Source organism: Hordeum vulgare, chromosome 2H (assembly GCF_904849725.1).
Source record: "Hordeum vulgare subsp. vulgare chromosome 2H, MorexV3_pseudomolecules_assembly, whole genome shotgun sequence".
Taxonomy (NCBI): Eukaryota; Viridiplantae; Streptophyta; class Magnoliopsida; order Poales; family Poaceae; genus Hordeum; species Hordeum vulgare.
The window spans coordinates 639391991-639462787 of NC_058519.1; the positions used below are offsets into that span (position 1 = coordinate 639391991).

Sequence of the window (70797 nt, forward strand, 5' to 3'; positions counted from 1 at the left end):
TCGAGTTAGTTGTCCACGGCCAAACATTCTCTTGATTCTGTTGGATCCGTTGGGGTGGTCTTGTGGTTATCTAATTTTTCTTTCACGTTTCTCGCATAGTGGGTAGTGCCCACCTCGCAGCCGTGAACTCTTTTTACCAAATTATTCGGCGATCTGGCGCTGATTTCTTGGCGCGCCCACCAAAAAACTCTCGCGCTCCAGCGCACCTCGCACCAAATCAGCTCCTAAACTAACTGCCATCGTCTCCCGATCCTCTTTGAAAACAAGCATGTCCTCGTTCTCCAAACCAATCTAGCTCGAGGGGTCCCTGACGTCCCTCTGCTTCCACTCTGACGGGTGGTCAGGAGTTCCTCTGCTTCCTCTGCGATGGCCGATCAACCGGCACGCAGTGATCACAGTGGGGCGCCACGGTATCATCCTCTTCTCCCTCCCCATTCCTGTCTCTCATCGTCATCTGTCACACCCCCTTAAGTACTTTTCTTCCTTCCTGTCTTGCGTGATTGTGCTGATTGTACATTAATTATATCTACATTGCTATTTATTTTTTGCACGATCAATAAGTGTTGGATTGTTGGTGGTTCATAATTTTAATTTGGCACATTTTGTTGTTGTAGGAGTTGATCTATGTTAGCCGCAAAATAATTTCTTTCTTTCCAAACTATGTTAGCGGTGAACTAATTTTGTAAGAAACAAAGAGAATGTGTGTAGAACCTTAAATCTAGGATTTAGCTGGTATGCTCACATAAAGTTTATGTTTTATGTGTTTAATACGGTATCAACTTTAAGGTGGTTTCACCCATTTTTTGTACAACTTGCTTGGTGCTGCAGTAGGTAATTTATTTTCCAGTTAATTAAAATATGGAGCTATCATATGACTCTACTTTCTTTCTGATTCACATCACTATTATATAGTACACTGCATGAAAACTATAGAATTGTTTGATTGATGTTATTGCCAATGTAGGCCAAATATAGAATTGTTTGATTGATGTTCTCGCTATTACAATATGATTAATGTATATTACACCTTACATTCATGATTAAATCCAATGCTTATACTACACCTCCTGCTTCCATATATAACTAATGTATAAAACCCAACCGGTTCAACATTTTTGTAGCAATGTAGATGTCAACCGTAGTTGGATGTACAAAGAGAGACAGGGGAAATTGATCAGTGAAGCTTGGCAACATGGAGTAGATAATTTTCTAGATCATGCTCTCTCATTGCCCGATGCTCCTGTAGACGGGGAATCCCATTGTCCTTGCAGCAAGTGCTTTTGTCGTCATAAGCGCACAAGGGATGCCATGACCATACACTTGTGCAACAATGGGTTCATGTTAGGGTACGAGAGATGGACTAGCCACGGGGAGTCTGTTGTACCTGAAAATGTAGAACATGATAATGTGGGGGATGGAGATAGAATGAATGACATGCTAGTTGATGCAATAGTTGCTGAAGGAATTTCTAAAGGTGATGAGCCAACAAAAGCTGCCAAAAAATTCTTTGAAATGTTGATGGAAGCTGACAAACCATTGCATGACAAGACCACACAATCACATCTATCCATTGTAGGAAGGCTAGTGACTATTAAAACACAACACAACCTGTCAGAAGCTTGTTACAATGAGATGATGTCTCTTATACATGACATTGTTGGGGATGATGCTGCAAAAGATCTCCCAGCAAACTTTCATAGGTCCAAGAAGCTTGTGCATAGTCTAGCAATGCCTTATGTCAAAATTCATGCATGCCCCAATAATTGTATGATTTATTATAAAGAGAATGCAAATAAAGAAAAATGCACTATCTGTAAACAACCTAGATATGAGGCAACAACCGCAGGAAATAAATCTACAAAGATACCAAGAAAAGTTCTGCGCTATCTGCCAATTACTCCCAGACTACAACGGTTGTACATGTCACAAAGCACTGCCAAGCACATGGACTATCATGCAAGGCCTCATAACAGTGATGAAGTAATGCTTCACCCTTCTCATGGAGAAGCTTGGAAGGAATTTGATAAGGAATTTAAAAAGTTTGCTGAGGAAGTAAGGAACTGTTGGGGAACGTCGCATGGGAAACAAAAATTTTCCTACGTGCACGAAGACCTATCATGGTGATGTCCATCTACGAGAGGGGATGAGTGATCTACGTACCCTTGTAGATCGTACAGCAGAAGCGTTAGTGAACGCGGTTGATGTAGTGGAACGTCCTCACGTCCCTCGATCCGCCCCGCGAACAATCCCGCGATCAGTCCCACGATCTAGTACCGAACGGACGGCACCTCCGCGTTCAGCACACGTACAGCTCGACGATGATCTCGGCCTTCTTGATCCAGCAAGAGAGACGGAGAGGTAGAAGAGTTCTCCGGCAGCGTGACGGCGCTCCGGAGGTTGGTGATGACCTTGTCTCAGCAGGGCTCCGCCCGAGCTCCGCAGAAACGCGATCTAGAGGAAAAACCGTGGAGGTATGTGGTCGGGCTACCGTGGAAAAGTCGTCTCAAATCAGCCCTAAAACATCCGTATATATAGGTGGGAGGGAGGGGACCTTGCCTTGGGGCTCAAGGAGCCCCAAGGGGGTCGGCCGAGTCCAAGGGGGGAGGACTCCCCCCCCCCCCAAACCGAGTTGGACTTGGTTTGGTGGGAGGGAGTCCCCCTTCCTTCCCACCTCCTCCTTTTTTTTTCTTTTCTCTTGATTTTTTCTTCTTGGCGCATAGAGCCCTTTTGGGTTGTCCCACCAGCCCACTAAGGGCTGGTGTGCCACCCTCAAGGCCTATGGGCTTCCCCGGGGTGGGTTGCCCCCCCCCCCCCCGATGAACTCCCAGAACCCATTCGTCATTCCCGGTACATTCCGGTAACTACGAAAACCTTCCGGTAATCAAATGAGGTCATCCTATATATCAATCTTCGTTTCCGGACTATTCCGGAAACCCTCGTGACGTCCGTGATCTCATCCGGGACTCCGAACAACATTCGGTAATCAACCATATAACTCAAATACGCATAAAACAACGTCGAACTTTAAGTGTGCAGACCCTGCGGGTTCGAGAACTATGTAGACATGACCCGAGAGACTCCTCGGTCAATATCCAATAGCGGGACCTGGATGCCCATATTGGCTCCTACATATTCTACGAAGATCTTATCGTTTGAACCTCAGTGCCAAGGATTCATATAATCCCGTATGTCATTCCCTTTGTCCTTCGGTATGTTACTTGCCCGAGATTGGATCGTTAGTATCCGTATACCTATTTCAATCTTGTTTACCGGAAAGTCTCTTTACTCGTTCCGTAATACAAGATCCCGCAACTTACACTAAGTTACATTGCTTGCAAGGCTTGTGTGTGATGTTGTATTACCGAGTGGGCCCCGAGATACCTCTCCGTTCACACGGAGTGACAAATCCCAGTCTTGATTCATACTAACTCAACTAACACCTTCGGAGATACCTGTAGAGCATCTTTATAGTCACCCAGTTACGTTGCGACGTTTGATACACACAAAGCATTCCTCCGGTGTCAGTGAGTTACATGATCTCATGGTCATAGGAATAAATACTTGACACGCAGAAAACAGTAGCAACAAAATGACACGATCAACATGCTACGTCTATTAGTTTGGGTCTAGTCCATCACGTGATTCTCCTAATGACGTGATCCAGTTATCAAGCAACAACACCTTGTTCATAATCAGAAGACACTGACTATCTTTGATCAACTGGCTAGCCAACTAGAGGCTTGCTAGGGACGGTGTTTTGTCTATGTATCCACACATGTAAATGAGTCTTTATTCAATACAATTATAGCATGGATAATAAACGATTATCTTGATACAGGAATTATAATAATAACTATATTTATTATTGCCTCTAGGGCATAATTCCAACAGTCTCCCACTTGCACTAGAGTCAATAATCTAGCCCTCACATCACCATGTGAATTACATTGTAATAAATCTAACACCCATACAGTTCTGGTGTTGATCATGTTTTGGCCGTGGAAGAGGTTTAGTCAGCGGGTCCGCTACATTCAGATCCGTGTGCACTTTGCATATATTCACGTCCTCTCCCTCGACGTAGTCGCGGATGAGGTTGAAGCGTCGTTTGATGTGTCTGGTCTTCTTGTGAAACCGTGGTTCCTTTGCTAAGGCAATGCCACCAGTGTTGTCACAGAACAAGGTTATTGGATTCAGTGCGCTTGGCACCACTCCAAGATCCGTCATGAACTGCTTCATCCAGACACCGTCCTTAGCCGCCTCCGAGGCAGCCATGTACTCCGCTTCACATGTAGAATCTGCTACGACGCTTTGCTTGGAACTGCACCAGCTTACTGTACCCCCATTAAGAATAAATACGTATCCGGTTTGCGACTTAGAGTCGTCCGGATCTGTGTCAAAGCTTGCATCGACGTAACCTTTTACGGCGAGCTCTTCGTCACCTCCATACACGAGAAACATCTCCTTAGTCCTTTTCAGGTACTTCAGGATATTCTTGACCGCTGTCCAGTGATCCACTCCTGGATTACTCTGGAACCTACCTGCCATACTTATGGCCAGGCTAACATCCGGTCTAGTGCACAGCATCGCATACATGATAGAACCTATGGCTGAAGCATAGGGGACGGAGCGCATATGCTCTCTATCTTCATCAGTTGCTAGGCACTGAGTCTTACTCAATCTCGTACCTTGTAGAACTGGCAAGAACCCTTTCTTGGACTGTTCCATTTTGAACCTTTTCAAAAATTTATCAAGGTATGTGCTTTGTGAAAGTCCTATCAGGCGTTTTGATCTATCCCTATAGATCTTAATGCCTAGAATGTAAGCAGCTTCTCCTAGGTCCTTCATAGAGAAACTTTTATTCAAGTAACCTTTTATGCTCTCCAAAAGCTCTATGTTGTTTCCAATCAGTAATATGTCATCCACATATAATATTAGAAACGCCACAGAGCTCCCACTCACTTTCTTGTAAATACAAGATTCTCCAACCACTTGTATAAACCCAAATGCTTTGATCACCTCATCAAAGCGTTTGTTCCAACTCCGAGATGCTTGCACCAGTCCATAAATGGATCGCTGGAGCTTGCACACCTTGTTAGCATTCTTAGGATCGACAAAACCTTCGGGTTGCATCATATACAACTCTTCCTTAAGGAAACCGTTAAGGAACGCCGTTTTGACATCCATTTGCCAGATTTCATAATCGAAAAATGCAGCTATTGCTAACATGATTCTGACGGACTTAAGCATCGCTACGGGTGAGAAAGTCTCATCGTAGTCAACTCCTTGAACTTGTGAAAAACCCTTTGCCACAAGTCGAGCTCTATAAACGGTCACATTACCGTCAGCGTCCGTCTTCATCTTAAAGATCCATTTGTTCTGAATGGCCTTGCGGCTCTCGGGCAGTGCCTCCAAAGTCCACACTTTGTTCTCATACATGGATCCTATCTCGGACTTCATGGCTTCTAGCCATTTGTTGGAATCTGGGCCCACCATTGCTTCTTCATAATTTGCAGGTTCATTGTTGTCTAACAACATGATTGATAAGACGGGACTACCGTACCACTCTAGAGCAGCACGTGGTCTCGTCGACCTGCGTGGTCCGACAGAAACTTGAACTGGAGTTTCATGATCATTATCATTAACTTCCTCCTCAACCGGCGTCGCAATGACAGAGGTTTCCCCTTGCCCTGCGCCACCATCCACAGGGATGAGAGGTTCTACAACCTCGTCAAGTTCTATCTCCCCCCCACTCAATTCTCTCGAGAGAAACTCCTTCTCGAGAAAAGCTCCGTTTTTAGCAACAAACACTTTGCCCTCGGATTTGAGATAGAAGGTGTACCCAACTGTCTCTTTTGGGTAACCTATGAAGACGCACTTTTCCGCTTTGGGTTCCAGCTTTTCAGGCTGAAGCTTTTTGACATAAGCATCACATCCCCAAACTTTAAGAAACGACAACTTTGGCCTTTTGCCATACCACAGTTCGTATGGTGTCGTCTCAACGGATTTTGATGGTGCCCTATTTAAAGTGAATGCAGCTGTTTATAATGCATAGCCCCAAAATGATAACGGCAAATCAGTAAGAGACATCATAGATCGCACCATCTCTAATAGAGTACGATTACGACGTTCGGACACACCATTACGCTGTGGTGTTCCAGGCGGTGTTAACTGTGAAACAATTCCACATTGTCTTAAGTGAGCACCAAACTCGAAACTCAGATATTCACCCCCACGATCAGACCGTAGGAACTTGATCTTCTTTTTACGATGATTTTCCACTTCACTCTGAAATTGCTTGAACTTTTCAAATATTTCAGACTTGTGCTTCATTAAGTAGACATAACCATATCTACTTAAATCGTCAGTGAAGGTGAGAAAATAACGATATCCGCCGCGTGCCTCCACGCTCATTGGTCCACACACATCTGTATGTATGATTTCCAACAAGTCACTTGCACGCTCCATTGTTCCTGAGAACGGAGTCTTAGTCATCTTGCCCATGAGGCATGGTTCGCACGTGTCAAGTGAATCAAAGTCAAGTGACTCCAAAAGTCCATCAGCATGGAGTTTCTTCATGCGCTTTACACCAATATGACCTAAGCGGCAGTGCCACAAAAATATGGCGCTATCATTGTTAACTCTAACTCTTTTGGTCTCAATGTTATGTATATGTGTATCGCTATCAAGATTCAATATGAACAATCCTCTCACATTCGGTGCATGACCATAAAAGATGTTACTCATAGAAATAGAACAACCATTATTCTCAGACTTAAAAGAGTAACCGTCTCGCAATAAACAAGATCCAGATATAATGTTCATGCTCAACGCAGGCACTAAATAACAATGATTTAAGTTCATCACTAATCCTGACGGTAACTGAAGTGACACTGTGCCGACGGCGATTGCATCAACCTTGAAACCATTTCCTACGCGCATCGTCACTTCATCTTTCGCCAGCCTTCGCCTATTCCGCAGTTCCTGTTTCGAGTTGCAAATATGAGCAACGGAACCGGTGTCGAATACCCAGGCACTACTACGAGAGCCGGTTAAGTACACATCAATAACATGTATATCAAATATACCTAAATTTTCTTTGCCCGCCTTCTTATCTGCCAGATACTTGGGGCAATTGCGCTTCCAGTGACCCATACCCTTGCAATAGTAACACTTCGTTTCCGGCTTAGGTCCAGCTTTGGGTTTCTTCGTCGGATTGGCAACAGGCTTGCCGCTCTTCTTCCAATTGCCCTTCTTGCCTTTGTCGTTTCTCTTGAAACTAGTGGTCTTATTCACCATCAACACTTGATGCTCTTTACGGAGTTCAGACTCTGCGACTTTCAGCATCGCAAACAACTCGCCGGGAGACTTGTTCATCCCTTGCATGTTGTAGTTCAACACAAAGCCTTTATAGCTTGGCGGCAGTGATTGAAGGATTCTGTCAGTGATAGCTTCTTGCGGGAGTTCAATCCCCAGCTCAGCTAGACGGTTTGAGTACCCAGACATTTTGAGCACATGTTCACTGACAGATGAGCTTTCCTCCATCTTGCAAGCATAGAATTTATCGGAGGTCTCATACCTCTCGATCCGGGCGTTCTTCTGAAAGATAAACTCCAACTCCTGGAACATCTCAAATGCTCCATGACGCTCAAAGCGACGTTGAAGTCCCGGTTCTAAGCCATACAAGACTACACATTGAACTATCGAGTAGTCCTCCTTACGTGCTAACCAAGCGTTCTTAACATCCCGATCAGCCGTAGCGGGTGGTTCATCTCCTAACGCAGCATTAAGGACATAATCCTTCTTCCCAGCTTGTAAGATTAGCTTAAGATTACGAGCCCAGTCTACAAAGTTGCTTCCATCATCTTTCAACTTAGCTTTCTCTAGGAACGTATTAAAATTCAGGATGACTGTCGCGTGAGCCATGATCTACAACACAAATATATTCAAAGTGGACTTAGACTATGTTCAAGATAATTAGAGTTTAACTTAATCAAATTATTCGCTAAACTCCCACTCAAAAAGTACATCTCTCTAGTCATTTGAGTGGTTCATGATCCACTTACACTAGCTCAAGTCCGATCATCACGTGAGTTGAGTATAGTTTCAGTGGTAAGCATCCCTATGCTAATCATATCATCTATATAATTCATGATCGACCTTTCGGTCTCATGTGTTCCGAGGCCATGTCTGCACATGCTAGGCTCGTCAAGCTTAACCCGAATGTTCCGCGTGTGCAACTGTTTTGCACCCGTTGTATGTGAACGTTGAGTCTATCACACCCGATCATCACGTGGTGTCTCAAAACGACGAACTGTAGCAACGGTGCACAGTCGGGGAGAACACAATTTCGTCTTGAAATTTTAGTGAGAGATCACCTCATAATGCTACCGTCGTTCTAAGCAAGATAAGGTGCATAAAAGGATTAACATCACATGCAATTCATAAGTGACATGATATGGCCATCATCACGTGCTTCTTGATCTCCATCACCAAGGCACCGGCAGGATCTTCTTGTCACCGGCGCCACACCAAGATCTCCATCAATGTGTTGCCATCGGGGTTGTCGTGCTACTCATGCTATTACTACTAAAGCTACATCCTAGCAAAATAGTAAACGCATCTGCAAGCACACACGTTAGTATAAAGACAACCCTATGGCTCCTGCCGGTTGCCGTACCATCGACGTGCAAGTCGATATTTCTATTAAAACATGATCATCTCATACATCCAATATATCACATCACATCATTGGCCATATCACATCACAAGCATACCCTGCAAAAACAAGTTAGACGTCCTCTAATTTTGTTGTTCCATGTTTTACATGGTGACCATGGGTATCTAGTAGGATCGCATCTTACTTACGCAAACACCACAACGGAGATATATGAGTTGCTATTTAACCTCATCCAAGGACCTCCTCGGTCAAATCCGATTCAACTAAAGTTGGAGAAACCGACACTTGGCAGTCATCTTTGAGCAACGGAGTTACTCGTAATGATGAAACCAGTCTCTCGTAAGCATACGAGTAATGTCGGTCCAAGCCGCTTCAATCCAACAATACCGCGGAATCAAGAAAAGACTAAGGAGGGCAGCAAAACGCACATCACCGCCCACAAAAACTTTTGTGTTCTACTCGAGAAGACATCTACGCATGAACCTAGCTCATGATGCCACTGTTGGGGAACGTCGCATGGGAAACAAAAATTTTCCTACGCGCATGAAGACCTATCATGGTGATGTCCATCTACGAGAGGGGATGAGTGATCTACGTACCCTTGTAGATCGTACAGCAGAAGCGTTAGTGAATGCGGTTGATGTAGTGGAACGTCCTCACGTCCCTCGATCCGCCCCGCGAACAATCCCGCGATCAGTCCCACGATCTAGTACCAAACGGACGGCACCTCCGCGTTCAGCACACGTACAGCTCGACGATGATCTCGGCCTTCTTGATCCAGCAAGAGAGACGGAGAGGTAGAAGAGTTCTCCGGCAGCATGACGGCGCTCCGGAGGGTGGTGATGACCTTGTCTCAGCAGGGCTCCGCCCGAGCTCCGCAGAAACGCGATCTAGAGGAAAAACCGTGGAGGTATGTGGTCGGGCTACCGTGGAAAAGTCTTCTCAAATCAGCCCTAAAACCTCCGTATATATAGGTGGGAGGGAGGGGACCTTGCCTTGGGGCTCAAGGAGCCCCAAGGGGGTCGGCCGAGTCCAAGGGGGGAGGACTCCCCCCCCCCAAACCGAGTTGGACTTGGTTTGGTGGGAGGGAGTCCCCCTTCCTTCCCACCTCCTCCTTTTTTTTCTTTTCTCTTGATTTTTTCTTCTTGGCGCATAGAGCCCTTTTGGGCTGTCCAACCAGCCCACTAAGGGCTGGTGTGCCACCCTCAAGGCCTATGGGCTTCCCCGGGGTGGGTTGCCCCCCCCCCCCCCCCGATGAACTCCCGGAACCCATTCGTCATTCCCGGTACATTCCCGGTAACTCCGAAAACCGTCCGGTAATCAAATGAGGTCATCCTATATATCAATCTTCGTTTTCGGACTATTCCGAAAACCCTCGTGACGTCCGTGATCTCATCCGGGACTCCGAACAACATTCGGTAACCAACCATATAACTCAAATACGCATAAAACAACGTCGAACTTTAAGTGTGCAGACCCTGCGGGTTCGAGAACTATGTAGACATGACCCGAGAGACTCCTCGGTCAATATCCAATAGCGGGACCTGGATGCCCATATTGGATCCTACATATTCTACGAAGATCTTATCGTTTGAACCTAAGTGCCAAGGATTCATATAATCCCGTATGTCATTCCCTTTGTCCTTCGGTATGTTACTTGCCTGAGATTCGATCGTTAGTATCCGTATACCTATTTCAATCTCGTTTACCGGCAAGTCTCTTTACTCGTTTCGTAATACAAGATCCCGCAACTTACACTAAGTTACATTGCTTGCAAGGCTTGTGTGTGATGTTGTATTACCGAGTGGGCCCCGAGATACCTCTCCGTTCACACGAGTGACAAATCCCAGTCTTGATCCATACTAACTCAACTAACACCTTCGGAGATACCTGTAGAGCATCTTTATAGTCACCCAGTTGCGTTGCGACGTTTGATACACACAAAGCATTCCTCCGGTGTCAGTGAGTTACATGATCTCATGGTCATAGGAATAAATACTTGACACGCAGAAAACAGTAGCAACAAAATGACACGATCAACATGCTACGTCTATTAGTTTGGGTCTAGTCCATCACGTGATTCTCCTAATGACGTGATCCAGTTATCAAGCAACAACACCTTGTTCATAATCAGAAGACACTGACTATCTTTGATCAACTGGCTAGCCAACTAGAGGCTTGCTAGGGACGGTGTTTTGTCTATGTATCCACACATGTAAATGAGTCTTTATTCAATACAATTATAGCATGGATAATAAACGATTATCTTGATACAGGAATTATAATAATAACTATATTTATTATTGCCTCTAGGGCATAATTCCAACAGGAATATAAGGCTATGTCTAGCGACTGATGGCTTCACACCTTTTGGTATTAAAGCAGCCTCCTACTCTTGTTGGCCAGTATTTGTAGTACCTTATAATCTTCCACCGGAAATGTGCATGAAGCAGAGTAACTTGATTCTTGCAGTAGTTATTCCTGGTCCAGATCATCCAGGAAAGAACCTAAACGTATTTATGCAGCCTCTAGTCGACGAACTTGATGATTTGTGGAGAAATGGTGTAGAAACTTATGATAGTTATCGAAAGCAAAATTTCACCTTAAAGGCAGCTTTGCTTTGGTCTATTCATGACTTTCCAGCTTATGGATTAGTAGCATGTTGGAGCACTCATGGAAAGCTTGCTTGCCCTATATGTGGATCTGACATAAAGACATTCTCATTAAAGAATGGGAGAAAACCCTGCTGGTTCGACTGCCATAGGAGATTCCTTCCCACTGACCATGCATTTCGTAGGAGTGTGAAATGTTTTCTCAAGAAAAAAACAGTTTAAAATCGTCCACCAAAGCCCTTGTCTGGAGAAGAGGTGTATGAAGAACTCCAAAGTCTTGTCCCTGATGAAACTGGCAAGAGTAAATTTGAGGGGTTTGGGAAGGAGCACAATTGGATCGCTATAAGTGGTTTGTGGCAGCTAGAGTATTTTCGAAAGTTGTTCCTTCGCCATAACATTGATGTAATGCACAATGAGAAAAATGTATCTGAGGCTTTACTAAATACATGCCTCGATATTCCTGAGAAAAATAAGGATAACAACAAAGCACGCCTTGGTGTTGCTCTGTATTGTGATCGACCAAAGCTACACCTGAACAAGAATTCAAGGGGTGTGTGGAAGAAACCTAGAGAGAAATATTGTGTCAGCAAGGAAGATAAAATGACCATCCTTAAGTGGTTTAAAGAAGTGAAGTTTTCTGATGGGTTTGCTGCTAATTTGAGTAAAACAGTCAACTTGAATCAAAAAAAATTCATTGGGCTGAAAAGCCATGACCACCACATCATCATGCAGCGCCTCCTCCCAGTTGCCCTACGAGGTTTCATCCCAGAACCTGAATGGAAGGTCATAGCAGAGTTAAGTTTTTTTTATCGGCAATTGTGTGCCAAAGAAATTGTTCCAAAACGGATGCGTGAACTTGAGGAGGAGGTTCCTGTTCTATTATGCAAGCTTGAGAAAATGTTCCCACCAGGCTTCTTCAATGTAATGCAACACCTAATTGTGCATCTTCCATATGAGGCAAGGGTTGCCGGCCCTGTGGCATATCGTTGGATGTATGTTTTTGAGAGGTATGTTAAACTATATAACATTGATCTGCACATTGTGTTTTGATATATTTATGTCATTTATCAACTAAATTTCTAATAATTTGTTATAGGGCAATGCACTATCTTCGTTTAAAAGTGCGAAACAAGGCAAGAGTGGAGGGTTCAATCGTTGAAGCTTGTATTGTGCAGGAGATCATGAATTGTGTTTCTCTTTACTTTAGAGATCATGTTCGTACTATATGGAAGAAGAATCCTCGGTATAATAACGGAGGAACACGCGTGCATAATGATGGTTGTACCTTAGATGTGTTTCAGCATGAAGGAAACCTGCATGGAAGGCGTACTGCCCGAGAACTATCGTGTGAAGAGTTGAATGCAGCAAGGCTGTCCATTCTGACTAACTGCTCTGCTGTTGATAGATTTTGAGAGTAAGTGATGAATAGTTTGCACTTCTACAATTATAGTTTGCAACATATTTATTATCATACGCGGATTTGCAGAGCATTTGAGGATGAAAAATATGCGAGGCATCCCAACTTGACAACAGAGGGCCTTGAGAAAATGATGGCATCTGAATTCATGGAATGGTTCGAAATTGCTGTAAGCACATTTAAATTAGCATTATAATTATATCCTCTCCATTAAACTACTACTATATTTCAGAATCTGTGTTTTTTTCCATTTCATTGTAGTGCAAAGAAGATCCCAATACTGATGAGGACTTGTGGAATTTAGCTAATGGATGCAGCTCTAGACCCTATTCCGATAGCTCCTATGATGTGAATGGCTTTCGCTTTAGATCAGAGATATATGAGAAGAAACGTAGAAGGTTGAAAACGGTGAACACAGGGGTTTGTTTGTCTTCCTTCATCTCACAGACTGAACATCTTGAGTATTATGGTGTCATTGAGGAAATTATCAAAGTATCCTTCACAGCTGGTAGAAAAATTGAGATAGTACTCTTCAAATGTCGTTGGTTTGATCCTATCGAAGGTGTGAGGCCAAATGCAAAATTAGGTTTGGTGGAGATAAAGTGGTCTTCAAGGCTGAGCAACTTTGAACCATTTGCCATGGCTCATCAAGCTACACAAGCTTATTACTTGCAGTACGCATCCTCCAGGAAAGATCTTCGTGGTTGGAGGGTTGTGTACACTATTCAGCCATGTAGCAGCTTGAGTAACCTTGATGACTACACAAATGACCCATCTACTACGGATGAATATTTCCAGGAAGATGGTCAGCTGGGTAGTTTTTCTGTAGATGCTGATCAATTTGTTGATGAATCTACCGAGTCAAGAAAGGAGGCAGATGATGTGGAGCTTGATCCCTCTGAAATTGAAATAATAGAAAATCAAAATAATAATGTTGAGGGAGAAGATTCTGCAGAAGATGAATTAGAAGATAGTACCGATGAGGAAGAAGAAAATTTACCAGAAGAGGAAGGACAAGAAGAGACATATGAGACCGAAGATGAGGATGATGCAATAGAGCATGACTCCGAATATGATGATGATGATTACTGAACATTTATAGCTTTGCACTTGTGATTTTGTTCCTTGGTACCAATAAATATTATATAATGGTGTGACCAGTGAATAATATAGTATGTTTATTATTGGTAGTAATACATATTATATTGTGATTTAGTAACATAATTGCTGAACAATATACTATGGTCGATAGTATTTCTAGTTTGGTTGTTACATAATGTTTCATGTCATTTTCTACTTTTATGCCTTCGGTAATCATTTAATTGTTATTTTTATGTAACTAATAAGTATGCATTTGCCACTTTGTAAACAGGATGGGCCGTTTGAGTCATAGGCCTTTGTCAATGCCTAGGACGAATCGATCTTCTTCTAGTGCCTCCGTAGGAAACAATGGATCAACTCAGTCAACTGCAAAGGCTAGAAAAGCTAGAACTCCAAGAACTAGGACTTCAGCTAGTCTCAGACTAGAGGAAATTGATCGACCGCTTATAGTGCCCAGAGGCGTGTAAGTATTAAATGTTCCAATTGCTTTATTAATTGGAGCGATATTTATGTGCTAACTATCTTTGTGCTTTGATCTTTGATAATAATAGGTTATGGGAAAGGCACCCATACACCGCTCGTGATCCATCAACTGTGCAAGGTGCCTTAGTGCGGCAGATGTATCCACCGCCAATTGGTCCAAAAGATGACCAGAAACCGGTGTTGTGTTGGGAGGACTACAAGTGGTCCCCTGGTCCAGAAGTTAGAACAGCTAGTTCCAAAATTGTGGAAGAATTTTGGGTAAATATATGCACTTACGTATAGGCATGTTTCTATAAATACTTTGAGAATTTTGAATTAGTTGTCTAGTTACTATTACTTAGAATTCTGAAATAGAGGTGAACATAATAAAACTAGAAATAAGAATTCTAAACTTGGTGGATGGGTGGTAGTTACAATCAGGGGCGGAGCTGCATGTCTGCTCCCTGATGCACATGCATCAGGGTCAAAAAATTGTCCAGTAGTGATTAGCTTCATTAATACTTGTGTGCATCAGGTTACACTGATTGTTGTGCATCAGGGAACAGAGAATTTCCACCAGCTACATCTTTCGTTCAGATGGCCTTTTTGACATGAGCTTGTAGTTAGTTTGGACACTGAAGTGGTGAGCCTTTTGGCAGTAGGCCCTACAAGGCAAAGTTAATTGATGTAGAAAGACGAGAGCCAGAAATCAATTTATCTCTCAAACACACAGCCGCACAGGCACACACGGCTATTCTGATTTTGAAAAAAAATAATGATAGATAGAGGCACAACAATGACTCTTTTTTTTATTTCCTGATGTCTAATTTTGTTCAGGCATGTTTGTATTTATCAAATGTACATAGAATGTGGACACGTTTATTGTTAGAGGAAAAAAATACCGCCATAAGTTCTGAAAAATTTGAATTGTGGCTACTTCTATTTAGCCTTTCTGTGTTCTGGTTGAAAATTTGAAGTTAACTTTTCGCCATGTAGATTGTTGAACCTTTATGTTTGGTAGTGTATTCTGAGATCCGAAATCAAAAATATTTTTTTCAAATGATTTTGTCGTTCGTTTCCATTATTCTAGTAAAAAAAACTTGTTGTTACTTTTCTATTTGCTTTTGCACTAACTTGCATTATGTTCATTAGTCTATGCTAGATGTACAGAACACATTTTTATTTGATACACTTGCTAACAAAATTTACGTCATATTGAAATGGTGCATCAGGATGACTTTAGGTCCAGCTCCGCCCCTTGTTACAATTCTTTATTTTCGTCACAACCATTAAAAATCTAGTTGGTTGATGTATGAGGTGTTGGAAGCTTTGATGATTGTGCGGCCGCTCACTTCCACAAATACACAAGTAACTAACAAAAATATTTTGGGATGGTTTTTGACAGTGGCGTTTCAAGTGTGGCCCATTGGAGCAAAAGAAGGCAGAAGGTGTTTTGGAGGAGAACTTGACTAGGAAAGTGAAACATATGCTACATGAGGAAAAGGCGGCAGCCATCAAAAGATTACAAAAGAAGGGAAAATTGCCTATAGAACTAACAGAAGTGGATGAGGACGGTAATCGTTGGCCAACTAAGGAAGCTTTAATTTCTGCAAAGAGAGTTGACTTCAGTACCGATGTTGGTTGGCGTCTACTATGTGAGCACTGGAGTAGTGCTGAATTTAGAAGGTTATCTTTAACCAACAAGAGGAACAGGCTGGCGAATGGGGACACCGTCTTCCATTGCAGTGGTGCGAGAAATGCTGTCGCCACACGTCAATTTGTGGAACTCTATTTTCCTCAAGCATCTTTCTGCTTACTTGAATAAGAAAGTTTCATTTACATAGGATGTTGTTTCACACTCTTGAAATACAGAAACTCAAAACTGGGAAAGACCCTGGAATATCTGGTGCTTGGCTTCCCAAGCACAATTTGTATCGAGGGACTGATCAAGAATGGATATGCAGTCAAAGAACTGCTGATCGTTGGTTTAGTAAAATCTTGTGACTGTTTATTTGAGTCATCATGAGAACTATGTGCATAACACTACAGTTCACCATTAATTTTTTATTTGAAAAGGAGGATTTTGATAAAGCAATGAAAAATGCCCACGGAGAAAATTGGGGAGAGGAGCACCCAGATTTAGATGGACAAATCATCTATGAAGCTGCAGGTAGAATGCCACATGGCAGGCTAGGAATTGCTAATGAGTTATTTAGCAAAGAAGAGAAGGTGAAGTTTAAGTCTAAAAGGGTGATGGCCTCAGAACCGGTGCGGTCTGCTAGGGAGGACCGTCTAGAAAGAGAGAACAAACATTTGAAGTGGGAGAACAAGCGTCTTCGTGGCATTGAGCTTGTTGTGCAGGTATTCTTTCCTTCTCTTATAAATTTATAAATTAGAGTATGAGTGGATAGGTTTGCGCTAAAATCCTGAAGTTTATAGTCTTTGGCTGAGAAAGGGGGAGTGGACTTTGATGGCATAATGCAATCAGCTGTGACTTGGTAAGTTCAACCCATCTTGATGGTAGGCTTGCATCAATGGAACTATTAAATGATGTGTGACTTCTGTGTATGATACATGTCCACATCAGACTCTTAAGGTGGATTTCGAAGGGGGCCAGGTGATGTCCGTCAACATGGAAGTGAAAAGGTTAGATCAGCCATACACACTCATGATAATCTGAATTGCTAGTTTCAGGATTCCAATTAGCTCCATGCTAGGTACTATATGTGTAGTATAATAAAAAATTCCTTGGATAAATATTCTATGAGTCGTAACAATCCAAACTTTTGTTGGTGTTAATTTTATGTGAGCTCTTGCTATTGCAACTATTTGAATGGAATTTATATTAACCTCTTTTGTACATGTCATTGTTAATTAGTTTATTATATGCCCAAGCTAGCAAATAGAGTTCTGTTAGTTTACTTGTTCGGCTAGTTGAAAAAAAAAGTTTACTCAGTCGACTATGTCATGAGACTAGAAAACGTAAATGCTACTCATATAGTGGGGTTGCAGATAGATATCCACTCTACTTGGACAATTTGCATGGAATATCTATTCTTCTTGATTTATGTGTCCTGTGAGAATTTCATGTGAACGGTCAAAAGGTGAATAGACAATCATATTGTTAGATACTTATTCTTTTAACTAGCGGCTTAGCAGCTAACATGACAATTAGAAATATTAAGTTTGTCCCTGTAGGCCACTTAAATTTCAGCTACATTATTCTGACAACTAGTCTTGTAATTACTTAGGGAATGGGTATCAGAACTGGAGGTAGTACAAGTCATGGAAATGATGATGAGGATGACTACTATGACAATGAGGGAGATGATAACTATGGCGAGGATGATCTGTATGGTGATGAGCAATATGATAACTATGGTGATGATGGATATAATGACTATGAAGATGGCGGATATAATGACTATGGTCATGGCGATGTTGATTGCCATAAAAGTGTAGTGATCTTCAAGTCATGGCAAAAAGAATTTATGTTAGATATTTGAAACACTTTATCTTATGGACAAATTTGTCTCAGTGGACAATTTATCTTTGTGCAAAACATGACCTTGTTCTACATTTGACATTTGATGATTATGGTTAATGCAATTTGCTTGTGTATGAAATGTATTTGAGATGACAATATTTTGAAATATTGCTATCATGTGGAACACCCCGTGAAAGCAATATATGAGGTGAAAGAAATGTCTCGGTTACACAATGTGCCAACAGGGACTTTAGACCGTTGGTGAATTCATAAATTGACGGTGTTCACTCACCCCTTGACTAACATATTTCCTGAAGGGATGCATGCACCGTAGTATATATAACTAGATGACGTTTGGTTCTCCTCATAGTTATAACCAAGTCCGTCGGGGCGAACGTACCATCGATTATTGGGAATATCGACGGGAAGAAAGAACCGTCAGATGGTAAATGCCCGACGAGGAACCGTCGGCTATAAGCATGGTCGGCTAATACTAGCTAACAGCTTGCGATAATATGCTCGACGACTCACCGTCGGCTTACTACCGTAGGTAACAATATTACCCGACCGTACCGTCATTCATTCATGTAATGGCCGACCAAACAAGGCCGACGGGAGATTACCGACGGTGTACTGTCGGTCATAGTAACAGTTGACGGTGATAAAACATATCCGACGGTGATTAGACCCTCGGTTATAAGGGATTCGTATAGTAGAGTAGATATTTGGAGTATTTCCGAATAGCACATAGTAGCAGCATCTATAAGATGACATAAAGATTTGTAAAGAATACACGAATCTGAAAGTTTCAGAACCGTTGACTAAAACCTCTCTCACGAGCAAGACGTGATCAGACCCCATAACTATATGGGTGTTGGATTCGTTGGAATCACATGGTGATGTGAACTATATTATTGACTCTAGTGCAAGTGGGAGACTGTTGGAAATATGCCCTAGAGGCAATAATAAATTAGTTATTATTATATTTCTTTGTTCATGATAATCGTTTATTATCCATGCTACAATTGTATTGATTGGAAACACAGTGCATGTGTGGATACATAGACAAAACACTGTCCCTAGTAAGCCTCTAGTTGACTAGCTCGTTGATCAAAGATGGTCAAGGTTTCCTGACCATAGGCAAGTGTTGTCACTTGATAACGGGATCACATCATTAGGAGAATCATGTGATGGACTAGACCCAAACTAATAGACGTAGCATGTTGATCGTGTCATTTTGTTGCTATTGTTTTCTGCGTGTCAAGTATTTGTTCCTATGACCATGAGATCATATAACTCACTGACACCGGAGGAATGCTTTATGTGTATCAAACGTCGCAATGTAACTGGGTGACTATAAAGATGCTCTACAGGTATCTCCGAAGGTGTTCGTTGAGTTAGTATGGATCGAGACTGGCATTTGTCACTCCGTGTGACGGAGAGGTATCTCGGGGCCCACTCGGTAATACAACATCACACACAAGCCTTGCAAGCAATGCGACTTAGTGTAAGTCACGGGATCTTGTATTACGGAACGAGTAAAGAGACTTGCCGGTAAACGAGATTGAAATAGTTATGCGGATACCGACGATCGAATCTCGGGCAAGTAACATACCGAAGGACAAAGGGAATGATATACGGGATTATATGAATCCTTGGCACTGAGGTTCAACCGAGAAAGATCTTCAGAATATGTAGGATCCAATATGGGCATCCAGGTCCCGCTATTGGATATTGACCGAGGAGTCCCTCGGGTCATGTCTACATAGTTCTCGAACCCGCAGGGTCTGCACACTTAAGGTTCGACGATGTTTGATGCGTATTTGAGTTATATGGTTTGTTACCGAATGTTGTTCGGAGTCCCGGATGGGATCACAGACGTCACAAGGGTTTCCGGAATGGTCCGGAGACGAAGATTGATATATAGGATGACCTTATTTGGTTACCGGAAAGTTTTCGGGCATTACCGGAAAAGTTTCGGGCTCATCGGTAGTGTACCGGGAGTGACGGGGACCATCGAGAGGGGTGTCACGCCCCAAGGGGTCTCATGGGCTATGGTAAGAGATAAACCAGCCCCTAGTGGGCTGGAATAAGTTCCCACTAAGGCCCATAAGGTTTGAGAAGGGAAAAACACAAGGTGGAAAGAGTTTTCAAGTGGGAAGGTGGAATCCTACTCCAAGTAGGATTGGAGTAGGACTCCTCCACCTCAAATTTCGGCCAAAACTTGAGGGTTTGAGGCTGCCTCCTCCCCTCCCTACCTCCTATATATACTGAGGTATTAGGGCTGATTTGAAAAAACTTTGCCACGGCAGCCCGACCACATACCTCCACGGTTTTTCCTCTAGATCGCGGTTCTGCGGAGCTCGGTCGGAGCCGTGCTGAGATTAGATCACCACCAACCTCCGGAGCGTCGTCATGCTGCCGGAGAACTCATCTACCTCTCCGTCTCTCTTGATAGATCAAGAAGGCCGAGATCATCGTCGAGCTGTACGTGTGCTGAACGCGGAGGTGCCGTCCGTTCGGCACTAGATCGGAGCGGGTCGTGGGACTGATCGCGGGACGGTTCATGGGGCGGTTCGCGGGGCGGATCGAGGGACGTGAGGATGTTCCACTACATCAACCGCGTATCTTAACGCTTCTGTTGTGCGATCTACAAGGGTACGTAGATCGGAAATCCCCTCTCGTGGATGGACATCACCATGATAGGACTTCGTGCGCGTAGGAAAATTTTTGTTTCCCATGCGACGTTCCCCAACAGGTCGTAACCTTAGCCTTCCTCCTAAACAACCTAGGATGTACCCATTTGACGGAGATGAGGAGCGGTACCCCACTATCGCACACACATGGGCTAATGTCCAATGGACGAGTATCGCAGCTATGGGGCGGTATAAAGCATACATAAGCGAGCTAGACATGCTGACTTATGAACAGGTAAATGCTTTTGCCCATTTAGCATTTTCACACAGGCAACATACATACCACATTTAGCACCTTCACACAGACAACATACAGATCACATATGCAACTAAGAACAAAGAATACACACATCACATAGCCCATATAAAGTACAAAGATCACAAAGAGTTCCCATTAAAGTTCACACATACGTCCAAAGATGCATAATAGGTTCTTAAAGTACATAATAGTGGATTTCATGTCAGATAGCGCGCAAGCGAACAAGGTTCAACACATAGGGTTCAATCATGAAAGCGCGCATGAGAATAGAAGCCTCCGGCACTATTGTGTCGAGCAAGGCCCCTTCCCCTTTTTCTTCTTACTCTCTTCTTCCTCTTCGTCTTCCCTTTTGTGCATTTTTGAAGCCTCTTCCAGCACCCTCTCCATGAATAGTTCATTCTCCCGCTCTCTCTTTGCTGCACCCTCTGCCAAAGCAATCTTAAATTTAGCTGCCCATTCTTTGTGACGTTGCTCCATCACCTTCTTGTGATGCTCCCTCATCTTTTTCTCATAAGCACGGTGCTCAAGGAACATTTTGGGGTCCTCCTTCCTCTTTGCTTCATTCTCCTCGTACTGGTGCTCCCTCTCCATCTTCTTTGCTTCGGTTGCGTCCTGCTCTCTCAACTTCTTTGCAGCCCTCTCCATCAACCGCTGCTCCTCACTGGCTGCATCCTTCTCCGCCCCCCACTCCATTTTCTCCTTGTTGGGTTGAGACGCCGCCATACCTACATAAAAACATCAAGGCTCACAATTAGTACAATAACATACAAAGGAGCATGAAAAACAACATGATAGATAAGTCAAATAATGTACAACATGACAATAATAATGAAATGTAGTAAACTTACGGAAATGGTCCGCGTAGGTAACCAAACATTCCTCTACCACCACCCGAACCTCTACCCATAAAACCTCCACGAGTACTTGAACCACCACATCTACCACTACCGTCGGATCCTCGGCCCACAGGAAGGCCACCACGTCTACCACCGCCGGATCATCGTGTTGGGGAACGTCGCATGGGAAACAAAAAATTTCAACGCGCACGAAGACCTATCATGGTGATGTCCATCTACGAGAGGGGATTTCCGATCTACGTACCCTTGTAGATTGCACAGCAGAAGCGTTAGTGAACGTGGTTGATGTAGCGGAACGTCCTCACGTCCCTCGATCCGCCCCGCGAACCGTCCCACGAACCGTCCCGCGATCCGTCCCACGATCTAGTGCCGAACGGACGGCACCTCCGCATTCAGCACACGTACAGCTCGACGATGATCTCGGCCTTCTTGATCCAGCAAGAGAGACGGAGAGGTAGATGAGTTCTCCGGCAGAGTGACGGCGCTCTGGAGGTTGGTGGTGATCTAATCTCAACAAGGCTCTGCCCGAGCTTCGCAGAAACGCGATCTAGAGGTAAAACCGTGGAGGTATGTGGTCGGGCTGCCTTTGAAAAGTTGTCACAAATCAGCCCTAATAGCTCCATATATATAGGAGGAGGGAGGGGAGGCTTGCCTTGAGGCTCAAGGAGCCCCAAGGGCTGCGCACCAAGGGGAGGAGGAGTCCTCCTCCAATCCTAGTCCAACTAGGATTGGAAGGTGGAGTCCTTCTCTCCCTTCCCACCTCCTTTTTTTCTTTTCTCTTTGATTTTCTATCTATGGCGCATAGGGCCTTCTTGGGCTGTCCCACCAGCCCACCAAGAGCTGGTGCGCCACCCCCAAGGCCTATGGACTTCCCCGGGGTGGGCTGCCCCCCCCCCCCCCCCCGGTGAACACTCGGAACCCATTCGTCGTTCCCGGTACATTCCCGGTAACTCCGAAAACCTTCCGGTAATCAAATGAGGTCATCCTATATATCGATCTTCGTTTCCGGACCATTCCGCAAACCCTCGTGACGTCCGTGATCTCATCCGGGACTCCGAACAACATTCGGTAACCAACCATATAACTCAAATACGCATAAAACAACGTCGAACCTTAAGTGTGCACACCCTGCGGGTTCGAGAACTATGTAGACATGACTCGAGTGACTCCTCGGTCAATATCCAATAGCGGGACCTGGATGCCCATATTGGATCCCACATATTCTACGAAGATCTTATCGTTTGAACCTCAGTGCCAAGGATTCATATAATCCCGTATGTCATTCCCTTTGTCCTTCGGTATGTTACTTGCCCGAGATTCGATCGTCAGCATCCGCATACCTATTTCAATCTCGTTTACCGGCAAGTCTCTTTACTCGTTCGTAATACAAGATCCCGCAACTTACACTAGGTTACATTGCTTGAAAGGCTTGTGTGTGATGTTGTATTACCGAGTGGGCCCCGAGATACCTCTCCGTCACACGGAGTGACAAATCCCAGTCTCGATCCATACTAACTCAACGAACACCTTCGGAGATACCTGTAGAGCATCTTTATAGTCACCCAGTTAGGTTGCAACGTTTGATACACACAAAGCATTCCTCCGGTGTCAGTGAGTTATATGATCTCATGGTCATAGGAACAAATACTTGACACGCAGAAAACAGTAGCAACAAAATGACACGATCAACATGCTACGTCTATTAGTTTGGGTCTAGTCCATCACGTGATTCTCCTAATGTCGTGATCCAGTTATCAAGCAACAACACCTTGTACATAGTCAGAAGACCCTGACTATCTTTGATCAACTGGCTAGCCAACTAGAGGCTTGCTAGGGACAGTGTTTTGTCTATGTATCCACACATGTATATAAGTCTTCATTCAATACAATTATAGCATGGATAATAAACGATTATCTTGATATAGGAATTATAATAATAACTATATTTATTATTGCCTCTAGGGCATAATTCCAACACCTCGGCCCACACCAAGGCCACCACTTGAACCACCACGTGTACCACCGTCGGATCCTCGTCCCATAGCAAGGCCACCACTTGAACCACCACGTCTACCACCGCCGGATCCTCGGCCCATAGCAAGGCCACCACTTGAACCACCACGTCTACCACCGCCAGCACTTGAACCACCTCTGCCCCCACATCACTAGTAGATGCATTGTTTCTTTTGCAAGTCCTCTTATTATGTGTCATTTCATTGCAATCGCCGCATTGGTTCCTATCACGTGGCTCCATGAAATGTCCACTACCAAACTCTCTGGTGCTCATCAGGTCATCCATATCATTCATGTATCGTTTTGTTCTCCTTCTACCCTTCGGTTGAACCAACATCTCTGGATCCGGCCTAATATTAGGGCCGTGATACTCTGGCCACTGTGATGGGTCAAGAAAAGGGTGGAATCTCGACGCCCATGTTAACTGATGAGTTTGCAAGTTGAATTCATGCAACCTCGCAACTACACCATTAGAGAAGGGCAAATTCCTCATGCGACATGTCGTCATCATGTGCGAGCATGTCCAGTGGTACTTACTAGGCCGCTCACAAGTGCAATGTCGCGTCCGAAGGGAAACCATAGATGAGCGACCACCATATGATTGCCCATCTCTCGTTGTACCGCCTGGCTCATCCACTTGGTATTTCATTTCAGCGTTATCGAAACAAGTGGCTCGCTGCATGGCTGACTTCTCTTTTTGAAACTCTAGCCACTCGACAACCTTCTTCGGATAGATCTCATTGGGAGGCTTCTCACTCTCACCAATCGACTTGTCAATTTCTTTGGAGTGCTTCAGAAAATACTCATTTAGCTTGTAAAAGGTATATTCAGCTATTGCCGCGACCGGCAACTGACGTGCCCCCTTCAAGACAAACTTGAAGCACTCAACAAGATTGCTTGTCATGTCGCCATATCTCATGCCTCCTTTGTCACATGCCCGTGACCACTTATGTCTCTCATCTATATTCCTTTGTAGGAATTCTTTCCCACCTTCATTTGCCTTCTCATATATTTTGTTCAATCGTTTCGTGAACGACTCAACGGAGAAGACCACACATGCGGAGTTAAGATCCTTCGCCAGATCTTTGTTCTTACAAGCCCTGTAAAAGTTTGCAACGAAGTGCCTCATGCACCATCGATGGTGAAGCCTCGCATGCCCTCGAATGTAAACATCCACAGCCTTCAATATGCCTTGGTGCCGATCGGATATGATGCATACCTCCCTATTGGGAGGAATCACTGTGCTTCTCACAAGTCTCATGAACCATTCCCGGTTGTCTTGGTTCTCCACTGACACCAAAGCAAATGACACAGGCAACGCCTCATCATTAACATCATGTGCCATTGCTATCATTAGTGTGCCCTTGTATTTGCCAGTCAGGAATGTTCCATCTATAGACAAAACCGGACGACAATGCTCAAAAGCTGCAATGCATGGGCCAAACGTCCAAAAGGCACGACGGAACACTCCTTCAATATCTTGGATATAGTGGTACATTCCGGGGTTTCTATAGGCCATCGCGCCCAGCAACCGGGGTAGCATGTTGTACGCCTCTTCCCATCCACCGTACAACATTCTAAAAGCGACCTGTTTGGCCTTCCATGTCTTCCCGTACTTGACCTTATATCCAAATCTCTCGAAAACCCAACTCATCAACAACTTCACTTTAATGGTTGGATCCTCAGCTATATGTTTCTGGTATTTATAACTGATGAATTCCGAGGTTAACTGACGGTGTGTCTCTGGTGCTTCATCTGTTGGCGGTGTGCATTGGTGAGTTGCAATGCAACTACTTATCTTCCACAAACCATCTTTCATGAGTCTTGCATTGACTTTCCATTTGCATTTTTCTACCTCGCATTTCACGGTGTATCGCTTGTGTCAGTCCAAGTGCACTACTTTGAAAGGCCTGTAGTGTTTGACGGCATACTCACACAACCACATCGATCTTCAATTCTAGAATGTCCTCGAACATCAAACCTTTGTTTAGGTAAGACGTACAAATCGCGTTGGGTGTGCTACTTGGGAACATTCTAGCCTCAATTGTCTTGCTCATGCCACCGTCGACTAAAGCCTTATCTACAAGGCTAACATCACAAAACAAGGGAACTTTGTGATCCCTACCGGTGATTTTTGTATACCACTCCGCTTCTTTCTCAGTGAAGCCATCCTCATCCAACTCATTCACCGGGCCTTCATCATCCGACTCATCCACACAAGCACGCTGATTAACAATGTCAAGATCCATGTCATCATGCCTTACTTGAGCCTCTACATCACCAACAATGTTGTGTTGCCTCTCATACTCTTCGTCAGATTCATGACCATCATCTTTGATCGGTGCACTACCTCCAAACTCATATTGGGGATACTCATTGACTTGCACTTCTATTTTATGCTCAACAATAGGTGCCACACCATTATACGAGCTCAAATCGTCTACTAAGGGTTGGTTCAAGTCAACATGAAGAGGAGCATTGACCACCTTACTAGCAAACACTTCGAGTGACTTGTCTATCGAGGATGCAACAGCCTCCTTGTATGCAACCCAATGCAAATTGGACTTGATAGGCATTGTCTTCATTCGACACTTGTGTGCCGACCCAACATCATATCTTCCTAATAATTCTACTTGGTCACTTGGATCAACCCACTTCAATCTTATCCGAGTTTCTGCCACAACCTCTTCATAAGTAGGACTATCAAGAAATGTCAACACTTCCTCATATTTGTCAACAATAGCAACATTCATGAATGCCTCTTTGTCAACATAATGAATATTCACAATCTTGTCCATCTAAAAAAGGGGACAAAATTACCAATTCTAAGTATAACAAAACAACTAACAAAACATTACCCTAACTATTGTCCATCCAAATTAGGCATTAACACAAACCCTAACCCTAAACCTTGTCCATCCAAATTAGGCATAACACAAAACCTAACACTAACCCTAACCCTTGTCCAACCAAATTAGGCATAACCCTAACCATAACACTAAATCTTATCAATAATAATAAACCAACCAATACAATGCAACATAAATGGAACACCTAGTGCAAAAAAATCTACACAAATACAAAGTCATTGCAAACACTAATTGGAGGGATTGGAGGAGATTACCGGCCTCTTTGATTTGCCCCAAAGAACCAGCTAAAAGGTTGAGGGAGGAGGGAGATCAAAGGGGGGATCTTGAGGACAAGGGAGAGCTTTTTCGTCAAAGGAAGAACAAGAGAAGAGGAGAAATGGTGGTTGGTGGGCAAGGGGGTCGGGGTGGCAGAATATAAAGCCAAGAAACGCCATGGTACCTGGCGTTTCACCTCAGGCCAGAAACGCCACATTACACAGGCGTTTCACAGAAGGGCTGCAACACCGCAGTAGAGTGGCGTTTCTTAATAGGGCTGCAACGCCATAGTCTATGATGTTTCAAGAAAAGGGTCAATACGTGAAATTGCAACGCCACGGTCTATGGTGTAGAGCATTATTATTGCTAGCAACTATATTTGTAAACATGTTGTCTTTATTCTTACTAGCAAAAGAATTATCAATTATCACATCACTAATGGGTAAAGGACTTGCAATCCTATCATCCCCAAGCTTAGAGCTTTCCATATCATCATTTTGAGAGTTGGTACCAAAAAGATTTTCAAGATCATAAGTAGCATTATCATCATCTTCCCAATCACAATAAGTAACATGCATATCATAATCAAAATCATCAATAGTTCCTACGTACTTATCATCAAGATAATAATGAATGCAATCAAGCTCACCATCCTCCATAAATTTATGTCCGTTAGGATAAAAGTTGATGCGAGGAATATGCTCAGGCCAGGTTGATACCCATTTTTCTTACTTCTTGTTCCTCTTCCTCCTCTTCTTTTTCTTATTCTTCACCTTAGGAGGGAGTGGTTGGAGAGGAAGCTTCTCCACATATTCTGGTTTATCATTACAAACAATAAGGGAAACTTGGGATAAACTCTCCTTTTTATTAGTGGAAACATAAGAGACATTTTTATGCTTTCGTAAAGTTCCCTCCTTTCTAATCTTACTTATGTAATCATTTTCATGGCAATTAACAACACAATAGAGATGGCATTTTTGCAAAGTGTTGTTTATTCCTAAGGCATTATCATCTAGCCAAGAAGTTTTTTTCTGATAACTCTTCACACATCAAAAATAACATAAGTTCATCATAAAGATCAGAAGTGATCATGTTATCACACAACTGGTTAACAGTTATGTTTTGAAAGTACATGCATTGAAAATTAAAGTGACCCTCTATACCACAAAGTTCACAAGTAAAAGGATAAAGGTCACACAATTCTCTAGCAATTTCACTTAAATCTCTAACCCAAGTGATTGTTCTTTCATGCTTATGTTGCTAACAATACTTCTCTTCTTCAACCATAGGCCTTTCACAAGGTCTATCCACTCTACAAAAATTAACATGCTTATATAAAACTTCATTTTCAGGAATTGGATCATGCATGTTGCAATTATCATTAACAATTTCATTTTCTTTGCAAATCTCTCTAAAAGTTTCATGATGCATGATCAAATTCTCCTTAGGCATATTAAGATGTGAAGCAAAAGATTTGAGGAAATCAACAAGGAGTTGATAATCAAGCCCAAACTTAGCACTAAACTTATTAAAACTTGAAGTTTCAACAAAGGCCTTAATGCAATCATACTCATAATTTATACCTGACTCTTTCAAGGAGTTCCCATTTAGCATCAATCCTTTCATTTGTGAAAGAACCCATAGAGGAAGCATCGACCAAGTCTTTATCCTGTCGAGAGAGCCTCGCATAGAAATTAGTAATAATCATATCTTTGGGGAGCCCATGGTTAGGACATTTCAGCATTAAAGTTTTCAGTCTCCCCCAAGCTTGAGCTATGCTCTCTCCGTCATGAGGATAGAAATTATAAACATAATTCCTATTCTCATGGACTTCATGAAGAGGATAAAACTTGGAGTAAAAGAGAGACTGGATCTCTTCCCAATCCCGTAGGTGAGAATCATCTAGTAGCCTATACCATTCCAATGCTTTTCTTTTCAGTGACAAGGCAAATAATTTCCTCATGACTCCATCTCTTGTAAAACCTGAAATCTTAAACAACTTATAAAGTTCTGTAAGCTTTAACAAATGAATACTAGGATTGTCTGTTCCATCTCCTGCATAACAATCATTCATAATTATTTCAATTATCCCAAGTGGTATTTCGAATGGGATGCATTCAGTAGGTGGAGGAGACTTCTCTACCACGGGTGTGGTAAAGAGGCCTTCCCCAAGCAGCGAACTAAGAGTGTAGTTTTCCATAAGCCTAACTAGTGAAAATAAAAACAAGAAACAAAAATATTTAATTGCAAGATCTAAAGGTATACCTCCCCGGCAACGGCGCCAGAAATAGCATGATGTCTACGCACGCTTCTATTCTTGTAGACTATGTTGGGCCTCCAAGCGCAGAGGTTTGTAGGACAGCATCAATTTCCCTCAAGTGGATGACCTAAGGTTTATCGAACTCGGGGAAGTAGAGGTTGAAGATGGTCTCTCTCAAGCAAACCCTGCAATTAAGAAACAAGAAGTCTCTTGTGTCCCCAACACACCTAATACAATGATAAATTGTATAGGTGCACTAGTTCAGCGAAGAGATGATAAAATATGGGTGATAGGTGTGGCAAAGTAAGGTAATATAAATCTGTAATAAAAATTACAGCAAGGTAGCAAGTGACAAAAGTGAGCATAAACGGTGTAACAATGGTGAGAAACAAGGCCTAGGATTCATACTTTCACTAGTGGCAACTCCCAACAACATTAGCATAGTCTAATCACATGATATTTCCACTAAAACATGCAATGGAGACTTACTCGGAGGTCATTCATTTGTGATCAAGAGAGGACGGGAATTATGTAGGGCTACAAAAGCACACTTCAGAGTTCGTAGTTCTCATCTATGGATTTCCCAATGTCACCGCGGCCATCCAAAGAGAGTACCACAATCACCACAACGCATCTCAAGGATAGTCAAAGACAAGCACCAAGAGACTCTCAATCTTCAATCAATTCACAAAAGAGGAAATCATTCATGAAAATATTCTTCTAATCCATGTCCAATAGACCGCTGTCACCATGGTCTCGGAGATTATACTAGATAAGATCAAGCGAGTAGATCAATCCAATACGTAGAAGAAGGGGAAACATCATGGGATCATCCTAGATTAACATAGCCTATGATCACAATCAAGATCACATCATGAGAGAGAGAGTTAACCACATAGCTATTGTAGAAGACCTCAGCCCCGAGGAGGAACTACTTCCGCTTCATGAAGGAAGGAAGCAACGTCGATGGAGATGAATCCGGGGGCACTTCCCGTCCCGGCAGGGTGCCGACACAGGAATTCTGGTCCCCTGAAACTTGTTGGTGATGGCGGCGGAGATCGAAATTGCTTCTGGAGAAAAGGGTTCCGTAATCAGGTTATCCTCCACGGGGGTAAAAATAGGAGCCAAGGTAGGGGCACCAGAGGGAGTGAGCCCCACCGAGGCGGCCTCCCTGCGCGGCCAGGGGGCAGGCCGCGCCACCAGGGCGTCTGGGGGCCTGGTGACCCCCCCTCTGGCCCTCCTTCGGCCGTCTCGAGTCTTCTGGTACGCTGATTTTTTATATACTTTTTATGGAATTTTTTAGACACTGTAAATATGGGTATAAACCTGTAATTCATAGACATGAGCAGAAAGAAACTGACACTGGGTGCACTGAGTTAGTAGGTTAGTCCAAATATATTGAAAAAGGTATGAAAGTGTACAAAACACATAGCAATATCACCCAAAACTTGCATGGAGCAAGCAGAAATTATAGATACGTTTGGGACGTATCAGGGCTGCGGCGATCGGACCGGAGGAAGGAGCTCGTTATCCTAGTTTTACAGTTTGTTTTCACAGTATATGTCCGGCCATAGCTAAAATGAATCCTTAACATATATTTTTTTACCCTTATTCCACTTTTATAATCTGCGATTTTAAGGGGTCTGCTGAAGATGCACTTAGCTCCTACACCTTGTAAAGCTCTCCATTTGAGCTGCTAACCTCATCTTGTCCTCAATGGCTTCCATGAGATGTCACAAACCATAAAAATCATCCTCCATCTATGCATCCAACAACCAATGAAGGAGATGACCCCAAACAAATTAATTTCAGAACAATCGTGACAAAGGTTTAGCAAACTCAAGAAGTAAAAGAATCGTCAATACTGATTATTATCATAAGAGCGATTAAGCCTGAAGCGAGAAGCGATGGGGAGGCGAACATGGGCATGACAGAGTTGGGCGTTTTGCGTTGGACGCGAAGGGAGCGACCTCCAACGGACCGGAACCTGTTAGGAGAAGCTGCAGGACCGGTTCAACAGGCAGAAAAGTAGACAGGAAAAAACCGTCAAATGCGGCATGCCAGCTGAACCTAGCAATTGGGACCTGCCAGTCAAAACCTACACAAAACTTTAAATAAGGTAAATTGTGACAGAACTTTTATTAAATGACGTAAAACCGATGAAATATCGTTAAATGAGGTAATTAATGTATAATATCTTAAAATAAAGGATAAAACCGAAATTCACTCATTTATTAATTTGCATGTTTTAAATTTAAGTATTTTATGCCTATTTAGTTTTTTTCTAAGAACACGCGGACTAATGCATCGGTCGGGTTGGACACTAATCCAAATCAAAGACTGGACACGTCGATTCAAAAATGCGTCGACGCCTTGGAGTTGCTTGCAATGCTTGTTTTAAGCTCGCGCCGGTCTTTCCTTTTGAAACGGCCCTAGAGTTGCATGCTTGTTTTAAGCTCGCGCCGCTCTTTCCTTCTGAAACGAGCGTTGCGTTGCTCTTTCCGATCAACAGAAAGCCGGTACTGCGCGCGCTTGATCCATTGGAGAGTGTGGCCTTGGATTCCTTTTCTCGAATGTCGATACCAACCATCCAATGCCTGGAAACCTCCTCCAGAACCTTCTCCAGATTAGACCGAGAGATTTATCAGTACCAATATATGATTAAAGTACGCCCATTTGATTTGAGTGGTATACTTAAACCGTGCCGGTGATACTCATACTCCATGACAAGCTACATAATTTGCCCATCGTGCTTATTATTATTCTCAACTTTACAACCGCACCGACGTCGATGCTGCGTGCTGCATGTGTTGCTTGCAGTGTCAGTGTGGTCTTTAAAATGCTTATCATGCATGGCGTGCCACCTGGACATAAAACGATCCCGGCTCTGCCTGCCTATAATGTACGTATGATGAACAATGGTGCTGCCATGTGCTCCCCGTTTGATTACGATCGGGAGGATCCCTACGTAGTACGAAGATTCGAGACATACACAGCTCACGCTTCACCACCACCCAATTATCTTTCTACGTACATGTCTTGTCGGCCTTCGCTCGTGATACTAATCCATAAGACTATTCATGATGAAGAATAAGTAACATATAGTATATGTTACTACCTTTGCAATGGACAGTAACATTGTCGGGTTACGTCGGCATCGCGGCAGCGGGATTCCCAACAGCAGATAAACGCCTCCGCCCATCGCCGGCGACACGTCGCGGCCGTGCGCTGGTCCTGCTTCCACGTACGAACTCCAAAGTCACCCCACGCCGGACGGGGAGCGGAGGGACGCAGCGAACCGGGCGCGGCGACGACGTCCGCGTCCAAGCCAAAGCCAGCCAGCCGACCCGAGGACGCGGGCTTGGTTCGGCTCAGGCTTGGACTGGATTTCCCGGTGCTCTCTCCTCCGTCACGTCCTTTGACTCTCCTGTGCGGCCGGGATTCGCAGTTCCCGTTGCTCCCCGATGTGGGCACGTGGCCGTGGATGTTTTCCTGCACGTGGCCGCGTCCGTCCGCGTGCACCGGGACGGCATCTCTCCTGTCACTTGTCAGGGGCAAAGCGTTGCGGCCGGGGCTGCGGCGCCTGCGTGCGAGAGGGACGCCGACGGTCGCTGTCCACTGGGAAACGCCCGCCAACCGCCGCAGAGCCGGGTCGGGCTCCAGGTTCGTTCGTGTCGACGCGCCTCTCGCAGCACGCGATCGCCCCGAGAGATCGCTCGCCGCTCAGGAAACACGTCGAACGCGGGGGGCCTCCACACACCTGACAACGTCGATCCAACAGGAAGAACCGATGGTGCAGAATGTACCGTGCCATCGGATGTGGTGGTGGTGCACCCGTGTACGGAACGCTCTACTTTTTACTTGCCATTTTGCTTGCCAGATACTCCGTGTAGAATACTTTTCTTTTCTTTTTTGTAATTCAGCATGTAAGTAGATCAGTCCAACGGCCCAGCTCACCTTTGCGTAAAACGTGCTTGTGAGGAGACTGTCACCGGAAGATGGCGTACAAAGACGCCTAGCTTGCTGATCAGTAGCCTCTTCGTTGACTGCGCGGCGAATACCTTTATATGAATAAAGCTCTTAATCCTTGAAAAAAAAAACATGTTTCATCATGTCTTTAAAACGTCTTATACTCGATTACAGTAGTACATATCGGTCTCATAATTTTGCCTAAATCTACAAAGGATGGTAAAAGAAAAAAAGAGCTCTTTTGTGGTACCCTATATTGAATATAAGCCTTCCATTGGGAAAGATCCAAGGGTAGACATCTATTTGTACTGATGAAACAGGATTAACAGTATCGATGGTACCGTGTGCCTCTCTTCCATCGGTATACGTGGTTTGCAGTGTATTATGGGAGATCATAGTCTTCGCCTGACCAGATAGATCGACCCGACCCAGCCATTGCTCCTTGTTCGAGTACGTGGTGATGTTGTGCATCTCCGGCTGAATCCTGAGGGTGCTCGTCTCCTCTTCAACCGCGCGGGCCGCCTCACCACCAATCAACCATGCGCCACGGACGAGCCCATCGCCGCCGACGAGGCCAGGATGTGCACGACTTTACAGTCATCTGACGCCCGAAGAGCTGTTGTTCAGTGAGTCTGTGAGTGCCAGAGGCCCAGAGCGCGGCGAAACCTAGCCTAGTTCCTGTGCATAAGCGCTCATCCAGGCAGGGCTCAACCTGCTTGTGTCCTGGTCGTCACGGCCGCCGTCATCGGTGTGTGTGCATGATTTATTCCGAGTATTGGCACACCAGAGAATAGCAATTCTCTTTGTGAAGGAAAAAAAAATCAACCGTGAGATCACACATATACTGCCCCGTCCCAAGTCGCAGTATGGGGTATCGTAAAAACCCGCAAAAATAATCACATGAAAAAAGAATCAAGATCAACTAATCGAGGATCCACCGTGCCGGCCGGCCGATCGGACGGCCAGGAGGGCGCTGACCAACGAGGGGAGCGAGGACCTCCGGCTCACCCGACACTGACAGGGCCCAAAAGCCGAGCCGGTGGATGCGGAGCTGAGCCGAGCGAGCGTCGGAGGGATCCCCCAATCATACGATTCGATGAGTCCCCAAGTCTCCTCTGGAAGCCCCAAGGGCCAAATTCCATGGCGAAAAGCTCCCTCCTTTTCCTCTCCACGCCTCTTTATCTCCCACCTTCCCCTCGTCTCTCCGCCTCTTCGCCCCACTGGCCTGCCCCCTCCTCCTCCACCCATTCGCCTCGCCGCCTCCGCGTTCTCCAGCCCTGTGGTACGGATCTGCGCCCCTCACTGGTTCTTGCTTTAACGCCCAGCTCTGTAGCATTTTTCACTCGCTATACTACTTGTTTTCCTGTGGAGATGCGAGGAGTTCAGCGTTTCTTTGTGCTTGGCCGATGGGGTTGTTTTTTTTTTGCTCTGTTTGGTCTCTGCTGGATACTAGTCTGAAGCCTGAAGCCGACAGGAACCATGTGTATGTGTGTGTGTGTGTATGTAGAGCCTTGAGGTCGCGGGATGCTTTGCCTTGATTTACTGGCTCTCCTGGCTAAACGAATGGATTCTAGTGGTAAATTGGCCAGCTGAAACGTTTGTGAATTTTGTCGCGAAATTGGCAGGCAGATTCATGTCTTTGCAGTAAAGATTTGATGTACTGTAAGCTGCTTTGTTCCCTTACTTATTTCGGCAGTTCCTCTACTTCATGTCAGTTGAGGCTTTAAACCAATAATCTGTAGTATCTTTGAAGACCTTAGAGCCCCTGAAATTGGAGGAAGTCTGTTGCCGTGCTTGCAATAGCTGAAAACCTTCGAGTCATCCGGATGTTGTCAGGCATGGATGATTCAGTTTGGCATGGATTTGAGTCAAATTTGCATTCTGAGATAGGTTGTTTCTTCGATTTGGCTGTCGGTGTTGGGCACATGATGCTTGTCATTTTTGCCTCTAGAGTCAGCTGAAAATATTTTTTCATGTGGCCCCTTTCATTAGTATTATTTTGTCGAGTAAATCCTAGTATGAGAAGAAACGAATATGGACATAACTACCAACTGATCACCATATGTATCTATATCCTAGTTTCTCAATTTAACATAGCATATACAAATGTAACAAATCCTTTGTTTCCCTAAGAAGTCGAAGATCTAGATGTTGAGAAAAGAACAGTATTGTCATGTGAAGTCTTCTTCCACTTGTCCCACTAGACTGTACCAGGAAGTTTTAACATGTATGACTGCAACTCAAATTTACAGTATAGGTAGTGAAATCAGCTGTATTGGTTTTAAAGTAGCACCACTAGCTACTAACCGCTAATTCATGTTCATCTCAAGCAAACACCATGTGAACACCATAGCGTTAATTCTAATCATGATTCACCATTTCCCCATCTACGTTGATGGACTAAAAAAACATGCACCGGCTAATTAGACATATGATGTATTTCTTGTTAGCATTTCTATGCAAGGTCATATGAACCGACACTTATTAATGTCATACTTCTGGATTTCCTTACAGGCTCTTGAATCACTTTATTATTTTCACCTGTTGTTCTTGTTCTGTTTCAGAAACGTTAAGTTGGTTGTGGATGAGTAGGCTTGGTATTTAATCTTTTGGGTTCTCCATCATATTTAAGAAACGTTAGCTTCAGTCAGTTGTTTTCTTTTGATGAGTTATTATCTTGTGTCGCTAAATTTTGCGTACTACCTGACTTTCTTGCAGATCTCAGAGGACATTTAATTGTGTGGTATAAAGTCTGTTTGTGGACTCTTTTTTATGCATAAGATGCAGTGCACATGATTTCTACCCATAGTGCTGCAACATCACCATTTCTCATTTGGGACCAGTAAGCCTAATGCTCATGGACAGAGCTGATACTTCAGGCTTTCTCGGTAGTGGCTCACATTGCAACAACATTGACGTGTACTTCCATTTTGTGTACACTATATACTTTCTCGGCGGTGAAGTTGTTAAACTGGGGTTCTGATTGTTCAGCAGAAGCTATTGGCCACCGGACAGCGCTCAAGTCTTTCTCTGTCCTAATCCTACCTTATATACATTAACTGAGATGGACCTTAATATGCCAAATCTTTGGTTTCATGGGAAGGAACATATGGCCGCTTCACTCTCTCAAGCTGAAACCGCTGCGGTAAATTGCAGGAATGAAGGCCTAGACGTAGCATTAGTTAAAGTTGGTTGCCTTGGGAGCTCAGAAGCAGTTGAGACTTCTAGAAAGTCATTCGAGCAGACGAACCAAAGTTTCCCTGTTCCTGATGATGACCGCACGCTGGTCCTAGGACTTGGACCAATGCCAAATCTGTATTCTGCTGGTAGTCAATCATCTAGTGGGAAGAGGGTTAAATTATCTGCAACTTTGTTCAGCCAACATTGTACCACAACTGATCCTGGGTTAGTGGTGGGGACTTCAGGAGGCAGCTCAAGAAATTTACAGTCCACAACAGTTCCTGGCCGGAAGGAGCATCCACATAAAAGGAAAAACTGTATTGTCTTCCCACTTATTGATGAGGGGTCAACTTCGACCAAAAGGAAATCTGGTGATTATGAGCTGTCACCTCTGTTTGCTCCAAGATCAAATCATATTTGTATTGATGGAAAATCGCCAGAGGCTGATGTCCAGGAACACATTGGAACCGGATATGAGGCCGATCATGACAGGTCTCTTGATCAGCACGAGGTTCGGCTTAGCCCCGAGCCTTCAGAAACAACTGGTTGTTCTTTTGTTGCAACTTCAGATACAGTAGATTGTACTGACAATGTGGGGCAGAAAAGTCATCAGCGCCGTCTTAAGAAGTGTAGGTTCAATGGGTGTTCCAAGGGCGGAAGGGGTGCATCAGGACTCTGCATTTCCCATGGTGGCGGTCACCGGTGCCAAAAACCAGGTTGCAATAAAGGGGCCGAGAGCCGAACGGCGTACTGCAAATCTCATGGAGGAGGAAAGCGGTGCCAAGAGCTAGGCTGCACCAAAAGCGCCGAAGGGAAGACAGAGTTCTGCATTGCTCACGGCGGTGGGCACCGGTGTGGGGTTCAGGAGTGCTCCAAAGCAGCACGGGGAAGATCAGGATTTTGCATAAAACACGGTGGAGGGAAGAGGTGCATGATGGAGGGCTGCACCAGGAGTGCCGAAGGATATCCCGGGGTGTGCATCGCACATGGAGGTGGTCGCCGGTGTCAGTACCCGGACTGCAGCAAGGGAGCACAGGGAGGCACCCTGTTCTGCAAGTCCCACGGTGGAGGCAAACGGTGCATATCTGAAGGTTGCACCAAAGGAGCCGAGGGCAGCACATTACTATGCAAAGGGCATGGCGGTGGGAAGAGGTGCCTCTTCGAGGGAGCCGCGGCATGTCCTAAGAGTGTTCATGGCGGAACCAGCTTCTGCGTGGTGCATGGAGGAGGCAAGAGGTGTGTGGCACCAGGGTGCACCAAGAGCGCTCGCGGTCGCACCGATTGCTGTGTGAGGCATGGCGGTGGCAAGCGCTGCAAATCTGATGGGTGCGGCAAGAGCGCGCAGGGGAGCACGGACTTCTGCAAGGCGCATGGTGGGGGCAAGCGGTGTGCCTGGAGCGCCGGCTGTGAGAAGTTTGCCAGGGGGAGGAGCGGTCTATGCTCTGCTCATGGAAACTTGACGGCCTCAAAGCAGGAACTGGAATGCGGGCAGGGCCGAAGCATGATCGGGCATGGCCTCTTCAGCGGGATCGACTCTTCTTCTTCGACGGTGGGCAGCAGCATGGAACATGTGATCTCTTCTTCTCTCCCTGGCGCTTTGTCAGATTTCTGCGGCGAGTCGTCGGAACATGGCCAAGAAGGTGGAGGGAGCCGGAACCAGAGCTTCGGGTTCGTGGTGCCGGAGGGAAGGGTGCACGGTGGAGGGCTCATGTCGATGCTCCGAGGGCACCTGGGAAGCAAGATCAACAACCCGGAATCCTGAAAATAATACATCTTCTGTGTGCACTTTGAGCATATTATGATTCTGCGCCTAGCAATCGTATGATTCTTGACCGGCATTTGCGCTTTGGTGTTTTACGATCTACTCTCTCCGTTCCTAAATATAATTTTTTTAAGGTTCCATTAAGAAACTACATATGGATGTATGTACACATACTTTACAGTGTATATTCATTCATTTTACTCCGTATGTAGTCCTTTAGTGAAATCTGTAAAAAGACTTACATTTAGGAACGGAGGGAGTAGTTAATACTGTCAGCATGCATAGTACTTGTGTAGAGACCTTCATTGTACTTGTTCAAGTTTTTTTTTTTTTTGCGAAGTGTTCAAGTGTATTTGAACTGGCTTGTAAACAAACTGCACTATAATGATCTTGTGTTGCTAGGCATAGCCGTTGAAGTTTCGGAGCCTTCTGTGCGTGTTGTATCAAAACCTGTTCCGATTTCGTCACGTTTTTATGTGCGTGTTGGAACTTTCCAAATAGCAGTACAATTGAAGAAGAAGCCGGTAACCAAGTCGGACCCGAACCAAATCTTGATGATGTTAAATTAAAATAAATGCAACGTATCGTGGTGAACAACCACAACCCATGGCTGGAGGACGCCCGGAGTTGCCCACGGACGTCGTGGTGGAGATCCTGCTGCGGCTGCCGCCGATCCCCCGGCGCCGGGTCCGGCTCGTCTGCAGGCTCTGGCGCAACGTCGTCGACAAGCACACCACGGAGATGCAGAGCCGCGCCACGGCCCTCCTCTGGGATACCATGGATGCCGTGGCCTACGTCGTCGACGACCTGTCCAAGTCGTCGACGGGAGCTACACGGAGCTGTGGCGTCGGGATACAGCGGCGCCCTACACCCGCCCAGGCAGGCTGCAGCTCATCGGCACCTGCAACGGCCTTCTCTGCCTGTGCGACAACGAGGAGTTCCCCGGCGGCGCCGTCACCCTGGTCAACCCGGCCACCGGCGAGGCGCTGCCCGTCCCGCCGTTGCCTTGCGCAGGCCCGTTTCGCCCGAGAGACCCCGTCTGGGAGAAGTGGCACGAGGCGTACAGCTTCGGGCACCACCCCACGACGGGGCAGTACAAGGTGGTGCACGTCCCATGCACCATGCTCAACGGCGCGTGCAGGTGCTGACGCTAGGGGACGCGTCGTGGCGGGAGGTTCCGGCTGGCCCTGCGGCGGAGGGAGCGTGCTGCAACCTCGACGCCGGCGTAGTCAGCGTCGACGGCGCGACGTACTGGGTCGTGCAAAGGGCCGCGTCGCGCTGGGTCGTGTCTTTTGACCTCGACAAGGAGGAGGTCACCCGTGTCAGGGGGCTGCCCGGGAACCCCTACTCGCCTGATCACCACCAGCTGACGGAGGTGCACGGGAGGCTGGGCATCGTCGTTGTCCGTGGCCTTTCGAGGAGGACGGAGGTGTGGGTTCTGGAAAAGGGGCGGCGGAAATGGCGCTGCCGGTACAGCCTTACGCGGCACGGCGTCCCGCGGCCACGCTTCGTGTATGGCGAGTGCGTCCTGACATTGAAGAACGGCTTGATGTACGGGCATCACAGGCAGAAAGGGGTGTGGTCATCGTCCAAAAAGGCGGTGCCTGTGGAGGTCAACCACGGGGCTCGTGGGACGCTGCTCGCGACGATGAAGGGCGGCTGGTTCCGGACATTCTCCTACGTCCAGACGATGGAGCCACTTAGCATTTATATGCTGCCAATTGATAATGCTTAAAAGGATAAAAAATTAGTTCTGCTACCTTCCGCAAAGAAAAGAAAAAGGAAAAAAATAGTTCTTCGACTAGATGGAGGAGGCCCCCCTTGCGTGTTGTTCTCGTTCCACAATTGCTATCTTTAGAGTTTATTTAGGCGAACGAATTTCTCTTTAGAGCTTGCATGGTGAAATACTTTCTCCGTTGAGGTGTGCCCGAAATTCGTAAAATTGAAATATGAGTAAATTAAATAAAGTATAGATACATCACCTGATGTGATCTGCACCATCTGCCCCATGAACTGATGGAAGCAAGAGGAGGACAATGATAGTGTTTCACTTAATGTACAACTCAATGGTAGAAGTCTCATGGATGTATCACTCGTGTATTATTTTTGAAACTTAACATTTAGAATTTAACTTTCAATAACTTTCACACAATAATGCTTCGGCGGGCTTATACAAAATTGACAGTGCAATACCAATGGAAACACATAAGATTACAGATAGATTCCATAACAACATGACAAAGGGGAAACGGCATTCAGATATGGTTTGGACTAGTTAATAACATCGCGCGTCACATGCTTCATCCTCCTGCATCATTATCTCCTCCTCCACTACTCCCCAGCAGCAATTGGCATGTTCCCCACCACAAGATGAAGGACAGCAACTCTGTGAGCGGTGGGTTATTGTTAGGAACATGATACTCAACAAAACACAGCAAAATAAGCTGACTACAAACAAATATAGACAGCCAATAATTATCATTTCTCATCTCAGCCTTGTGAAATAATAAACGGAGAAAACTTCTCACTATGCATCTGGAGTTTAATTTGTCTATCCATTCCATTCATCTGGATCGTGCTAAATAAAAAACTACTCCGTATGAATTTGGTGTTCCGAGTGCTGAAAAAGCAGGACCGTCCAGACTGTAAATTTTAGGCTGAAGTATTTACAGGAAATCTTTTACAAGCCATGTATTTACTCTTATCTGTTCATTCTAGCAATGAAAAAGTTACATCAATCTGGATACATGAATCTCTTCACATCACAAACTTGGATTTATTATTGTTTGTATAATACTCCCTCCGTTCCTTAATATAAGGTGTATTAGTTTTTCAAAAAGTCAAAGGATGTCTATGTTTGACCAAGTTTATAGGAAAATATATAAACATGTAGAATACTAAAAATACAAAGTATAAAAATATATTTCATGGTTAATCTAGTGATAATGATTTGGTATTCTAAACATTGATATTTTTATCAATAAACTTGGTCAACGTTAGAGAAGTTTGATTTAAAAAAATAAATAATACACCTTATATTTAGAAATGGAGGGAGTATATTAACTTAATAAATGTTTCAGTTCTTTCTTATCCAAAAGCAGGTGTACGCTGGACATATTTATCAAGTTATGAAGCGATATGATTGCTTGCTAACGTATTGCAGAAGCCTCGACAGATCCTTGAACTTCATCATTTAGTTAATATCAATAAATTGAAGATTAAGATCAGACCTTGGAGCAAGTGTAGATAACAATAGTCAGCCAAGTCCAGGCATTAGGTGCACAATTTGAGGAACCATCACCAGCTTGGTCGAGAAAATATGATAATGGAGACATCAGTTGAAGTTCATATTGGCGTTGTGAACCACAAAGCTTACATGTGCCTACATCTTGTGAGTTAGTTGTAGCCAACAGTGGACTACCAGCACATGAATACCTGCAGGTAATTAGACACCAAAAATCAAATCAGGCTCTGAAACTAAAAAGGGTGTATACTTAGAGAAAAACATGATTTAACAAATAATAACAAGGACATGATGAGTTCTACCTAAAGCATTGTTGAGGATATGCATCCAACCGTTTCTTAAATTTTAAGAAAGTTCTGTCAGCCCCAGGAGCTTGATCATATTCATACTTTTCTCCTTCCCATTTTTCTTCTTCGTCATTACCCATGTCCATTATCTCTTCAGCCAAAAGTTTTTCATAGCTACTAGAACCTGCACTGGTTTTTCCTCTTGATTGTTCCTTATCGTAATAGATATAGAAACAAGGAAGAACTGCAGAAAGAAAATTTCATGAGACAAAAACACTCGGACTTTACACTTACGGTAATGAGTTCTGCAGAGATTTCCCTCACCTGGTATACTCAGGTCATTTGCTTTCTCTTTCACTACAGCGCATTTCCTAGGGACATTATTAGCACGCTTTGATTTGTTTTTCTTCTTTGTGTTGGATGCCACCGTTGCAGCCTGCTCGAGTGCTGCAGCCAAGGCATCTAAATCAAAATCATCACCATTGCTGTTTGAACTCTTGTTTTCTTCTTCATTATGTTTTCCCGCAGAACATGAAGGAGTTGGCTCATTTGAGCAAACCTTTTCTTTACATTGGACTGACCCGTATCCATTATCATTTGATTGCATACCACTATGGCACTTCTGAACCCTTAGGACCTTCCAACTTTAAGAATCGAATAAAATCAAAAGTTAGACAAACTCTTAACTTCAAATCATACTGAAGATCTGAATAACATGTAACTGTACCAAACCACTTGCCTTTGGGGGTTAGGGCTGCATTTTGGGGTCGGGCAAACAAGCACATACAGTGTCCTCTCTTCAACGTTAAGCTTCGCAAGAGGAGCATAAACCTGAAGTTACTACACAAATATGAGAAAAACACAGCAAAGCTCGTAGTGCTGAGACAGAGGTGTTGGCTACCATCATTGAAAGAAGCTAGTACCCAACAACAATTTAGGGCACTGTAAGTCTGTAACATAGGTACAAAGATGATAAATTCATACAGTATTCCATTCCCTTGTATGGACGTCTATCAGAACATGCTTCAGCTCTTTAACATTCTTAGCCAATTTATTTAGTAAAGGAAAAAACTCGCCTGAGCAACAAGGCAGAGCCTGGTTCCACACAGTTTGCATTGGAGCAATTTAGCTTCAGTCCCCAAATCCTCGGCTGGCCAATCCTGCAGAAGGTCCATAAAAATTACTCAAACAGGAGCCGGCAAAAGCCTCCCCTTGGGAAAATTGTTCCACCTTTAGAGAGCTTATTTCCAACTTCCCAAGAGAAGGAGCAGAGATAGTGGTTCGTGAGCCAAAAACGAAATTAAAGAAGAGATGGAGAAGAAAACATCAAGTTAGCAATGACATACAGGGACCCCGCCGATCTTGGTGGTGTAGTGGTCGGCCTTCTCCCGGTAGTCCTCCGCCCAGGGCCCAGGGAGGCCCAGATGAACCTCCTCCGTCATCCCTGCCGCCACCCTGCTATCCCTCGGAAGATGCGAGCTCTACGGAGCTGGCGGACGGCCGCGGGAGACAAGAACCGCGGACTCGACGGCGGACGGCAGCTGGAAGAGAAGGGTTAGGCAGCTAGCGTGTGCTCTGCCTGGGTGGGGGCAAATGCTACTCAGGCATGGTTCTGCGAAAGACCCTGTAATGTAAAAAAGAAGCCCGGACGGCCCACAATGTACTCGGAAAGCAGCCTGACTAAGCCCAAATGCTTGTTCGACTATTGCAAAAACAAAAATATTAAAATGGAGATCAACTAACTCGAGGTTAACCTTTACGGAGGACATTCACGCATAGTTTATAAAACCGAACCGGAAATCGAACCGAAAAGGTTGTCGGTCAGGTTTTTACTGGTCAGACCGCCGATTCACCGGTTCGATTGTCGGTTTTTAAGCAAAAAAGTAATAAATATTGAGTAATATATGTGCTGATATAATGTGAAACAATGGTCAAACAAAATTATTTTCATGTAGTGGACAACAAAGTAGAATAGTTGAATTGGTTATAGGGCCGTGGGTAAGCCTCGCATATTGCTTAGAGGACATGTTGGACGGACAGCAGGAAACATCTAGCAAATTCAAGCATCAATCCATCCATCCATCTAACAAATAGCTATTTTATCTATGAGCAACAGCAGACAAAATGAAGAGGGAAGAAACAGAGATGGGAAAAAGAAGCTCACCGTGAGCGTCGAAACTGGCCAGCAGGGGGCAAACTGCAGGGTGGGGCGGATTTGAGGAGGGAGGCGGGGCGGGGCCTGGCCTGGCCGGCGGCGGCGCCGTAACCCTAGCCGCGGGGCAGGGCGAACTATGGGGCGGGGCGGGGTTGACGGCAGGGTGGGGAGGGATTGACGGGGCGGGGCGGGGCCGGCCTGAGGAGCCAAGATGGCCAGCGGGGGCGGCGACGGCTTGGCCGGCAGCGACGGCGAGATGGGCGGCGAGGTGAGGCGGGAGGGGAGCGCAGCGAGGCCAGAGGGAAAACGGGTCGTTTTTGGTTCCAGGGACTAGAATCTGCTCAAAAGAACTGGGCCTATGTCTTGTTTATAATGAGACGTAGCGAAGCCTCGCTAAAAGCAGCCGTCAAGAATGGCCCGGCCCACAGCAGGGGCCACAGGCCACTAGCGCTTTTATCATCTTCTATTTTCTCTTCATATTTTTGCTAAATAAAGTTTCTTACTTCATTTATTTTTTATTATATTCTAATATAGCTATAAAAAATCACATTACATAAAGGAAATTAAAAATGTTAAACATGTATTCCCAAGATGTATATGTATAAAAGAAAATAATTATGACGTATAGAAAGCAATGTACAGTGTATATGGAAATAACTAAATATCAAACGAATATAGTAAAATGATAATTATGTGTTAAGTAAAATAAAAATTCATGAAAACCGAGAAAGAAACAACCACAAAATAAAACAAGAAAATAGAAAGAAAAAACCACAGGGGAAACCGTCAAGAAATAAATACAACCGAAGAAAAAACACACTAAAGAAAATCAATGAAAAGGCAACAAAGTGGAGATAACCGATAAAGAAGCAGAGTAAATCGAAAATAAAAAATAAAAAATGAATAAACAAGCCAGAATGAATGAGCAATCGAACAAGAACCCGCATCCTGGACCTGGATTGATCAAACAGCAAAAAATAAAGACAACAATAGGCTGGTCCAGTAACTACACAAGGAGGAAACCCTTCATGCGAGCGGACAATTCATCTCGCTATAAGTGAGATAGACGGTTGGCACTATTACACAGTACACACCCATATGCATCGAATAATCGCAGCTTTGCTGAAGCAAAGCGAGCGAGAGACGCGACATGGGCCGTCTCCTTTCGAGCAAGAAACCAGTTTTTTAAGTTCCCTCAACTAGGTTTTTTTCGATTTTTTTTACCTTTTTTTTTGGGGGGGGGGGGGGTCCTGATTTGATTTTTATTTTCTCCTTTTTCTGATTTTTTTTACAATTTACAATGAAAACAGAAACCTAAATTTTATTTATATCGCAGAAAATGTACAAAAACCTAAAGTTTATATTAAAAAAACAAATAGTGTGTTCAGAACATACTAAGAAAATGTTAAGTGCGCATTTTAAATTCACTGCTTAAAAATAAGAGAATTCAAAATTGGTCACTTTTTATGAGAAAAATGTTCACGTTAAATATATTTTTTTTGAGTTTACGTACTCATACATTTTCACGTTTTATTAAAAAAATATTCACATTCGTCCAAGAATTTGTTGATGTTTCTTGAAAAACTTTGGATCAGCCGTTGTATTTAGTTCTTAAAAGTGTGCGCTGCCTATTTGATCACTAACACTTAGTAGTGCAAGTGGTAAGGTTGTGAGCTTGGTTTTAGTAGTCGCACAACACGGCTCGCTATGGCGCCACAAATTGGCTCGCCTAAGGGGTTCTCTTGGACGGTTCGGCGCGTAGAACAAACCGGCTAAACGGATGCATCCATGTTTTGATTAATTGATTTAGTACTTGTTCTGTAAAGAAATATAAAAGTGTTCAGATCATTATTGACACGCGGGTAGGTCGTTACAAAAGAGTGGAGTTTGGATGCACAAAGGCACAAAGCTCCTCTAGAAACAAGTGGGTGTGCTGTCCATGCCGAAGAAAAGAAAAGATGCACTGCCACCACCACCATAGATGACACGAGTGCAGCCACCACTACGAACACAGCAACCACCAGCCGTTGTTAATCTCTTGTCATTGCCTTGTCCGGGCGGCCGGGAGCTCAAGGCTGAACATGAGGTCGGAGTCATCATACATACAGAGATATGTACATCGTTTGTCGTGGCCAGGCTTGCGGGGCGCGGCGCGCAGTACGAGCGGCACGGACAAATTCACGACACGACACGACACGCGCCCGTGACCGGCCGGCCGCGGCGAGCGTATGGCTGGACCCCGTACCCGCACGCCGCACTACGTACGTACATGCATACATACACTCCTACGGTCCTACCAGTACTACTACCTTACCTAGGACGGGCAAGAGGAAGTCACGGGATCTCGACGAGCAACCGTGCCCGCCTCTGTTCTGTTCTGTTCTGGCGATCACGATCACGGCAGCGCATGCATGCACCGGCTTGGTCGCTTGCCTGGTCTGGTCGTGTGCGCGCATGCATGCATGCATGCACCGTCGGGCGTCGGGTGCTCTGCTTTTCTGCCGGGGTGGGGGTGGGGGTGGTGGTGGTTCCAAGAAATGGCGGTGGCATCCAAATCCAAGGGCTGGAATCGCGAGTTCTGGGCGTCCGTCCTGTATGGCTGTATCTTCACGTGCGTCCGCCCCGCTCTGCTGTCGCGGTGCATCTTTTCTTTTCTTTTCTGTGTCAGCATGGGCATGGCGGCACGATCGGGATCCGGATCACGAGATCCAGCGCGACCTCTCCGCGCCAACACAACTTCCCAACCGGGCTCACTCTTCCTTCCGTTTGTAGGTACTCCATATACGAACCCGACTCCATGTCTTACCCTGCGGCGTCAGCTTTATCATTGCTAAGTTAAGCAAAAATGCTCGTGAGTTGCAATGGAAGAAAACCTATCAGGTTATGCAGGTCTGATAGATATAAAAAGGTATGAATCCAATGCAATAATGGCATAAGGATTTTTGAAATGTTATTTCACAAAGTATATCTGAGTGATGTCATGATGAGATAAGGCACTTTTAAAATATAATTTCAAAAACTAAAAATATGATGCTCATCGCGGCTTGATTTGTTAAGGCGCCACAAAAATATATTTTATGACTGAGCAAACTGCAAAACATGGAAACCTTTTTTTATCCGACACGAGGGACTAAATAAAATCATAAAACGATGTCTAGAGGTTTCCTAATAAAACCTATATTTAAGCGACGGTTAGTTTTGTTCATTATTAATATATATGTGTTTTAATTTTTGCAAACATTTTCTAAAAGTTGATAGACATGTTTTCCAAATTCATGAATATGATGTGAATATCGGATCATTTTAGAAAATCATGAACATTTTATATTTCCTGAAAATTTATTAGAAATCGTGATTTGTTTTACAATTTGTGAGCAATTTTTAAACTCATGAATATTTTATGACTTGCCGAATATTTTTTAAATACACAAATAGTTTATCATTTTCCTACTTTTTTCAAATTGGCAACTTCTATTTTTTTTGTTCTTTTGAAATCTTTAATTAATTTAGAGAAGAAAAAACCAAAACAGAAATAAGAAAGTAAAGAAAAAAAAACTAAACAAGGTGCCTTGATCTGCACATGGGCCGACTCATGCATAAGAGTGCAAAAAAGTCATAAAATGTGCTTTGAATATCGAATCATTTTAAAAAATCATAAACATTTTTTATTTCTTGATAATTTATTTGAAAGCGTGATTAGTTTTATAATATGTGAGCAATTTTTGAACTCATGAACGTTTTATGACTTGTTGAATATTTTGTAAATACATAAACAGTTTATCATTTTTTTAAAATTTTCAAACTGACAAATTTTAATTCTTTTGTTCTTTTGAAATCTGGAATTAATTTAGAGAAGAAAAAACTAAAACAGAAATAAAAAAGTAAAGAAAAAATACTAAACAGGATGCCCTGAGCTGCACATGGGCCGGCCCATGCAAAAAGTGGTAAAAAGGTAGAGAAAAAGTGGTGCGAGCGAGGGATCGAACCCTGGTCTCTCGGCGTGGAGGATTGCACCTCTGACCATCGCACTAGTCTTCTGTTACTGGTATATCTAAATATCAGTCCTTTGAGAACATAACACGGGGCGGCAATTTTTGAAATCCGAAAAATGAATCGTTTTTATACTTACGGTGACATTGATGGGTAATTTTTACTAACTTTAGGGGTAATTTTAATGACGGACGACAGAAGCAATAGGTGCTTTATTATTAAGGAGAGATTACATCTGAAATGTTTTTTTTGGACGTAAGTTGACTGAGTACAAACAAATTTTGGGTTAGTCAGATTTTTATGAGCCATGGGATGTAAGATAAACTAGTACAAATGCTTGTGGGTCCATATCAGGTGTGGGCCTTAGAGCATGGACAGGACTTTTCCCTAGTACAAGAGGACCGGGAAGGACGCACCTTTGATGTACCAGTTATCGTGCCTACGGTAAACGCTGGGTAGCCAAGTGCGGAGAGGATAACTGCCGAAAGCAAATAAGGTAGTTGCTCTTGCGGAAACTATTAGGGAATTTCAACTAATCCTTTCCGAAGAATTAGACGGCCTACCTGAACATGCTTTTTATTTGGTGGGTAATATCGATGAAGCTAGCATGAAAGCCTACAGAAATCTAGGATAGAGAAGCTATATCCTATTCATTGGTACTAATCATGGATACTTAAAAAAATATTTGTTTGGTAAAAAGAAGTGCTTTATAAAGCACCTCTGTCCCTTCATTTCCAAATTATTACAAATATCAATTAACGGAGCGTTTCCATTCTTAGAGTTATCGTATCATTAGCCTAGGATTTACCCTTTTAACCATAGGTCCGCCAATATATTCCTAAAAAGTCGAAAGCTAAGCGATAATGGTTTTGTGAGATCTTTTAGGATGTTAGTTGGTAAAAGGATTGGGGTTGGTTTAATATATTTCTCTAAATAGCTCAATCCTTTTTTGCTAAGATCAACATAAAAATATGTCGCTGACGTGAGTAAAGCTAAAGCAACAGTAGTATTTATATCATTCGTGGGGAACACATACAAGAAAAAGGATAACGGTAGCCCTCCCATTAACTACTTCATTTTCATTTATGAATTTCATATTAATAGAAATCCATGTCCTACCGAGACAAATTTTAGAACTTGCTATCCTCTAGGGTGCGACACCCAACCGCTTCGCCTAGCAGCACAACGCTTGTATTGCTCTCCCACAACCCCGTTTTCCCGGTTTAGGCTGCTCCCATTTCGCTCGCCGCTACTACGGGAATGGCTTTTGCTTTCTTTTCCTCTAGCTACTAAGATGTTTCAGTTCGCCAGGTTGTCTCTTGCCTGCTCATGGATTCAGCACACAGTTTAAAAGGTTGACCTATTTGGGAATCTCTGGATCAATGCTTATTTTCAACTCCCCGTATATCGTATAACCCCTTGAGTGTTTTAATGGAACAAGGTAATAAAAATTGAACTTCAAAAAAGGAATTCTTTTGATTCAACCATGTCTTTCTCAACTCAGCAACTCATCGTCTCACTGACCGATCTCGTCGTCGGCACCACCGTGGTGAGCCTCTTGTTTTTATCTTATTTTTAAAAGAAAAAATCTTACTTATATGATTTATATAGACACTTGTATAAATTTCTTACTTTTATTATTGTTTGTTATTATATAGTGCGATGGTTTTGGTATTCGCCGACATCGGCCCTCGTCCGGCCTATGATTCGCACGTGGTATATTTTCTTTTATAACTATTTGTTTCATTTAGTGTCTATGACAATTGTAACCATATGGAGAGAAGAATGGGGGCAATGTTGGCATCCATGGGAAGAGGAAAGGGTGGGGATCAAGTCCACCGGTCATAATCGCGGAAGAACGGCCGAAAACGGAGAATCGGCGGCGGCCTCTAGAGCACTTGGGTCGTGAGGGAGAGAGTTCCACGGGGAGGAAGGGGGTGAATGGGTACATGGAGTGGAAGATGCCCTTGCCCGCCCCTATAACCCCCTCGTGAGCCCGCACAAGCGGTAATACCACGCGTGAGAGCTGGAGTACCGCTCCACCATACTTTTCGTTGAAATTTTCACATGACAGCTCCATCCAACACTCGTGACAACGCAACGATCTCATCAACCCCGTCGCACCTACAACACAACTGCAATGCAACACCGTGGCATGGCGAACGAGGTGCTCGGCAAGAGCGGCGGTGAGGAAGACACCGCCACGGCCGCGCCCCACCACCACGACCACGAAGTCAACATGTTTACGGGCGCTGCTCGCAGCGAGGAAGAGCAGTGCATGACATGTCGTCGTCGCTCGGATCCCATCAAGGCCAGCACTCCCCCCTCCCCTTCGCGTTGAAGCTAAGCTTGGTGTACTGATCATTGACGATCGATTGGCCACTCAAGCCGTAGAGGTTGAGTTAGAGACCGTCGAGGCGAAATTGAAGAAGACGAAGGCAAGTGTCGGAGTTTCAGTTCTCGGGGCTCACAGACAGATACGAGGGACATGCATTGTCGATCGTTTAGTTTTGGTTTAGAGTAGGGTTTTGCTAAAATGGTTCAAAATGTAATAAAATTCGTCCTATTTATGTGAAAATCAGCTGGTTTGCATGGATTTCATCCATTTAGTTAAAACTCGGATATAGACCCTAAAAAAAGTTCAAACTCGGATAGTGTTGAATGACCGGCATCGACATCTGTGTGCGGGGAAGCAAATTTATGGGTCAACTTTAAAGATGCCCTAAAGCTCTTGGGTCGATGTGCTTTCACCAGAGATTGTTCCTTTTTCTCCGGGGCCGATTGCAAACGAAACTCCATTTAAAAGCGAATGGATCTCCAGCAATACTACTTTCCGTTGACATCTTCCCATGACGCCCGCATCCAGCACTCCCGACAAGCACGACGATCCCATCGGCCCCGCCGCAGCTGCACCCCGACGCCTTCCTTTCAATCCCGGCATGTCGGCCGTCGCACGCAATCATCACAACCTGAAGCCGCGTCACGCACTCCCCGGCAACGGAAAGCCACCCGAGCACACAGCCTTCGTGCTTCCGACGCAAGAGATCGTCGGTCGATCGACCGATCGGTGTCCGTTCAAACCGAACGTGCAGTGCAGGTAAGGGTAACTCCGGGCAACATATTTCGTCCGCCGCCGTCCGTTTGAATCTGTACGAACAAAATTGACAGCCCAACGCGTCGACTATCGTCCGCCGCCGTCCGTTTGAATCTGTACGAACAAAATTGACAGCCCAACGCGTCGACTCATTTTCAAAACGCGTTCGTTCTGCGTCCGCGTCAATTCATTTTTGTTTAAATTTGGGACTGAAATGCGTTGACGCGGAGGTATCTGCCCAACCATTGCGGTTAACATAATTTATGACGTCCGTCCTTCTTGGACCCACGCGCCAGCGACCGTGGTCTGTCTTTTTTAATTTGATCGCCCGATGAGGTTCGGCCATCTGCTTCCAGAACCCTCCCCGTCCCCATCTCGCCACCCCTCTGTTTTTTCGTCGACGACACAAAAGCCATGAACAACGGCGACAACCTCGTCGTCTATGCCCGTGCGATGTTTCCAGAGGAGGAACAACGGCGACAACCTTGTAGGCTAAGAGGACGATGCGCCAGGCGCACGAGTGCGCCTGTGCTACGCCCGACTTCGCCCAAAACAATCTCGTCGTCTACCCCCGCGCGCTGCTCATGAAGGAGGCCGTCTACCTCCATGCTAAAATGGCGTTGCGCTTGTCGAACGAGCGCACCCGTGTTGCGCCACCGTCGACACTAGCACTGCCCACCCCCGCTCCGGCGCAGTCCGACCTCGCCGCTGCTGACGAGGATGTCTAGTTTTTTTTTTCTTTTTCATTTATAATGTAACCGGCTTTCGTGGGCATTTTTAATGTTTTATTATGCTTGGTTGTTATTTTTTCATACGCTGGTAAAAATGAAACGGGTCAGCGTTAGACGCATGTGCCGACCCAAACATCGAAGCGAATAATCGTATCAGCTGGGCCGACCCAAAGAAGAAAAAAACGGATAAAATCACCGTCCGTTTGGATTGACCAGTTGGAGTTGCCCTAAACCCACCCAAAACAAGAGTTTTCCTTCCCTAAAAGAGGCCACCAGACGTACGTAGCACCACCGCACCGGCATCGCATATTGAACGGCGACACCGATGGGCCGATCGGCCGGGTTGGTTGCCCGGGAAAGCAAGGCATTGCCCTCCCGATTCGGCATTCCTCCGTAGCAAAACCACTACCTGCTGCACGTAATTTGACCCGGCGTCGTGGATGGAATACTATACCTTTGATGTGCATGCAGGTTCACGCGCGGTTGGCTGCCCCTGCCCGGTAGCCTCAGCGTAATTTGAAGTTTGCCCGGAGCCGCCGCTTGATCCCGACATGTGTTGCTGTCGATGTATATCAACGCATATCAAATATCAATCACAAGATATGCGATGGATAACCAGGATAAGAACGGGATTTGAGTCGACCAGGACATATGTACGTACGTACGTACGTACGCCGGAGGTCCAGAAGAAACACATGAGTGCCACATGCTAATCCCCGAGAGTTGGCAACGAACGGCGCACGTTGTGAAGCTCCGCATGTGTGTTTCCTTGTGAAGTAGAGGCGATCAGATCAGACACGGGTGTTGAGTTGCGTTTGTGTGTTGGTGTTAGGATAGCATGATTGGAAGCTCGTGGACGGATGCCATCATGCATGCCAAAGAGAAACGCATGTAGTATATCCGTTTAATTTCGTTTTGTATGAACACACACGGCCTGCGGGTGACCGGCGAGACGAAAAGGGTATGCGTAACCACCGATGGTCCTGGTGATCGATCAGCCGCCCATCACGCGTGAGGCGACACGAGCATTGGAACGTAGCCCTAGACCCCCCACCTAACGTAACAAGATCGAGCCAGCGCTGCCCGACTGCCTCTCGTTGCATGTGTGATGGTCTCAAACTCTCATCGGATTAGGGTATGATACATCGGATGAGATCCATCCAACCCAGCAGGGGTGGTGACCCAACCCAACCACCGGACGTAGTACGTACGTGTCGGCCATATCGTAGGGTACTCACCCTCATCATGCATCTCGTGGTGCCGATCGGTCGCCGGCTTTTCGTCGTCTCGTTTCCACGGCGGCAGGCGGGCAACCACCGCCCGATACGATCAATCGAATCTCCCGTCCCCGACCCGCGCGGTCACACTAGCATCCAAGCTTATCCCAAAGCTCACGTAGTCGTAGACCAGGTTTACTTCCCATACATGAACTCTAAATTTTAGTTCAACAAATCTGTAGCTGGATTTCCTGCGTTCAATTGTTTCGCTTTTTAGTTCTCTGGTAGTTTCCGAGCAGAGATATTATGCTGGTTATTTGGGCTGTATGAAACTTTATCTGCTTCGTTGCTTCAATAAAATGAAGCGGGGGAACCCCTTTTATTCAAAAAATAATAATCCAACAAAGTATAGTACCTTGCTTTCACCCACGGTAATTAACGAACAAGCCTGGGCTGGAAGTAATAAACCAGATCGCATCTGCGTACGTTCACGCCAAAAGCAGCTTTCCAACCCCTGCTTTCGTTAACCACCGGCACCCATCACCGGCCGACCCCGAGCTACCACGTTGAGATTCTCAAAAGTACCGCCTTTATGCTCTGCCGCTTTACCACAAGCCCCATTGTCAAGTCCAAAGCGTTGTACCGCCACATCTGGATCACCACACCATTCAACCAAACTCGTTCTAGAACCAAAATTCACGTCTCGTTTCTCTCCTTAAAACGTGCCAACTTTGTTTGACATCACACGCACGCAAGGACACGAAGAAACGGCACCGACTTCCGGTTGTTGTTGTTGTTGTTGCAACGTAGGCATATGCAGAGGGGGAAGAAGAAGTGAGGCGCGTTGAAACGGATGGCTCCAAGAAGGGCATCGGTCACGGGCTGGGTAGAGTACAAACCACAAATTGCGAGAAGAGTGGAGGCCGGGGCAAAGCGACGGCGAAAACAAAGCCTCGCCACCGCCGTCCCCGTCACGGGCCGCTCCAGCTCACGCCCACGCCCACGCCACGCTCTAGCGCAACCACCACCACTCTATATATCGCCAGTACCAGTGCCAGTGCCTCGCCGCAGGGGAGGGGAGAGCCAGAGCACGCACGCTCGCACGCTAGCCAGCCAGCCAGCAGCAATGGCGACGGCGGCGCGCCCACCGTTCCTGGCCATGGCCGCGGCGGCGCTGCTGGTGGCGGCGTGGTGGGGCGGCAATGCGGGGGCGGCGGAGGCGCAGGCGCAGGCGCCGGTGTTCGCGTGCGACGCGTCGAACGCGACGCTGGCGGCCTACGGGTTCTGCAACCGGAAGGCGTCGGCGTCGGCGCGCGCCAGGGACCTGGTGTCGCGGCTGACGCTGGCGGAGAAGGTGGGGTTCCTGGTGAACAAGCAGCCGGCGCTGGGCCGGCTGGGCATCCCGGCGTACGAGTGGTGGTCCGAGGCGCTGCACGGCGTGTCCTACGTCGGCCCCGGCACCCGCTTCTCGCCGCTCGTGCCCGGCGCCACCAGCTTCCCGCAGCCCATCCTCACCGCCGCCTCCTTCAACGCCTCCCTCTTCCGCGCCATCGGCGAGGTCAGCCTACTCTCCCCTCTTCCGTTCCGTTTCGTTTCGTTTCGATCGCCATTGCTTTGCTTGCACCGGTGGCGAGGAAAGGAGGTATACGGATCTTTCCTTCGCCGCCGGCGGCCGCATTGCGGGTCCTTTTGCTCCGGCGGTGGTGGTGGATTGGGTAGCGGAGATTCGACCGGTGCAAGCGTGGATCACATACCAGAGAGAGAGAGAATGATATGCCTTGCTTTTGCTTCTTTCCGTTGGCTCGTGCGATGCGGCAGGGCAAGAAAAGCCGGAAAAGCGTTGGATTACAAAAGTATTCCGTCCGTCCGTCCGCATGGCGCCTTTCCGCCCGCTCGCCGGCCGGCGACTTTTGCTGCCATCGGCGACGGACGCGCGGCATGCATTTAACGCCGCCTGCTGCAGCTGCCGTGCTGTGAAAAGCAGCGCCGGCGGAGTAGCATGCGTTTTAACTCTGGGTCAGTCTAAGCTGGCGTACAGGGGAGGGGAGGAGTATGCATGCGTTTTCGCCTCTTCCTTGCCACGGAGAGATGCTCAATTGCTCATGCCATCGTTGCAGGTGCAGCACGTACAATTTTTTTGTTTAGTCCAAATCAGTGGCGACATGTGGAGAGAAGATGACTGATGGCCAAACGGAGCCATAGATACATTTCAGCAGCAGCTAGCAGTAATTTACACGGCACGCACTGCTCCGGGTGAAAGGCGATGCAGATCCACGAGTGTCTGACATAATCAGTGGTGCTAGCTATGGTGCTACCGCATCATTTGTAGCACCAACACGAGCAATAAAATAGCAGGCAATAGTAGCAGGGTAATTCCAAGGTGTCTCTTAAAACTGGCAACGCTAGCGCGAGGTCCTGCCGCCGCGCCGCGCCGCGACGTACCCCCGCGAATTACGACGTGATAAGCGTCACGGGAATTTGTACCATGCAGCAGCAGCAGCAGCAGCGAGCAAGTTGGTCCTTGAGCGGCAGATACCAACAGACTGCCGCATGGACCCCACCACCGGAATTTATCATTCCGGCGCTTTGCCCATGTGATATTCACTTATTGAGTAGGACATTCACACTTGGTAGACCACCACTGAAGACGAGTACGACTGTAGTTGGAAGGAATCATAATTTGGAGGGGTGTATGCACAGTCGCAGCGTTTCTCCACGACCCATCTGCATGTGTGCGCACAGTGCAAGGGACATGGACGCTCGCTGTTTTTCTCCACCCCACCCGACACGACGATACTGCCTTTCCGTCCGTGGATTCTCACTGCTTGGACGCTATTTTCCCCTTCTCTCTTCGTTCCTGGTTGAGGCGTCGCTGTCTCGGTGGGGATTAATTCAGAAACGAGTGCCCCAAGTGCAAATCTGGTAGCAGTAGAGGAAGCATTTGAGGTCCCATATCACGCAGCGCAGCTTTTTTCCAAGTGCAAATCGCCGTAGACTCCACCACCGTCAGTCCATCGACCAGCTAGCTCTTGTCCTCGTCGAGTTTGGGAAAAGTGGCTACAAACTCGTAGCGGCAGGCAACGATGCTGTTCCTGTTCTTTTCGATGCCTGGGTTTGACACCATCTTGGAGATTAACGAGTTGATTAAACCAAGCTAAGCTAAGCTAGAATGGAGTGATCATCGGTCTACTATTTTCCTTGGTGATGTAGGGGGAGGCTGGGATCCAACAGCCAGCCTGCCCACCCACCAAATTAGGGTTCTCATAGGTCGCAACAATCCAGCAGGCAGTGGCCACTCCAGTCCAGTCACTGCTGTCCGTCCTGCATTACTCTTTTTTCCCTTCATTCGGTTGCACCTACCATATACCATATCATATCATATCATATCATCATCCACTGCTTGCCTGGACCAACGCCCAGCTACCGCCACTTTCAGAGCGACCGTGCATGGATCGACATTGTAGACATTAATTCTGATGAGTGAAATGCATTGGGAAATGGTGCAGGTGGTGTCGACGGAGGCGCGGGCGATGCACAACGTGGGGCTGGCGGGGCTGACGTTCTGGAGCCCAAACATCAACATCTTCAGGGACCCGCGGTGGGGCCGGGGCCAGGAGACGCCCGGCGAGGACCCGCTGCTGGCCAGCAAGTACGCCGTGGGATACGTCACGGGGCTCCAGGACGCCGGCGCCGGCGGCGTCACCGACGGCGCGCTCAAGGTCGCCGCCTGCTGCAAGCACTACACCGCCTACGACGTCGACAACTGGAAGGGCGTCGAGCGATACACCTTCGACGCAAAGGTATGCTTATCACTGCTGGCTTCACTTCACTTCAGTGCACTGTCAGTCAGCTAGGGATTAGATGATTTTGGGCAGGCTACGTTACGTTGCCTGGCTCTGGCTGGCTGCCATGATTGGCTGATGGCGTGAATGCTTGCCGTCCTGCACCGGAGGCATTTTAATGGACGGCTCTGCGTCTCTGACGTGCTCGTAGATGATGTACTACGTGCTGTACACAGTAGTACACTATTACTGATAAAAGCGCGTCGGTAGTACTCCCTTCGTCTAAAGACTCAAAAATGACTCAGCTTTACACTAATTTTAGTATAAAATTGAGTTATTTTTCAGTCATTTATTTTGGGATGGAGAGAGTATAATTTAAGCAATCTATCACCAATTTTGTATTGGTAGATGGTAGCTAGAATCAATGTAGTGGCACTCAGTGCTGTGCTACTAAATTGGATCCGTTTCTTGTCGAGCTGCGATGCTGAGCCACACATCGCTAGTTCCCCGCCAAGAAAAATAATAAAAAGCATCGCTAGTTAGTTTCTACTGCTTTTTTTTGTTGACAGCAGGTTCCCGCTGCTAGTTGCAATACTTTGCTGCACCCTGATCCACCCCGCTGCTGCAAATTTAGTAAATTATGCAACACACTTATAAGTTCCAACTTAATCATTGTACACTTAACTACAGAATTGGGGAATGTCTGGACAGGTGTAGGTGGATAGATACAGATTGCGAGCTGTTTTTTTTAATTAATTAATCACCACAGATCCTGGTGGTTGCAGCTCCTCTAAAAAAGATGGCACATCCAGGCAATGACCATCGCCCAAAACCCATAAAACAATGCTGCAATGCCACCTCGCTGGCAGCGTCTGGGAGCCCTTGTCACAGATTGATTCCATCCATTTTCCTATGCATCACGGGGTACGGTGGTGCGCTAGGACACGAGCAGCGACGGCATCTTCTGTTTTTAGCAGTATGTGGATCACTAAGCAGATAATGTTATAGTATGATGATGGTGCGCCTAATCATGGGTGTCGCATTACAAGCTATCGTGCTTCTGCGATCAGCACTCGGAACACTGTCGTTACTCACTAGCAGCATGCGTCACTCCACTCCAGCATTATTGTCAGAGAAGCAGCATGCCAAACTTTCTGAACGATTAACCGTACATCCGTGAACTAGAAGCTTGCGATAAGGAGAAAGGAAAACACGAAAGTAGTGGCAGAAAATAGCAAGTTTGTGACAGTTTCCTGTGTGTTGTTGTGTGAAATTCAGGTGTCGCAGCAGGACCTGGACGACACGTTCCAGCCGCCGTTCAAGAGCTGCGTGCTGGACGGCAATGTGGCCAGCGTCATGTGCTCCTACAACAAGGTGAACGGGAAGCCCACCTGCGCCGACAAGGACCTCCTGGAGGGAGTCATCAGAGGGGACTGGAAGCTTAATGGGTACCTCCTTCTGCATCCACTTCATGCTGCAAAATGCTGCACTGCTACTTAGTTTCAGAGAAGATGTACATTCAAAGTTTCTGATGATATATGCATTTCTGTTTTGTTCTGGCTGCAGATACATCGTGTCGGACTGCGACTCCGTCGACGTGCTCTACACCCAGCAGCACTACACCAAGACGCCCGAGGAGGCCGCCGCTATCACCATCAAATCAGGTCCGTCCATCCGTCACATAACACATTGCGACTATGCATACGCAATGCAGATGTAGTACAGACAATGCAGATGTTTTGATGATGATCTGTTACTGTTAGTGCAACGCTCTAATGTGTGGTTGCTTTATTATTTATATATATATAGCTCTACTCTAATGTGTGGTTGCTTTATTATTTATATATATATATAACGGGATGAAAGCCTTTTTCAGTACTATTAGCGGAACGCCTAGCAGCAGTTAGCAATCAGTACGAAGTCGAGATTAGCAGTAGCCATCGAGTTGTTAGGGCGTCCGGTCTGGTGTAATTGATGGGCTCCTAGCAACAACTTTTTAAAGCTTAATGGACCTTGACAACTTGCATCCTGATCGACATGAAGAAATCATTCCCGGTTGTGTCGGTGTGCCCACGCAATTATACATGCCACTGTTCTACTTGATCTAGCTTGTAAATCATCCATGGTCCCTAGACATAAGTGCAATCCAGTCATGTTCAAGTGTGTACGTAGTACGAGCTTCGGTAGTTCTGTCATTTTACTTGCAATTAGTACATTGATGATGAAGCAAAAGTTTTGTGTTGCATAAAATTCTGGATTCAGAAATTTTCATGCCTGACATTGCCAAATGCAATTGCGGCAGGGCTGGACCTCAACTGCGGCAACTTCCTGGCGCAGCACACGGTGGCGGCGGTGCAGGCCGGCGAGCTCTCGGAGGAGGATGTCGACCGGGCCATCACCAACAACTTCATCATGCTCATGCGCCTGGGCTTCTTTGACGGCGACCCCCGGCAGCTCGCCTTCGGCAGCCTCGGCCCCAAGGACGTGTGCACGTCTTCCAACCGGGAGCTGGCACGCGAGACGGCGCGCCAGGGCATCGTGCTCCTCAAGAACAGCGGCGCGCTGCCGCTCTCGGCAAAGTCCATCAAGTCCATGGCCGTCATTGGGCCCAACGCCAATGCCAGCTTCACCATGATCGGCAACTACGAAGGTATCGATCAGATTGCTAACTGCTGTTGACGACTTGATACCATGATCAGCTTCACCATGTGGACTAAAGTGTTTGTGTACTGACAATGCCATCAGGCACGCCGTGCAAGTACACGACGCCGCTCCAGGGCCTGGGCGCCAAGGTCAACACCGTGTACCAGCCGGGGTGCACCAACGTCGGGTGCAGCGGGAACAGCCTACAGCTCAGTACCGCCGTGGCGGCCGCAGCCAGTGCCGACGTGACCGTGCTCGTCGTCGGCGCCGACCAGTCCATTGAGCGCGAGAGCCTGGACAGGACGAGCCTCCTCTTGCCGGGCCAGCAGACCCAGCTCGTGTCGGCCGTCGCCAACGCCTCCAGCGGGCCTGTCATCCTCGTCGTCATGTCGGGTGGACCATTCGACATCTCGTTCGCCAAGGCCAGCGACAAGATCGCTGCCATTCTTTGGGTCGGCTACCCCGGCGAAGCCGGCGGCGCCGCCCTCGCCGACATCCTCTTCGGCAGCCACAACCCAAGTAAGTGCCATTGCGTCTCTGCATCATTTTTTACCAAGTGCTCGTCGGTGGTCACCACATTACGTCGAGCATTCTCTGACAAGCAAGCACTCTGGTTTGGTCATGGGCGCAGGTGGGAGGCTGCCGGTGACGTGGTACCCGGCGTCGTACGCCGACACGGTCACCATGACCGACATGCGGATGCGGCCGGACACGTCGACGGGCTACCCGGGCCGGACGTACCGGTTCTACACGGGCGACACGGTGTTCGCCTTCGGGGACGGCCTGAGCTACACCAAGATGTCACACAGCCTCGTGTCGGCGCCGCCGTCGTACGTGTCCATGCGGCTGGCCGAGGACCACCCGTGCCGCGCCGAGGAGTGCGCGTCGGTGGAGGCCGCCGGCGACCACTGCGACGACCTGGCGTTCGACGTCAAGCTCCAGGTGCGGAACGCCGGCGAGGTGGCCGGCGCGCACTCGGTGCTGCTGTTCTCGTCGCCGCCGTCGGCCCACAACGCGCCGGCGAAGCACCTGCTCGGGTTCGAGAAGGTGTCGCTGGCGCCCGGGGAGGCCGGCACGGTGGCGTTCCGGGTGGACGTGTGCAGGGACCTGAGCGTGGTGGACGAGCTGGGCGGCCGCAAGGTGGCGCTCGGCGGCCACACGCTGCACGTCGGCGACCTCAAGCACACCGTGGAACTGCGAGTCTGATGATCGACGGTGATCAGAAAAATTCCACGTAGGGAGGATCGATTTCATTTGATAGGGGAAAAAGAAGATGGAATTGGATGGGCCGACCGGGGTAATGGGCCGTAGGAATTGATTTAAGGGAGGTGAAATAACCAAATGGGCCTTTCGTTGGGACAAGAAAGAATTGGATCCACGGGGGGCTTTGGGAGTTGTTTTGTTGCGGTTGTTAAATTTGATTTTATTCGTTTGGAATTGGAGGGACGATTTGCAACTGTAAACTTGGTGGCGTCTCTCAAGTGTTCATTGTTTGGGAGGGGAAATAGCTCATTTCATCAGCTCCATTCGATTCGAGTCATGTTATAAGGAAAATGTCAACTTGATTCACAGTGGTTTTATGTGCTGATCTCGGTGGTTCTTTCTTATGAAGTGTGCATCACTCGATGCAGATGCCGATGGTCTTTTCCTCTTTTTTTTTCTCTCATCCCTCTCTGCACTCGCACCTTCTCTCTTTGTATAAGCATGCTAGTAGACTCTTGAACCATCATCTCGCATTTCTTCCTCCCCCTTCTTTTTCGCCCATCCTTGGCGACTCGATACAATGGACAATCATGTTAAAGAAAGATAACAATGGGTAGTTCATTCCGTAGACCATGTATGCCTAATGCGCTAGTTGAATAGATTTTCTGTTATTACAGAAGTAACACCCAATGGGTATCGGTGGAGGAAATTTTGAGAAGAAAATGGCTGGCTGGAAGAGGAATTTGCTATCACTGGGAGATATAGTTATTTCGATTTAACTCTTGCATGAGTGCATTTCTTTGTACTACATGCTTTCCTTCCTGGAAGGCCAAAAAGGATATGTGAAGAATATGGACACATGCAGAGCCAGAATGTTGTGGCAAGAGTTTTGTTAAAAAAACACTTGGTTAACTAGCCTCCAGAATGCATGGCTAAAGAGTGTGGTGGACTCGGGATTCTTGACTCGGAATGCATGGCTCCGAAAGTTGAAGTGACAAAGGGATTTGACAAACAATATTGTTTAGGAATTATCTACATGTGCAAACTTTGTATATGTGACAACTAGATTTGGGGGTCACACTATGGCAAAGTCTGATTAATTTTAGTGGTATATTTCAGGATTGACCGAGTGTGCTTTGGGGTGGAGTTTAGGATGTATTTGGTAGCATTTTCAACTTAGCATGGTTGTTCTCCTCTGTTACCTTCTAAGTGTAGAAATGCAAGGACGGGACCTTCTTGCTTCACTATTTTGCGAAGCTCTCGAACTGTCGCCGGGTTCCCAAGCTCACGAGCAACTGTATGTTCCTGCAGCTCCATGCCCCAACGAATTTCCGTAGTTCTAGCTGGCAAATAACATGCAACATACAACATAGTTAAACTCAACCGTCCAGTTCGCTCGGCCCATCCATACGAGGCAGAGCCATGATTTTGGCATAGTGGTTTTTTTTTTTTTGGGGGGGGGGGGGGGGTAAGGGAGTGTTTATTGCAAGTCCATAGAGTTACAGTCAAGAGGCCACAAATCCTTAATACATGATGAAACCGAGCCCAACCACACGGCGATGGCTCGCTCAGATTGGTTATACTTGGCCAACTAATCAACAACTCTATTTTGGGTACGACTAACTTTCTGAGGAAAAAACTCCCTACTACCAAGAAGATCCGTAATCTCCAGAACCATACGCGGAAAGAGATAATCCATCGGTAGACGAACTTGAAAGAGCTTTAGAAGAGTTCGACCGAAGAACCACTGGAAGGTTGGAGTGTCGAATCGCCAACGCCATGCCTTGCATGGTTGCATGTAGCTCCGCTTCCAACGGGTCATTGCAGTGGAAAATGAACATGTATGTCGCAAAAATAATCACTCCTTCGCTATCCCTGAGAACCATGACAGCCGTTGTAGAGCTATCAGTCTCCCGGAAGGAGCCATCGACCGAGAGAGCCACCCTGTTAGGAGGTGGGACAGGCCAGGGAGCCGGAGGGTTCGTCACCCTCTCAACACGCACATCAATGGCAGCGACAGACATCTTCCCTGTCAGAATATTGTCATGCGAGTACCGCCCGACAAGCCCGGTGGATTTATAGTAACTGTTCAGAAACTCAACCGTAGCAGGAACAGGTGGGGTGTCCTTCCCGTGGAGCTTATCATTGCGTAGGTGCCAAATACGCCATATTAACATGATCAACATATCACGGTCCTCATCGGATGACGAATTGAGCAAGTGCATGAACCACTCCTTTGCATTATCAATCAGAAGACTATCACCTGGGAGAGGCCACCTCCTTCGCATATTCACCCAAAGGATGCGGGCCTGCAAGCATGAGACCAACGCATGAAAGGAGCTCTCCCCCTCTACGCCGCATAAAGGGGTGTTGATCGTGTAGACAGATGTCTGTACCTCTTGCATTGTTGTGTAGGTAGTGTCCCGGTCACCACCTTTCAAGCAGTGATCTTCATCTTCTGAGGAACAACCGACTTCCATACACAATTCCAAAGCGTGCGACAACCATCAGGATTAGAGCTTGATGCACCCGCTGAGTAGGTCGACTTATGATTTTGTGTGGCCAACCAGTTTGCACTTTTCACCGTAAATGTACCACCTTTCTCCGAAAACCAAGATAGAAAGTCAGCCTACTGTCAAGGTGAAGTTCTGATCCTCAGGATGTGATCCACATCCATCGGTCAGAAAAAACGTCTCAAGCGGTTAACTCTCCATGCATCATTGCCGTCGAGGAAGTTAGACACATGGTTGAGCCGACAATTGCCCTTCGGGGTAATGGTCTGAAAGGAGCGTCGAATCGCCAACGCCATGCCTTGCATGGTTGCATGTAGCTCCGCTTCCAACAGGTCATTGCAGTGGAAGATGAACATGTATGTTGCAAAAATAATTACTCCTTCGCTATCCCTGAGAACCATGTCAGCCGTTGTAGAGCCATCAATCTCCCGGAAGGAGCCATGGACCGAGAGAGCCACCCTGTGAGGAGGTGGGACAGGCCGGGGAGCCGGAGGGTTCGTCACCCTCTCAACACACACATCAATGGCAGCGACAGACATCTTCCCTTTTAGAATATCGTCATGCGAGTACCGCCCGACAAGCCCGGTGGATTTATAATAAATGTCCAAAAACTCAACGGGTGGGGTGTCCTTCCCGTGGAGCTTATCATTGCGTAGATGACAAATCCGCCATATTAATATGATCAGCATATCATGGTCCTCATCGGATGACGAATTGAGCAAGTGCATGAACCACTTCTTTGCATTATCAATCAGAAGATTATCACCTGGGAGATTCCTTCGCATATTCACCCAAAGGATGCGAGCCTGCAAGCATGAGACCAACGCATGGAAGGAGCTCTCCCCCTCTACGCCGCATAAAGGGGGTGTTGATCGCGTGCGTAGACGTACGTCTGTACCTCTTGCATTGTTGTGTAGGTAGTGTTCCGGTCACCACCTTTCAAGCAGTGATCTTCACCTTCTGAGGAACAACCGACTTTCATACACAATTCCAAAGCGTGCGACAGCCATCTGAATTAGAGCTTGATGCACCCATTGAGTAGGTCAAGTTATGATTTTGTGTGGCCAACCAATATGCACTTTTCACCGTAAACGTACCACCTTTCTCCGGAAAACAAGATAGAAAGTCAGCCCGCTGTCAAGGTGAAGTTCTCATCCTCACGATGTGATCCACATCCATCGGCCAAAAAAAGCGTCTCAAGCGATCAACTCTCCATGCACCATTGCCGTCGAGGAAGTTAGACACATGATTAAACCAACAATTGCCCTTGGGTGTAATGGTCTGAAAGGAGTAGGGTCGCGGAATCCAGGGGTCCCCCATGTACGGACGGATGCGCCCTTGCCCACCCGCCATACAATACACCGTGACAAGCAGCAGATGGCATAGTGGCTTCTGGCGTTGTGTGAGGCGGCATACCAACGGCACTCAGGAAGCGCTGCTCGACGCGGCCAAGACGCTCACCCTGGAACCTCGACAACTTACTTGAATGAGGCACTCACCGTCACGAACGTGACGATCTTCAGTGATGCAAGGTGGAATCTCCCCTAATAATAAAGCACGCATCGCTTCTGCCGTCCGTCGTGGCAATTTTGCGAAACCCCCCCTGTGTTTTGTTGAAATCAACCCGCAGTCCTTCATTAAGTGGGAAAAAACCTGTCCCGTTACCTCCGTCTTCCCCACCCCGCAGACCTCCTGCCCCCTTCGTATCCAGATCGAACCAGAGAGAGAAGAAGAGGGCAGCCACAGTCGCCGCTGCCCCCGCCACAAGCCCCCGGCAAGCGCCGCCCCCTGAGGAGGAGAGGCGAAAGAGAAGGTTCCGAGAGATGGGAGTCACGGCGTTCTACAGGTGGCTGGCGGACTGGTACCCACAGACGGTGTCAGACACAGAGGAGGAGGAGCCCGTGGAGCTCCAGCCCGGGGCCTTCATCCCCGTCGACCCCCGCCGCCCCAACCCCAACGGCCTCGAGGCCTCCGCCGTCGCGCTGGCCGACCAGCTCTGCCGCCTCCACCTCGGGCAGATGCAGCCCATACCCATGGCGCGCCTCGCCTCCTCGGACGAGAAGCTCCGCCCCCTCCACGTCGGGCAGACGCACGCGCAGGTCGTGCCGGCTCCCCCAGTGCTGCCCGCCTCCCCGACCGAGAAGCATGCGGCGATGCCCAAGAGCATCTCCATCCGCTCCAAAGGCTACCTCAAGCATCGCGCGACGAAGCCGGTGAACGTCGGCTCGGTGAGATCATCGAAACCCAACCCCTCCGTTCCCTCGACTCAATCCCGCGGCTCTGTGCCAGTCCAATCCATGACGCTCACGTGTTCGACCATTTGCTTGTGTCGACGCAATGACAGCAGCAGCGCGTGTTCGTGGGCGTGGACGGCGCGAAGGCGGAGGAGCACAAGGGCGAAAGCGACGGTGGGGAGAAGGGCGGTCAGGTCGCCACGGCTCCCGATGCCAAGGTCTGGGTCTGGCCGCTCGACGCTGAGGTCGTGCTCATCGCGCCATGCAGCACTACGAGTGTTGGAAATATGCCCTAGAGGCAATAATAAATTAGTTATTATTATATTTCTTAGTTCATGATAATCGTTTATTATCCATGCTATAATTGTATTGATTGGAAACACAATACTTGTGTGGATACATAGACAAAACACTGTCCCTAGTAAGCCTCTAGTTGACTAGCTCGTTAATCAAAGATGGTCAAGGTTTCCTGGCCATAGGCAAGTGTTGTCACTTGATAACGGGATCACATCATTAGGAGAATCATGTGATGGACTAGACCCAAACTAATAGACGTAGCATGTTGATCGTGTCATTTTGTTGCTACTGTTTTCTGCGTGTCAAGTATTTATTCCTATGACCATGAGATCACATAACTCACTGACACCGGAGGAATGCTTTGTGTGTATCAAACGTCGCAACGTAACTGGGTGACTATAAAGATGCTCTACAGGTATCTCCGAAGGTGTTAGTTGAGTTAGTATGGATCAAGACTGGGATTTGTCACTCCGTGTGAACGGAGAGGTATCTCGGGGCCCACTCGGTAATACAACATCACACACAAGCCTTGCAAGCAATGTAACTTAGTGTAAGTTGCGGGATCTTGTATTACGGAACGAGTAAAGAGACTTGCCAGTAAACGAGATTGAAATAGGTATACGGATACTGACGATCGAATCTCGGGCAAGTAACATACCGAAGGACAAAGGGAATGACATACGGGATTATATGAATCCTTGGCACTGAGGTTCAAACGATAAGATCTTCGTAGAATATGTAGGATCCAATATGGGCATCCAGGTCCCGCTATTGGATATTGACCGAGGAGTCTCTCGGGTCATGTCTACATAGTTCTCGAACCCGTAGGGTCTGCACACTTAAGGTTCGACGTTGTTTTATGCGTATTTGAGTTATATGGTTGGTTACCGAATGTTGTTCGGAGTCCCGGATGAGATCACGGACGTCACGAGGGTTTCCGGAATGGTCCGGAAACGAAGATTGATATATAGGATGACCTCATTTGGTTACCGGAAGGTTTTCGTGCATTACCGGAAAAGTTTCGGGCTCATCGGTAGTGTACCGGGAGTGCCGGGAGGGGTGCCGGGGACCATCGGGAGGGGTGTCACGCCCCAAGGGGTCTCATGGGCTATGGGAAGAGATAAACCAGCCCCTAGTGGGCTGGAATAAGTTCCCACTAAGGCCCATAAGGTTTGAGAAGGAAAAAACACAAGGTGGAAAGAGTTTCCAAGTGGGAAGGTGGAATCCTACTCCAAGTAGGATTGGAGTAGGACTCCTCCACCTCCAATTTCGGCCAAACCTTTAGGTTTTGAGGCTGCCTCCTCCCCTCCCTCCCACCTATATATACGGAGGTTTTAGGGCTGATTTGAGACGATTTTCTCACGGCTGCCCGACCACATACCTCCATAGTTTTTCCTCTAGATCGCGTTTCTGCGGAGCTCGGGCGGAGCCCTGCTGAGACAAGATCATCACCAACCTCCGGAGCGCCGTCATGCTGCCGGATAACTCTTCTACCTCTCCGTCTCTCTTGCTGGATCAAGAAGGCCGAGATCATCGTCAAGCTGTACGTGTGCTGAACGCGGAGGTGCCGTCCGTTCGGTACTAGATCGTGGGACTGATCGCGGGATTGTTCGCGGGGCGGATCGAGGGACGTGAGGACGTTCCACTACATCAACCGCGTTCACTAACGCTTCTGCTGTGCGATCTACAAGGGTACGTAAATCACTCATCCCCTCTCGTAGATGGACATCACCATGATAGGTCTTCGTGCGCGTAGGAAAATTTTTGTTTCCCATGCGACGTTCCCCAACAGTGGCATCATGAGCTAGGTTCATGCGTAGATGTCTTCTCGAGTAGAACACAAAAGTTTTTGTGGGCGGTGATGTGCGTTTTGCTGCCCTCCTTAGTCTTTTCTTGATTCCGCGGTATTGTTGGATTGAAGCGGCTTGGACCGACATTACTCGTACGCTTACGAGAGACTGGTTTCATCGTTACGAGTAACTCCGTTGCTCAAAGATGACTGGCAAGTGTCGGTTTCTCCAACTTTAGTTGAATCGGATTTGACCGAGGAGGTCCTTGGATGAGGTTAAATAGCAACTCATATATCTCCGTTGTGGTGTTTGCGTAAATAAGATGCGATCCTACTAGATACCCATGGTCACCACGTAAAACATGCAACAACAAAATTAGAGGACGTCTAACTTGTTTTTGCAGGGTATGCTTGTGATGCGATATGGCCAACGATGTGATGTGATATATTGGATGTATGAGATGATAATGTTGTAATAGAAATATCGACTTGCACGTCGATGGTACGGCAACCGGCAGGAGCCATAGGGTTGTCTTTATACTAACGTTTGTGCTTGCAGATGCGTTTACTATTTTGCTAGGATGTAGCTTTAGTAGTAATAGCATGAGTAGCACGACAACCCCGATGGTAACACATTGATGGAGATCATGGCGTGGCGCCGGTGACAAGAAGATCGTGCCGGTGCTTTGGTGATGGAGATCAAGAAGCACGTGATGATGGCCATATCATGTCACTTATGAATTGCATGTGATGTTAATCCTTTTATGCACCTTATTTTGCTTAGAACGACGGTAGCATTATGAGGTGATCTCTCACTAAAATTTCAAGACGAAATTGTGTTCTCCCCGACTGTGCACCGTTGCTACAGTTCGTCGTTTCGAGACACCACGTGATGATCGGGTGTGATAGACTCAACGTTCACATACAACGGGTGCAAAACAGTTGCGCACGCGGAACACTCGGGTTAAGCTTGACGAGCCTAGAATGTGCAGACATGGCCTCGGAACACATGAGACCGAAAGGTCGAGCATGAATCGTATAGTTGATATGATTAGCATAGAGATGCTTACCACTGAAACTATTCTCGACTCACGTGATGATCGGACTTGAGATAGCGGATTTGGATCATGTACCACTCAAATGACTAGAGAGATGTACTTTTTGAGTGGGAGTTCTTAAGTAATATGATTAATTGAACTAATTGTCATGGACATAGTCTAATGGTCTTTGCGAATTAAGATGTAGCTTGCGCTATAGCTCTACTGTTTTTATATGTTCCTAGAGAAAATTTAGTTGAAAGTTGATAGTAGCAAACTTTGCAGACTAAGTCTGTAAAACCGAGGATTGTCCTCGTTGCTGCGCAGAAGGCTTATGTCCTTAGTGCACCACTCGGTGTGCTGCACCTCGAGCGTCGTGTGTGGATGATGTGAACATCCGACATACACGTTTCTGATGACTACACGATAGTTCAGTGCAAAGTACTTAATGGCTTAGAAGCAAGGCACCGAAAACGTTTTAAAACGTCACGGAACATAAGTGATGTTCTAAAGAGATGAAATTGTGATTTCATGCTTGTGCCCTTGTTAAGAGGTACGAGACCTTCAACAAGATTCTTTGACCACAAAGTAAAGGAGAAAAGCTCAATCGTTGAGCGTGTGCTCAGATTGTCTGAGTACGACAATCACTTGAATCAAGTGGGAGCTAATCTTCCAGATGAGATAGTGATGGTTCTCCAAAAGTCACTGCCACCAAGCTTTGAGAGCTTCGTGATGAACTATAACATATCAAGGATAGATACAATGATCCTTGAGCGATTCGCGACGTTTGACACTGCGAAAGTAGAAATCAAGAAGGAGCATCAATAGTTGATGGTTTGTAAAACCACTAAGTTTCAAGAAAGGCAAGGGCTAGAAGGGATACTTCGTGAAACGGCAAAATAGTTGCTGCACTAATGAAGAGACCCAAGATTAAACCCAAACCCGAGACTAAGTGCTTCTGTAATGAGGGGAACAGTCACTGAGGCGGAGCAACTCTAGATACTTGGTAGATAGGAAGGCTGGCAAAAGTCGAGAGAAGTATATTTGATATACATAATGTTGATGTGTACTTTACTAGTACTCCTAGTAGCACGAGGGTATTGGATACCGGTTCGGTTGCTAAGTGATTAGTAACGCGAAATGAAAGCTACGGCATAAACGGAGACTAGCTAAAGGCGAGGTGACGATACGCGTTGGAAGTGTTTCCAAGATTGATATGATCAAACGTCGCACGCTCCCTCTACCATCGGGATTGGTGTTAAACCTAAATAATTGTTATTTGGTGCTTGCGTTAAGCATGAACATGATTGGATCGTGTTTATTGCAATACATTATTCATTTAAAGAGAATAATGGTTACTCTATTTTCTTGAATAATCACCTTCAATGGTTTATTGAATCTCGATCGTAGTGTTACACATGTTCATGATATTGGTGCCAAAAGATACGAGTTGATGATGATAGTACCACTTACTTGTGGCACTGTCGCTTGAGTCATGTTAGTATAAATTGCATGAAGAGGCTCCATGCTGATGGATCTTTGTACTCACCTGATTTCGAATCACTAGTGACATGCAAATCATACCACATGAGCAAGGCCTTGTTTTCATTGAGATGAAATAAGATAGTAACTTGTTGGAAGTGATGCATTTTGATGTATGCAGTCCAATGGGTGCTGAGGCACGCAGTGGATATCATTATGTTCTTACTTCACTAACGATTTGAGTAGATACAGGAGTATTTACTTAATGAATCACAAGTCTGAAATGTTGAAAAGTTCAATTCCGTTTCAGAGTGAAGTTCGTCGTAACAAGAGGATAAACTGTCTACGATATGATCATGGAAATGAATATCTGAGTTACGAGTTTTGGTACGCAGTTAAGACAATGTGGAAATTGTTTCGCAGTTCATGCCACCTGGAACATCATAGTGTGATGATGTGTCTGAACGTCATAGCCACGCACTATTAGGTATGGTGCATACTATGATGTCTCTTATTGAATTACCACTATCGTTTATGGGTTATGCATTAGAGACAACCGCACTCACTTTAAATAGGGCACCGCGTATTTCCGTTGAGATGACACAGTATAGACTGAGGTTTAGAGAAATCTAAACTGTCGTTTCTTGAAAGTTTGGGGTTTCGACACTTATGTGAAAAAGTTTCAGTCTGATAAGCTCGAACCCAAAGCGGATAAATGCATCTTCATAGGATATCCAAAACAGTTGGGTACATCTCCTATCTCAGATCCGAAAGCAAAGTGTTTGTTTCTAGAAACGGATCCTTTCTCGAGGAAAGGTTTCTCTCGAAAGAATTGAGTGGGAGGGTAGTAGAACTTCATGAGGTTATTGAACCATCACTTCAACCAGTGTGTAGCAGGGCGCAGGAAGTTGGTCATGTGGCGCCTACACCAATTGAAGTGGAAGCTGATGATGATGATCATTGAGCTTCGAATCAAGTTACTACAAACCTCGTAGGTCGACAAGGTCGCGTACTGCTGCAGAGTAGTACGGTAATCCTGTCTTGGAGGTCATGTTGTTGAGCAACAGTGAACCTACGAGTTATGGAGAAAGCGATGGTGGGCCCGGATTCCGACAAATGGCTGGAAGCCATGAAATCCGAGAGAGTATCCATGTGTGAAAACAAAGTGTAGACTTTGGTATAACTACTTGATGGTCATAGGACTATTGAGTAAAAATGGATC

The 70797-nt window shown here is 46.2% G+C and overlaps 5 protein-coding genes across 8 annotated transcripts; 4 read left to right on the forward strand and 1 right to left on the reverse strand.

Annotated features, from left to right (window-relative positions):
* The first annotated feature begins 10967 nt into the window (after nucleotides 1–10967).
* Nucleotides 10968–12869, forward strand: LOC123431104. The gene is made up of 3 exons (XM_045114941.1): nucleotides 10968–12296; nucleotides 12386–12703; nucleotides 12776–12869. The coding sequence occupies exons 1-2, from the start codon at nucleotides 11695–11697 to the stop codon at nucleotides 12699–12701; spliced, it is 918 nt and encodes a 305-aa protein (XP_044970876.1). The 5' UTR covers nucleotides 10968–11694; the 3' UTR covers nucleotides 12702–12703; nucleotides 12776–12869.
* A 21142-nt stretch (nucleotides 12870–34011) lies between these two features.
* LOC123428206 (loricrin-like) lies at nucleotides 34012–37953 on the forward strand. Its single transcript, XM_045112387.1, has 2 exons — nucleotides 34012–34217; nucleotides 35654–37953. The coding sequence occupies exon 2, from the start codon at nucleotides 36000–36002 to the stop codon at nucleotides 37875–37877; it is 1878 nt and encodes a 625-aa protein (XP_044968322.1). The 5' UTR covers nucleotides 34012–34217; nucleotides 35654–35999; the 3' UTR covers nucleotides 37878–37953.
* Nucleotides 37954–39958: 2005 nt separating this feature from the next.
* LOC123428207 (programmed cell death protein 2-like) lies at nucleotides 39959–43897 on the reverse strand. 4 transcript variants are annotated; one of them, XM_045112388.1, is made up of 8 exons: nucleotides 43573–43897; nucleotides 42755–42987; nucleotides 42485–42568; nucleotides 42148–42239; nucleotides 41733–42052; nucleotides 41424–41652; nucleotides 41108–41312; nucleotides 39959–40263 (listed from the first exon to the last, which is right to left on the reverse strand). In XM_045112388.1, the coding sequence occupies exons 2-8, from the start codon at nucleotides 42848–42850 to the stop codon at nucleotides 40153–40155; spliced, it is 1137 nt and encodes a 378-aa protein (XP_044968323.1). In that variant the 5' UTR covers nucleotides 42851–42987; nucleotides 43573–43897; the 3' UTR covers nucleotides 39959–40152. The 4 variants fall into 4 exon arrangements, with proteins under 4 accessions (XP_044968323.1, XP_044968324.1, XP_044968325.1 ...); XM_045112389.1 differs by having other exon boundaries at nucleotides 42755–42949; nucleotides 43573–43890; XM_045112390.1 differs by having other exon boundaries at nucleotides 42755–43020; nucleotides 43573–43877.
* Nucleotides 43898–53437: 9540 nt separating this feature from the next.
* Nucleotides 53438–60589, forward strand: LOC123428208 (beta-D-xylosidase 4-like). The gene is made up of 7 exons (XM_045112393.1): nucleotides 53438–54153; nucleotides 56102–56395; nucleotides 57656–57825; nucleotides 57944–58041; nucleotides 58680–59027; nucleotides 59123–59539; nucleotides 59652–60589. The coding sequence occupies exons 1-7, from the start codon at nucleotides 53449–53451 to the stop codon at nucleotides 60224–60226; spliced, it is 2607 nt and encodes an 868-aa protein (XP_044968328.1). The 5' UTR covers nucleotides 53438–53448; the 3' UTR covers nucleotides 60227–60589.
* Nucleotides 60590–64559: 3970 nt separating this feature from the next.
* LOC123428876 lies at nucleotides 64560–65266 on the forward strand. Its single transcript, XM_045112988.1, has 2 exons — nucleotides 64560–64964; nucleotides 65081–65266. Exons 1-2 carry the CDS (start codon nucleotides 64560–64562, stop codon nucleotides 65264–65266), a joined length of 591 nt encoding a protein of 196 aa, XP_044968923.1.
* Nucleotides 65267–70797: the final 5531 nt, after the last annotated feature.

Excerpts from the sequence above, each read along its gene's own strand:
- LOC123428876 (XM_045112988.1), top strand. The coding sequence starts at position 64,560 with ATGGGAGTCACGGCGTTCTACAGGTGGCTGGCGGACTGGTACCCACAG. Across the intron at positions 64,965-65,080 it reads AGCCGGTGAACGTCGGCTCG|CAGCAGCGCGTGTTCGTGGG; the intron begins GTGAGATCATCG and ends ACGCAATGACAG.
- LOC123428207 (XM_045112388.1), bottom strand. The coding sequence starts at position 42,850 with ATGACGGAGGAGGTTCATCTGGGCCTCCCTGGGCCCTGGGCGGAGGAC. Across the intron at positions 42,240-42,484 it reads GGCTCTGCCTTGTTGCTCAG|GTTTATGCTCCTCTTGCGAA; the intron begins GCGAGTTTTTTC and ends TAGTAACTTCAG. Across the intron at positions 41,313-41,423 it reads TATCCTCAACAATGCTTTAG|GTATTCATGTGCTGGTAGTC; the intron begins GTAGAACTCATC and ends AATTACCTGCAG.
- LOC123428206 (XM_045112387.1), top strand. The coding sequence starts at position 36,000 with ATGGACCTTAATATGCCAAATCTTTGGTTTCATGGGAAGGAACATATG.
- LOC123431104 (XM_045114941.1), top strand. The coding sequence starts at position 11,695 with ATGCACAATGAGAAAAATGTATCTGAGGCTTTACTAAATACATGCCTC. Across the intron at positions 12,297-12,385 it reads TGGATGTATGTTTTTGAGAG|GGCAATGCACTATCTTCGTT; the intron begins GTATGTTAAACT and ends AATTTGTTATAG.
- LOC123428208 (XM_045112393.1), top strand. The coding sequence starts at position 53,449 with ATGGCTCCAAGAAGGGCATCGGTCACGGGCTGGGTAGAGTACAAACCA. Across the intron at positions 54,154-56,101 it reads TCTTCCGCGCCATCGGCGAG|GTGGTGTCGACGGAGGCGCG; the intron begins GTCAGCCTACTC and ends GAAATGGTGCAG. Across the intron at positions 59,540-59,651 it reads CTTCGGCAGCCACAACCCAA|GTGGGAGGCTGCCGGTGACG; the intron begins GTAAGTGCCATT and ends TCATGGGCGCAG.